The 72,089-nt window shown below is 35.7% G+C and overlaps 1 protein-coding gene and 1 pseudogene across 2 annotated transcripts; both read left to right on the forward strand.

Annotated features, from left to right (window-relative positions):
- The first annotated feature begins 11,057 nt into the window (after nt 1–11,057).
- Nucleotides 11,058–12,464, forward strand: LOC145120218 (putative CCR4-associated factor 1 homolog 7 pseudogene; annotated as a pseudogene). The gene is made up of 2 exons (XR_013714160.1): nt 11,058–11,211; nt 11,359–12,464. The product of XR_013714160.1 is annotated as a putative CCR4-associated factor 1 homolog 7 pseudogene (transcript).
- An 11,672-nt stretch (nt 12,465–24,136) lies between these two features.
- LOC145120543 (Golgi SNAP receptor complex member 1-1-like) lies at nt 24,137–26,348 on the forward strand. Its single transcript, XM_079056351.1, has 5 exons — nt 24,137–24,299; nt 24,991–25,224; nt 25,304–25,471; nt 25,883–25,996; nt 26,098–26,348. The coding sequence occupies exons 1-5, from the start codon at nt 24,261–24,263 to the stop codon at nt 26,209–26,211; spliced, it is 669 nt and encodes a 222-aa protein (XP_078912477.1). The 5' UTR covers nt 24,137–24,260; the 3' UTR covers nt 26,212–26,348.
- Nucleotides 26,349–72,089: the final 45,741 nt, after the last annotated feature.

Genomic DNA, 72,089 nt, shown 5'->3' on the forward strand with positions numbered 1-72,089 from the left:
CGATAGCATAAAGCATCACAAATTATTAAGCACATAAAAGCAATTTAGACATCTTCCCTAAATGAGCTAGTGCCCGTGTCTATTCAGGTGTACTTCCTAAAATATATTAGACACACTCCTCACGATCATTGCTTAGCATTCTAAGTTTAAGTCTAGAAATAAATCCTTATTCCTAGTTCGCTTAAACTAATGCTCTGATACCAACTGTGACATCCCCATTTTCACGGCCAGAAAAGACCGATTTTTGTTTATGCTTTATAAAAATCAGAGTACTTCTTTTAATAAAAATGTTGCGGAATTTGTTCCCAGAAAAACATGATAAATACGTTATCAAAGCATTTCCGAAGAAATGTATTTTTATTCATTTAAAACATTTGGGATGTCATCGTCAATACAGAAACATAAGCATAAACAGAACTTACATTCATTTACACTAGTGATCTACATCTCTTTTAAATCTCTCAGTGCAAAGTAGCTTCGTATCGACACCTGTGATACAAATAAGCTGGAGTGGGTCAGGTTGGGAAACCTGGTGAGTACATAGGGTTTTCAACCCACAATAATATAATTATTATATTTAAACATCAAACAATCAACCCGATTACCCATCCCCGTTATCTTCTTTAATATTCCTTAAAGAATTATCTTAAGGGTCATCTCCTATATCATATTTACCTCTCATCTTTCTACCTCACATTTACTTATATGCTCGTTCCTAAGGCATGAATACATAGTTACAACATCGCCTGAACTCGTAATTCATAGTAAGGGTTAGAGTATCATCACATGAATACGCAGTCATAACATCGCCTGAACTCGTAATTCATCACCTACAGGTTATAAGTCTGCTGGTGTTTCCACGGGGTTGTCTAGAATTGTCCGTGGTCGCCATCTATACTCTGGTAGATGACTACATCTCCACATTGACGATCAAGGTTATGGTATCTTACATCCTACGTCACTGATTCATCATCAACTAATTATCATCACATTCTTATCTTCACCTATCTCTCATCATTTTATTTCATCACACATACCAACAATTACATCTACCCATGTTATTCCCAATACATTTTGTAGATATAAAATACATATACAGTTTAAATCATTTAAAACATGTATAAAATCGTTTATCCAGCATAGACAGCAAGTACTCAGATAATATGCACACATAGCACGTAATTTATGTTAAATACTTCATATCCATGTGTAAGATGAAAGTAACTATGCACTCACTTGAAAAGGTGGTGAATCCGAACTCAGACAGCGCTTTGCTTCTTAAAAATAATTTCCTTCGACGAAACCTAGTATTATTACCACTAGAGTTTAGTCTATTATTCGCCGAGACTAATTAATAGTCTAGCTATTATTACTATTATATAAGCGTTAAACAATACTTATATAACCCATAATAATAGCCCAAGTACTTATTATAAGTTCCTAATAACGCTACTATAATTAAATAAATGATATATTAAAAATAGCGTAGGCGTAGCTCACTTACAGCGGGTTTTATAGAAAACCGAGATTTGCTTGGAGCAGCGTTCCCGAGCCGAAAGCTTTTCTTCTCGGAGTCGTCGGGCGCTCCTGGGCTTTCTTCTCATGCTAGGGAGGTTTCCTAGACTTGGGAGGGGTTTAGGGAGGTTAGAGAGAAGTTAGAGAGAGAAATAAAGGTTTGAAGGTGTGAGGAAATTATGAAGAGTTCATCTCTTATTTATAGGAATTGTATAGTAAAGTAGTCTCCAAGCTTCGTCCGTAACTTTCGCATACGAGCTCCGTTTTTGTCTGTCTTTTTACCGTTGAGTTTCTATTAATGAGATCTTCAACTCTCATTTAGACCTCGTTGGCTAATTCTCATTCTATCTTGAATTTACAAAACTGTATTGAATTCGCCGCGCTCGAAAAGTAGAGACTAAGCTTCGTCCATAACTTTCGCATACGAGCTCCGTTTTTGTCTGTCTTTTTACCGTTGAGTTCCTATTAATGAGATCTTCAACTCTCATTTTGACCTCGTTGGTTAATTCTCATTCTATCTCAGATTTACAAAAGTGTATCGAATTCGTCGTGCTCGAAAAGTAGAGACTAAGCTTCGTCCATAACTTTCACATACGAGCTCCGTTTTTGTCTGTCTTTTTACCGTTGAGTTCCTATTAATGAGATCTTCAACTCTCATTTAGATCGCGTAAGCCAAAAACCGTTCGAACTAAAATTCGAGTTTCGGGCTGTACACTGCTAAGCCGAAACTTCGAAAAATCATAACTTCCTCATACGAAGTCAGATTTGGGCGTTATTCTTATGGACGCTCTCGGTTTAATGTTTTCTATGACTTTTGTTTAGATCACTAAGGCTAAAAGTCGCTCCATCGTAAATTCACTATTTACGCTTCCCGGTGTCGTGCCAATTTTGCCGTAAAACTTCGACGGGCCATAACTTCTTCGTTATAACTCGGATTTCGGAGTTCTTTATATGTACGGAAACCTTAAGAAATATTCTACAAATTGGTTAAGATTATTTATTATAAATAATCTTTTGCCGAAAATTCGTTTTCGACACTCATTGCCTCTAAATTGACTAGCCCGGATCTACGGGCGTTACACTCGTGTCCATACGACATCATGAAGAATGAAGGGATTATTGATCACTTATCTTAGGGCCAATAGTTGATTTAAATCAGAGTTAGGCAGTGGCTTTGGAAATCACTATTTGTTGTTTACTTCAAGGTCAATATTTGCAATTGTAGTTACAGACTTATCCAAGTGGAGACTGTTGGATTAAGGAGTCTAAGTTAATAACTAAATTGGTATATTCTTGAATTAGAAGCAAAGACCTTTTTGGGTTTCCCTCATAACCAGTAACTGAATAGATTGACTACTGGAGAGAAAGACCGGTTTGATAATTTATTTGATTAATAAATTAACTAGACATTGAAATAAATGATTTATTAATATATTATATGATTAATATATTAATTTGAAATAGCAATAATTAATTAAGAATTAATCAGAACTTAACTGGAATTAATTTTGGGTTAATTAGAATTAATTGAAAGTGCATGGGCTAAGCTGTAATTGTTCAATAGTTGAACGAGAGGGAATTCCAGAATCTTTCTATCCTTGGATGATTTTAAGGAGGGAGATTAGGGTTTCTGGAATATTTCTTATAGATAAATAAATAGTTGGATAATTACCATATTTGAGATATTATTATAATATTCAATTAGGGTTATCCAATGCTTTCCTTATAAGCTATAAATAGGACCCCGAAGGTACTTATTTTCGTTCACTCCTCCCTTCTCTCTCTTAGAGCCAAAGATTTTCTCTCACATCCTATCTCCTTAAGTCTTCTAATTATTAGGGGTTTGGGTACAAACCATTAGAGACATTCAAGTTTTTGGTGCTTTCTTTTCAAGGAACTTCAAAAGGATTTTATTTGATTATTTTATATAATAATCAAAAGATATGTAAACCCTAACCTTATGCAATTTTCAATTTTCACAGTCTTCCCATAGGGTTTCTTGATGTTCCTAGTTTATTGGTATCAATAGAGAAAACATAGATACTTTCTATGTTGCATATGAACTTAAGGGTTTAAATGTTTTTCCGCTCATGTGAATTTTTTATAACCTAGAAAGCCCATCAAAAACTTCCTTGAGGATTTGAAGATGTAATAATGCTCCGAACAAGATCTTCTGGAGATCAACAACGACTTACATAATCTGAAAAAAAAGGCTAGATGAGTGTCAGTGAGTATGCTACAACTTTTACTGAGAATATAAGAGTAAGACTATGATTAGTCACCAGGAATATAAGAGTAAGACTTAGTGATGTGATTACTTAGATCACATCAAAGGAAAAGCTAAGGTATTAGTCGAAGCGTTGCTCAAATTTCGAGTCATCCGCTTTTAACAAATAACTGAATAGTTACTTTATTCTTACACATAGATATGAATTATTTAACTACTTAGATGCTATTTGTGCTTATTGAATGTATTTGCAATATTTGTGCTCAATATGGCTTACTTGGTTATACTATATTTAAATAAAGTATGAAAGTATTTATCTTATTATACCTAAAGTATATTAGGCAGTGAAGGGTTATAGAAAGTAAAATATGATGAGAGGTTGTAGCCAACATGGTATTATTGTAGTACTAGGAATTAGTCATCTTGTAGGGTATAGAGGATGGACCACTAACTCGGCTAGACAAGTCTGGTGAAACATGTACGTGCTTGCAACTTGTAGGTGTTTATAAGTCATACATGTAGATGTTAATCGATCATACATGGGCAGGTTTAACACTTGTAGATGTTAATAAATCGTATGTGGACATGTCTATGACGCATAGGCATTCATGACTCTTACACGGACAGGTCTACAACCTGTAGGTGTTATTGAACTGTAAATGGGCAGGTCTCCGACCTGTAGATGTTAAGGAAGCACGTACGGACAAGACTACAACCTGTATGTATGAATGAACTATTCATGTGGGTACTTTGTTCACCCCATGGTTGTCTTATTAACACACATTGCTAAGGAATCCACGAGGCAGTATTGTTTACTTAGATATCCTTTAGGATAGATCCCGTGAGATCATCGGTTTAGGATCAGGGAGTGAGAACAATGGGAATGGGTAATCGGGTTCTTTATTTGATGAGAAATATATAATTAAAACTAATTAGTTATATTATCGTGAGTTGAAAATCTTATGTGCTCACCAGGCTCCCAAGCTTGACCCGCTAAGTTTCTTTATACCACAGGTAGTGGTACGAAGGTACATGGATAGTGATATTTGGATCTGATGATAGATTCGAGGAGGTGTAGGTCATAGTATAATGGTGTAAGGCCTTTAATGATAATGTTTATGCTTATGTTTCTTGTATCAGTTATGACATCCCAAGTTTTTAATAATCAATGAAAAATATTTCTTCAGAAATAGTTTTACGGGACAAATTCTGCATTTACAAAGAATATTTTGTTTTAAATAAGCATAAAGAAAAGGTATTTTCGGGCCGTGAAAATGTGGATGTCACAAACATTATGGTCAATTATATTCACATCATAGGAATTTAGTCATTATACGTTATGCCAGTGTCATCTTATATCTGGATATTCTCAACAACAATTAAATAAGTTCACATTTAAGAGTAATATTCATTGTACATGTTTATTTTTATTGTTTTGTTTTTGTATCCGAAAGCATCACCTTTGTATTGTAACATATATGTGAATAAATACTAAATAACTCATAAATGTTAATATGATATTTCGTGTGTAGTCTTAACTATAATACACCTAAAAGAATAAATATTGAAAAATAGTTCCCTAAAAGCTCGGGCTTTTAGGTCAGATGGCAGCCTAGGAAAAGCTAACGAGACTTAATGAGCTTGTTTTTAAGATATGGACTGCGAGCCGAGTCGATTTTTCCCTGAGTCTTGGTTAGAGGTGCACATTTGTTCGATTAATCATTGAATTTCGTAAAATCATACGTAATACCGGTAAAATCATTGGATTTGGTAACCATTGTGGTTGGGGAAAAATGAAGTTTGTTCGAATTATTCACAAATTTGGTATCTGATGTGTTTTCACCAACTTGAGGATCCTCGATGTAATAAACTTTTTTTTTCCATCAAGCATTTTTTCAAATCTAAAAACCCATTTATTCTGTTTGTAGAAGAAACCAAACCCAAACCAGGGTAATAATGTCTTTTAAAAGTTAAAACCAAACCCAACATTTGGAAGCATTACCCCTCGAGCACACCACGCTCAAATGCCTACAAAGATTTTACTATTATGTACATTTCTTTATCCTTGAAAGAAAATTAAAAAAAACAAACATATAATGATTAATGAAGGTGAATCAAGTATTTTTTCCAAATTTATATTTTCTATTCTATTAGATTTTTCTTCTTCTTTATCCTCCATAGTAATCTCCCCTCCTTTATATTTTTTAGGCCTCTATGGGATTAGATCAAGATCTAGTGCAGTTTAGTTGATGACCTCAAGGTTATATGATTATATCAGTCAAAGATCTCCTAAAACTACCACATACATTAAAAAGTGATTATTAATTTCTTACTTTCAATAATGTGTAACACCCTGTTTCGAATCGTTTCATAATTCGGGGCCGTGACCCGTAGATCAACTATCATAAGCTTTAGGACTTGGGGAAAGAGACGTTTAGACCTATTTGGACGTATGTAATGTAGATTATGCGATCCAAGGGTTTGGGTGTACTTTGGAGCCCAATGGTATAATGGTAAAAGTGATGGTCCGGGCCTTTCATGAATTAATGATTTTAGTTCGGGGTGTTTTAAGTCAAAAGTAATTGGATAGGATTGTAGAGCTCTCCAAGACCTTTCTGTGGATATAAAGAACGTCGAAATCGGAGTTGGAACGAAGAAGTTATGACTGTTTGAAGTTATGAGGATTTTGGGCAAAGCCGAGTACGATGAGCGTACAAGGAGTACGCTGGGTGTACTAGGCTCAAGTTTGATCGCCGAAGGCAACCACATATGTTGGGCGTACAGACACTTGGGATAAACCCTAATTTTTAGGGTTTGGACCCTATTTAAACACTTTATCTTTCTCTTGGACCTTCTTATCATCAGTCTCCTTCCCTCTAAAGACTCCCTATGAAACCCTAACTTGTTCTTGTGTGGTTTTAAGCCTTGGTAGTAATCTTTTGGCATTTTGGTACTCTTTGAAGAAGGAAGATTTTGGTGGTGAAGCTTTGGTTGGATTAGAGCTTAAAGATCCAGAGTCTTCATCAACTTTGCTAGTATTTGAAGGTATAAAGCTCTTATCTTGATGATTCTAAGTGTTAGATATAGTTTAGGGCTTGTTTTGAGCTTAATATGGTCCATTGGGTCATCCTTGTGAGTATGAGCTACTCTTGGAAGCTTAGAATGTTAGATCTTAACATTCCTGTTGTTGTTAGGGCATAAAAATGTCATCTTGATGGGTTTTGATGAACCATGCAAGAGTTGGTGTCCATATTATGGACTTAGATGGATAAAAACGGGTATTAGGTCCTAATAAGAGATTCAAAGGAGTAAAGTTGCCAACTTTACGTATTAGGACTTTATTTAGCAGTAGATCTGAGGTTTGAACATTACAAGCTTAATGGATTAAGCCATTTGGATTGAGAAATGGGGATTGACTAGTACGTTGGGCGTACTCTAGAGCACGTTGCGCGTATTGGGCTAAACATGCGTACGTCGGGTGTAAGTCTGAGTACGTTGTGCTTACTCAACAACTTTTGACTTTCGTTGACTTTTGTAGACATGTTGACTTTTGGTCAACTGTTAAGTGTCTTGGACTTAATGGGGGGGGGGGGGGGGGGAAATGGTATTTTGCATATTCTTGGAATTGTTGAGTTGTTGACTCGTTCGATGGGTATTATGTTAATTATTAATTAGGATAATGGTTTTGGTTTGATTAGTGTGTGTGGAGCTTTCTTAGCATCGACTCGTGAGCATAGTTGGTTTTCGACAGATTGAGGTGAGTCTCCTCCTAGTGTTTAGCGGGTCGAAGGCACCAATGTCGGCCCATGGATTATTGCTATTTGTATGCTAGCTGTCTGTGAGACTCTTGCATGTATTGTATGTGCTTGTATATATACATGGAGGGGCCTGATGCCAGACGGGGCCTGATAAATGTGTAGTATGCTAGCTGTCTTTGTGACTCTTGATTGTATTGTATATGTTTGTAGGTATACCGGGCGGGGTTCGATCCCAGGCAGGGCCTGATGAGTGTGTTGGGTGGGGCCCATCGCATGTAACTGACAGATCTGTTCTGAGCAGGGCCCGATGGTTGTCAGGCAAGGCCCATTGTATGTATGGTATGTGATATTTTGTGGAACTCACTAAGCCTTGTGTTTACGGTTTATGTTTATGGTTTCAGGTATTCTCGGTTCGAAAGAAAAGGGCCCGACGTGATCGCAGCGCATCCACCCATGTTTCCGCAACTTTACGATTTGATCGCAACGCATCCACTCATGTTTTCGCAACTTTACGATTTTGAGATTGTACTCTGATAACTATTTTTACTCTGATATACTTTGGAATGATTGAAAATGATAAATGGTGTTTATGGTTGAATTAAAAATGAAAATTTTACCTTATAAATTGTGGGATGTTACATAATCATTTTGGCTAAAAGTCCAACAAAGTCGGTTGACAGAAAAACATGAAACCCATAGTGGTAATAAATCAAACACGTGGTGGGCATAATCCAAATCAAGAAATTAGACCAAATGTTAGACTCAAAAACAGAAAACAATTATACTATTGGATCAAAACAACTAATTAATCATATTATTGACTATATAAATTAACTATTCGATCAATACAGAATTGAAAATAAATTTTGTGAATATTATATGAATAAGAGGAATGAATTAAAAAACATACCTGGATGCAAAATGACGTAAAGGAGATAGCAATGGGTATATGAATTATTTTTTCACGAGAAATTAAATATTCTTCTACTTATTTTTTCTATCTATCTTCCTAACAAACATAATTAAAAATTTATCAATTTGATTAAATATGACAAGTGTTATAATTTTAAGTCTATAGGAAGATAATACGAGAAAAAAGTAAAAGGATATTTGATTTCTTCTTTCTCATTTTTTTTATTGAGAACTAAATAACTTGTAGGATAATAAACAAGTTAAAAACATGTTTTTTTTGAAAACTTATAAGAGCTGCATGATTCTTGGAGTAAATTATAATCCTCAAAAGGGATTTGATTGACTCACCTTTTTCCCAATAATGAATCATGAAAAGATTTGAAACTGAAAAACACTTTCAAACATAAACAAGTAAAATTCCACGATAGTAATTCATGAAAAGATATGAAAAACAACTTTTATTGAAAAATACTTTCAGACATAAACAAGTAAAATTCCACCTAATGTATCATAAATTCTAACTTTATTTTTTCTGTAATTTTTAATTCGTCTTGTACAACTATTTTAATGATATGTACAACACACCAAGTATTAAAGAATATATTGTCTAAAAAGGTTTTAAGCATAATTTAAGACAATTATGGTGCTGATATTATTTGAAACGTCATCAAGTGAAATTGAAAAACAAATTAGAATAGGATAATAACTTCATGTATTATATAAATTCGAACCGATATGTATGTAATAAAAAATTTGAAGGACTATAGTTGGTTTCATCATTACTCCAAGTTTGCGGGTGGAACCATTGTACCATAACGAATAGACATGAATTAACATTTCTATATGGAGTGATCCAAACATCACATATAGAAAAATAAAATAATTATACTTTTCAAATCTTATAATCTTTTCTTTTCTTGCTTCGGTAACAAATTTTATTACATCTCGTCAAAGGCAGCATGAGTAACAGGATAATAATGTGGTTGAAACTTCATTTAGATAAATTCTGTAAGTCATAGGTTGTCGAATGGAAGCACTTCTTCGATGACAAACTTTACAAAAACTATTTGTACATTGTCCTTGTTGTGATAAATAAACCACCATCCGATATGATACTAGATTGTGTTGGATTGAACACCACTTTGAAAGCCTGCTGCTATATAGGGTTATAAAATTTGCCACAAATTTCTGCATAAAGTGTTTTGTTCTCCATCATTCACGATACAATAATTGCACTTACACGAAATGACTTTGTTTCAATACATTTACCAAATTTCACCACATCTAACATTTTGCTTAGATTTATGATCCGGTAACTCCGTTACTACCAAAGGAAGCGGAAGCAAAAGATTATGAGGTTGTCGTATTTTCAAGATTAAGAGAATAAGAATGTTGTTATGGTGTGTTGAAACCAAATGAACAAACACATAGTTATGCTAAGCCTAGAAGGGAAATGATAATTGTGGGGGTTATATTATTTATATATTTATTTATAACGATTACATTTAGATATGTTTTTTTTTTCTGGATTACTTACGGCTTTTTATGTAGTAAAAATCTAATTTCAAAATTATAAAGATCTGGTCGATCCATGTTAGACAGATCGGTTACCCGATATAATCAAATCGGTTTACAAAAAATCCGGACCTCGACATGTTCTCCTAATGGACCGAATGTTAGCCCACTTTTCCTCCCGGTATGACATTATACCTCGAGAAGTCTAAATAATACAATCCTCATCTAGCCTGAAATTTGAAGAGACAAATGGTGTGTTCGACAAAACTAGCTGGTAGCGAGTAGCTTGTAGCGTTTTGTTAAACGCTACATGAAGTAACATTTGGATTTGTAGCGTTTTGTTTAAACTAAACACTAGAAGCTTGTAGTGCCAAACGTGATTTTTTGTTCAAAACGGAGCGTTTTGTCAAACATTAAAAGCTAAAAGCTCTTAAACGCTCCCACACGCTTCGTGTTGAACACGCTCAAAACAAAGTCCGGCTAGGCACAAATGACTCTCCAACAATGAGAGACACTCCTAAGAATTGATCGGATTTCATAATAAAAAAAAGTCTAGTTTCCTTTGTGCACCTCTAAGCTTGATTGCCCGTGTAAGCCCACGAGCCGGGTGCCCATTGCATAAAGATTGAAACCAATAATTTAACTTCAAAAACAACTTCACATTTCTATTAAAAATAATTATAAGTAAAGAATATGCTCGTTTAGAACAAATCTAGGGACCCTTTTTTCTAAATAAAAAATGTCTTCCTTCTAATTAACAATTCCAGGTTATTAGAGACCTTGATTCCAATATCTTATTTAGCTTAAAAGAACATCATATACTTATAAAATTTTGCATTAAAGTCTTCTATTTTGCTTTGAACACTCTGGAAAATTCATATTCCCAAAGACGCATTCAAAAAAATCAGACTTTGAAAAGTCATGTAAATTAAAAATAATAACATTATTTGATTTTCAAATGGTCAACTCTAGGGTACCAAGGGTCATGAAATGCACCGCATCAAAACGACATCGTTTGGCCAGTTTTCACCACTAACAATGTCACTTTCCCTTCTCTCTATCTCTGTTGGCACTGCCTCCTCCAGTTGATTTAAGAGCCTTGTACTCCCCCATCTAATCTTCTCTCTCATCTCTATGATCAAAAGGCTCTATGTTCAATCTCGTTGACCCAAATCAAACCCTAAACACTTTAAATCTTCAAAGAAGGAAACAGTTTCAAAGTGAATCGGAACTTCAAGATCTGTTCGATTAACTAAATCTCAGATTTCATCGTGTTCAGAAAAGGTAAGATCCGTTTTCCGTCTTTGGCTATCTATTTGATCTTCAAGTTTTCTTGAAATCAGTTGATAAATGATGGATTTTTTTTCGATCTATTGCTTTCTGGGTTTGATCTAAAGAGGGGTTTTGTTGTTTTTGTTTGATTTGTTGCAGATCTGGTTGAATTATAGAGAAATTCGAAAACCCCATCTGTAAAAATTGAATCTTTAATATGTCAATCCTCTTGCCCAAAACCGATTCGGTTCAAATTAGAGAGGTATGGAACGACAATCTTGAAGAAGAATTTGCTTTGATTCGAGAAATTGTCGACGATTACCCTTACATCGCAATGGATACCGAGTTCCCAGGTGTTGTTCTACGTCCACTGGCACAATTTAAGAATATTAACGACTATAACTATGTAACTTTGAAGGATAATGTCGATATGTTGAAGTTGATTCAGTTGGGTCTCACTTTCTCCGATGAAAATGGGAATCTACCAACCTGTGGCTCCGATAAGCCTTGCATTTGGCAGTTTAATTTCCGCGAGTTCAATGTGAACGAAGACATCTTTGCTAATGATTCAATCGAGATGCTAAAACAGTGTGGGATTGATTTCAAGAAGAACAGTGAAATGGGTATTGATGCAAATCGATTTGGAGAGCTCTTAATGTCTTCAGGTGTTGTTTTGAATGATAATATCTGTTGGGTAACTTTCCATAGTGGGTATGATTTTGGATACTTGCTTAAATTGTTGACCCGAAAAGAGTTGCCTAAATCTCAAACAGGGTTCTTTGATTTAATCAAGATTTATTTCCCAATTATTTATGATATCAAACATTTGATGAGGTTTTGCAACTCTCTTCATGGTGGATTGAATAAGCTTGCGGAGATTTTGGAAGTTGAAAGAATTGGTGTTTGTCATCAGGCTGGATCTGATAGTTTGCTTACTTCTCATGCTTTTAAGAAGTTGAAAGAAGGTTATTTTAATGGAAACACAGAGAAATATGCAGGTGTTTTGTATGGTTTAGGTGTTGAAGATGGTGAAAAGTAAGTAGGAAATGACCAAATGTAATTTGTGATATGTTGAAGTTTGTTTGATTTAGTATGGGAATGTGTTTCAATCTTGTGTACACAAATGGCGAAAGAGTTGTTTGTTTTATGGTCTTTTTTTTTCTTCGGATCTTTTTATGTAACCAAATGCCGAAAGGGTCTTGTAGTTTGAGTACTGTAAATTATTACAGTTAGTGTTTTAAATAACAATCTTAACTTTTCACTTATGTTTTGCATCTTGATTCCTGTTTTTTCTTGTGTTGATGACTTGATGTGTTATTGTGAATTTGTGATAGTATCAAATTCTTGAGACGTTTGATGTGGGGTTCTTGATTAAGTTGTGATGATGGTGGTGGGAATGGTGGTTTGTGGTGGTTCTTGTAGAAAGTAGTGGTGGTGAACGGAATTATGGTTATGATGATGATGGTAATGATGATCATGGTGGGTGATGGTGTATAGAACCATACTTATGAGTTATGACAATGGTGGTGCATATGGAACATAAGCTTATTAAAACTTTGTTTAAACAAAGTTGAAACTATTTTGGTAAATAATTTATTATATGAGAGATGAATCAATATAAACACTAGATAGCATACTAATTTATGTTTAATGACTGGGCCAAAAAACAATCCTTGGAACTTGGGGCAATATTGTAAAAACTATAAATGGGCTAATCGATTTAGGCATCAATTTTTCTTCTGGTTTTGATTTTCAGGCGAGAGACGGTTCTTAAACCCTCGTTCGGCTCGATGATTTGTTAGGAGATGGGACCTAGCCTCTAAATTCCCTTATGTTTTTTCTTTAGACAAGAGGAAGTCGTGCTTCAATTCCGAGAGATGGGCAGGTGACAAGTTTATTTGGGACTGGAAGAAGCAGCCAAGAAATCAGAATGAGTTGATTGAGCTCAACCTGCTCAACAACCTGGTCGGACTTTTTAAGAGTTTCGGCGGTTCTGACTCTTGGAGGTCAAAGATGCCGAGAGATGACAAGTTTTATGTCAGTAGTTTAAGGGCTATTATAGACAACAAATTGACGGTTCTGATAATCTCACAGTTTGGACCCATCTTGTTCCTCTTAAATGCAATTGTTTCACTTAGAGGGTTTGTTTGGGTCGTATTCCTTCGACGATGGCTTTAGCTCGGAGAGGTGTTCACATCAACTCCAATTTTGTTAGCTTCGCGGTTTCTTGGGAGAATTGACCTAAAAAACGAAAGATTTTCATTGTCATTTGCTATGGATTCTTGTGGTGTGCTTTGAAGGCTAGAAATGATGTTTGGTTCAATGGGCTTTACATCTAACTCTTCCAAACTGGTGGATAATGTATTTTCCTTGGGTTTTAATTGGTTAAAGAATATGGGTAAATTTGATAATTGTAAGTGGGAATTATGGTGTTCTCTCTTTGATATTTTGTAAGTGTCATCTGTTTTTTTCTTTTACTCTGTCTCTTGTAACACCCGCAGATTCGGGTTAGTCAATTAAAATAAAATAGACTATAAAATGACATTTTATAGAATATTATTTAGGATAAATAATCTTAACCAAAGTCGTAGTATATGTGACAATGATTCAGTACATATAAAGAACGTTGAAATCCGACTTTGTATGAAGAAGTTATGCTTATTCGAAGTTTCGCGATTAAACCAACACGACTCTGCGTATCGTAGAAAGAGAATTTTCGATAAATTACTTTTTAGCCTAAGTGGCCTAAACGAAAGTTTTAGTAGTCGTTAAACCGAGAGTGTGCATATAGAGAACATCTAAATCTAACTTCGTGAGAGGAAGTTATGATTTTTCTAAGATTCAGCATAACAGTATACAACACAGAAATCGAATTTTAGATCGGTCGATTTTTAGCCGAAATAATCTAAAACGAGAATCGAAGATCTCGTTAATAGAAGTTCAACGATATAAAGACAGTCGAAAACGGACATCGGATGAGAGAGTTATGCATTTTATACGGGCTTTAACAGTCTAAGCCTATGTGAAATAAATAAAGTCAAAATTAGGCGATGAAGTCTAAATGAAAGTTGTAGATCTCGTTGAGAGCTTTCAAGGGATATAAAGAACTTCGAAAATGGAGCTCGTATTAAAAAGTTATGACATTGTTGAAAATATGGAAAATTGTATGCACAAAGTGCGTTGCGTGCGCTGATGACGTGGCACCATGAGAGGGCGCCACATGGCATGGTTGGGAGCCGCTTCATCCGAGAGACACATCGACGTGGCTCCATAAAAATGCAACACGTGGCTCCATAAGATCATGACACATGTCACATTCTAGAAAGAGGCGAGGTGGGCGAACAGCGACGCGATACGTGGCAGGAGGCTGAAGGAGCCAGCAAGGCAGCCATACGCGGCGCACCCTGGACCTCGCGCGACACACCTCTGCTAGATGGCTATAAATACCTCCGAATTCTTGCTTATTTCCACACAATTCCTTCACACGTCTCTCTAAACTATCTAGCTCTCAAAATAGGCTTTCTTCCTAACCTTTAGAATATTTTAGTATAGTCTCGGGAACTCTAAGAGCCCAATGAGAAGGAGCATTCGGGTCGAAATTATGTTCGCGTATTTTCCCAGTTTTCTCTTAAAACCTCTTTGAGTTAAGCTACACTCTATTTCTTTCAATGTAACTTATATTTATAGTCATAAGTTGTTATTATGAACCTATAAATAAGGTTTATCAGTAATTCTATGCCATGATATTTATTGATCTACTTACGGTAGAGGTGTCTAGAATGGTCATGTTGGCTTGGTTGTTGGATTTCAGAAAATCTATTATGCCGAAATGATCTTGCCTCCCAACTGTCTTGCCTGGCTGATCCTTACTTGATAGATCTTGATGTAGACATTGAGATTAGTGAAGAATCTAGACTATAATTATTATAGTCACCAGGCTTTACGAAACTAGACTAAGGCTTAGTACTTTATGCGTCTAGGTCTTTTCAAAGTACGAAGTAAAGCTCTGCCAAAAAAATCGCCACTCACTTTTTTTATCAAGTGAGTGCATAGTCCATTTCACGAACATAATTTTAATACAAGTATTAATTAAAGTATTAAATATATGTTAAATAGTTTATATGTGAGCTATATGCTTATTTCCTGGAATATGTGTTAAGAACATATTTAATAATATATGATATACAAACCAAGTACGATTCTATATGCGTTAAGTTTTATATATATATATATATATATATATATATATATATATATATATATACATATTATTTCATGATAATAATAATAATATAATATCAGGAGTAGAGCATCATTGTCTTACTAGAGATAAAATAAGACTAACACAAAAGACCTAAATTAATATTGGGTAGTATCTCCTTAAGAATACCCGTGAGATATTTACGGAGAGTGGAACTCTAACATTCGTCTATGGTCCGAGAGTATGGATTAGGTATAGTCATCTGTCACTGATCCGAGAGTATGGATTAGGCATAGTCATTTGTCATTGATCCGAGAGTATGGACTAGACATAATCATTTGTCACTGATCCGAGAGTATGGATTAAACATAGACATTCATTCCTAATCCGAGAGTATGGATTAGATATAGTTATTTGTCAAGAATCCGAGAGCATGGATTAGACATCGACATTCATTCCTGATCCGAGAGCATGGATTAGGTAAAGCCATTCTTTTTTTAATTCGAGAGTATAGATTATGTCATTGTATAGGATTAAAGTGTGAGGATCGACGAAATGGGGAAGATTGCTTATATGATAGATATTTGTATATCGCGAATTTTGATATATATATATATATATATATATATATATATATATATATATATACATACATACACATATTATGGCATTGTGGGATTGAAATCTCTATATACTCACTAGGTTTCCCAACCTGACTCACTCAACTTCTTTGTATCACAGGTAGCAATACAAATGTACATGCACAATGAGAAATTCAAGGAGATGTAGACCGTTAGTATATTGAAATATTGTAAGTTTTCATTTATGCTTATGTTTTATATCAGTTATGACATCCTGAGTTTTAAAATATAAACAAAATACATTTCTTCGAAAATGTTTTGATAATATCATTATCATGTTTTTCGGACAAATTCCGCATAATTAATCTTTTTAAAAGAATACTCTGATTTAATAAACATAAATAAATCAGTCTTTTCTGGCCGTAAAAATGGAGATGTCACACCTCTCTTCTTGTTTGGCTGTGGCTTTTAATAAATTCTGCCCTTTCCCAAAAAGGAAGGTTCTATTATATTTATAATTTAATAATAGATTAAATACAACATATCATTACTAATGGTTCGAAGAGGAATGGTAATTGTGTTTAGAATATTTATGGTGGTATTGTTAGATGGTACAAATGTTCTATTAAATTTTGAGGGAGGGGACGGTTATATTTATTATTTGGGTACATATTTATTTATCTTTTATTACATATTTAGGGCATCTTCATTGGCGGAGCTTCATTAGGGCAAGGGGGGCTGTGCCCCCCCCCCCCCCTGATTTTTTGGTTTGATATAGTCCTTCTAGTTCCATTTTATACATTTTAGACCCAAAAAATATAAAACTTTGGCTGTCCCCCCCCTACTTACCAATTTTTATACATATTATATTTTTGGCCCCCTCGAATTAAATGTTGAAGCTCCGCCCCTTGGCATCTTCAACCAACACTAAAACATACTAAATCACCTTTTACATTAAAATATATAGTGTAATGCTCTAACTCTATTTTATACTTAATATCATATAGTGTTGGTAAATAATGTAACACTAAATATAATGTAATACTATTCATCAACACTATATTTAGTGTTAAAGTTTGATCTAAAGTTTGAACTTACATACTTTTAGTTTAGTTTTTTTTATATAATTATAGTTTATATTTAATATTTTTACCTATGTTATTATTTAATAATTTAAAATGCAATACAAGATTTATATAAAACACATAATGATATATATTATAATCCTAGTAGTATAAAAAACATAAATAATTCCATGTGGTATTTATATAACATGATAATCGATGATGAACATGATCTTGATGTACCAATTAAAGTTACAATAGAAGTACCACCTATAGATCTGGAAACAATGATAAATAATGATAACAAATTCTAATATTTGTTTGCTCGGTATAGACACATCAAAGATAAAGAAGCTAATTCCGATCTACAAAATGCTTTAATTGACCAATTATGAGAAAACATTTTAACGCATAAATATGTAATATTTATTGAAGTGTTTGTGTAATATTTCCAAAATGCATGTATGATATTTATTTTGATTTTTGTTAAATTTTATTTTGTTTTATTTAAGGAATGAGTTGTTTCAATAATACGATTATATATGAATAAGTAATTATGGTTATAGATTTTTAATAATAAATTTTATATAGTTATATATTAAGCTATGGATCGAGTTTGTAAAATTTTAATAAATATAAAGGTTGTTTTTATAAAATTATAAAAACAAGATAGACAGGAATATACATAAAATATTCTTGTAACATCTGTTTTCTTGGATGAATCGAACTAGGCTTTTAGAGGGTCAAATGTTGGATTATTTTGGAGAAAAAGGGTCCTCATGACGTGAGGAGGGCCGCATGAAGATTTTATCCGGGACTGAGCTCAAAACGTGAGCAATAAGAGCTCACGACGTGAGGATCGCTGCAGCCCAAGCCCATGAAGTTTTAGGGTTTCCCACGTATTTAAGGCCCCTTAACTCGGTTTTAGAGTTCATTTCTCAGCCTCCACCTTCCCCTAACTCAGAAAACCCTAACCCTAATCCATCTTGGTGATTTTGGATCCATTTTAGTGTTTTGGTGGCTAGAAGAAGAAGAAGGAGAAGTTCTAGAGTGTTGGTTCAACAAGGAGGCTTCATCATCATCAACCTGTGCACATTTTGGACCATTGTAAGTGTCCAAGATTCAATCTTTATGAGCTCAAATTGCTACATCTAAGTTCTAAGCTCCTTTTTGGCATGTTTATGATGGATTGCATGCTTGGAATCCATAAAGTTGGCAACTTTATGGATCAATGAGTCATTCTCTGTGATTTAGTCTTATGGATCTGAAGTATGGTTATAATTTATGAATCTTCTTTGAGTTTGGGGCCATTTCTTGTCATTTTGACCTAAGATGGGTTTAGGACATGCTTGGGGCATGCATGTCCATCAAGTAATAGTTTTTATTGGCCTTTGGAGTCAATGTTAGCTTCTGGAAGAATTAGGATTGAAAGCTCAATGGATTAAGGACTTAAAAGTTGGATTTTTAGCCTCAACCTATTATCACGACGTGAGACACAAGGTCTCACAACGTGATGTTTCTGGTTATCTACTTGAGGCTCACGACTCGAGAAGGCTTCTCATGACGTGAGGGCAACCCCATTGACTTTCCCTTGGCTAAGTTGGCTAGGTTGAGTCGTGATGAGTTGAGATTTGATTAAGTGAGCTCTCATGACGTGACCAAGGCTGGCCACAACGAGATGTGGTTTTGGGCCTTGTTGGGCCATTTTGGGCTTTGAGTTGCCATCTTGGGTTTTTTTGTGATTGGGCTGGGCCTCGGTCTTGGGCCAAATAAGAAAAGGGTAAAATGGTCTTTTACCCTTTAGGAAGTTGGTTTATGGAGTGGGCCTTGGATTTTGGATTATCGAGATAATTATTCATTAAGATTGTATTTTGTTAGTTGGCGCGAGGCTATCCGGTTCAGCAACCCGAGCAGGAATTTGATTATCAGCGGATTGAGGTGAGTCCTTCCTCACTGTACTTGCAGGTCGAAGGCACCAAGGCCTACCCTTTGGATTTGATATTCTGTTATGTGATAGTATGTCATCGTGTTGTAGTGATCTGTTAGATCGGTATCCTGGTATATAGGATGATGCTATGCGTAGTGATCTGTAGATATGCCTGACTGTCTGTAGACTGTTTATATGTTTATCTGCTATATGGCTACATATTGTTGGTGGTTGAGGCTTTACTGCTATGTGCGTGAGCTAACATATCTGGGGCATTCCAACCTGATGGTTGATTGGGCCGAGGGTATTCCATCCCAAGGATGACTAGACCCGTTATATATATTGGAATTCCAACCTGGGGTATTCCATTTTGATGGATGACTGGACATGGATGTTGACTGGGCATGGTGATATTCCAACCCGATGGTTGATTGGAACCGACATGCTTGTTATGATATATATTGAGACTAGACTGCTTTGTGCATCAATCAACAGGCCGGGGGTATTCCAACCCGATGGTTGATTGGACCAAACATGCTTAAGATACGAGGGTATTCCATCCCGAGGATGACTGGGCCCATCGTAGATATGTCTGGTATTCCAGCCCTAGGCTGATTGGGCCAGTCATGAGTGTTTGTGCATGTGATTTGTTTGTGTGGTGGTATATTGGAGGAATTCACTAAGCTTTGTGTTTACAATTTTGGTTTATGGTTTCAGGTATTTCAGAGGACCGTGGCAAGGCGAAGGCGTGACCGTACACATCATTGGTTTTACGACTGATTGAATCTTGGTTTTACCTGTAAATATATCTTTCAGAATGACGAAGACTTTAGAATGAGGAAGGCCAGTATTATGTTAGAATAAGGAAGGACAATATTCTTTGGGTTCTCATATAAAATTCTTTGGTTATGATCATGTGGTATGCATTATGTCAGAATCACTAAAGTTTGTAAGGGTATTTTATCATAGGATTTGATAATGTGTATTTTTTTGGCATAGACATGAGCATTGCATATATTAAATGATGAAGATAAACGTGTTCTCATAGAATGATATTCTTATAAAATGTAATTCTCGTCCGATGTTAGTCTTATAGAATGCCATTCTCGTAAGAATGGTTGGAATCAAGTTGACTCTGGACCATTGAAGAAGATCAAGTGTATTTTTTCAAGAAATGTATATTTAAGTATGTTATTTTTTTTAAGAATTTATTTCATTTTTATGACATTCTGTTAGAATATGTATAATTATACTAAAATGTATCGAATTATATATGTATGAATCTACATTTAGATGTCCATGAATATCAAAGGATCTTGTTGTTTTTCAACTAATGTTCAAGAATGTTGTCTTCTTAAAGAAGTTCATTTAATCAAAATATGTATTCTGTCAGAAATATGTATTCTGATATTCTTGTAGAATACCATTCTGACAGAATAAAACCGGTATAATTAAAAACTATGTTAGAATTCAAATCGAATTAACTAAAAAAACCAGAATTTTTAAATCAAGAGAATAAATTATCCCCAAAAATCTGGAATTTTCCCTTTTCAAAATTTATCTCAATTGTCTAAAATACTATTATAGTGAAGTTAGATGGTTTTTTTCAATTATTTTTATTTCAATAATATTTATTAATCACTTTCTTAAAATAAGCAAAATAATTAGTCCACAATCAACCCTACATCCACACAATAAATAGTTAGAATAAAACAACCTAGCCATATATATATATATATATATATATATATATATATATATATATATATATATATATATATATTAGTCATTATAATTTTGTATACATTAGGTTACTAGGTGTGGACAACATGTTAATACATGTTATCATACCAAAAAGCTACCACCTCACATTAGAGCTGGCAAAAATCGACCCAACCCGCCAACCCAACTCAAAATTAGCGGGTTGAGTTGAGATTTTCAACCCAATTAACTTAAATGAGTTAACCCGTCTAGCCCATTTAATTTAATAGGTTGGGTTGGATAAAAAATTATCAATCAGTCAACCTATTTAACTTTAATATATATATTTAATTTAATATTATTTGAATATTATCATGTAAGTATTAATTTGTAAATTGTAATGTTGCATTATTATTATCTATGTTTAATAAAATTCAACCATAATTTCCATCCTTTTTTAGCGCTGAAAATACTGGTCACTCTCCAAAATCACTGTGAAATTAAACATTTTTAAAGTTATTTGAACAATTTATTTGTATTTATGAATTAAGATTGTGCTTTTGTCATAATTATAAAGTTTTATTTACGTTTTATAATTGAAGTGGTATAATATTTAATTATATAATTTATTTAACTGATTTTAAATGGGTTAACCCAAATTTAACCAATTTATTTAATAGGTTGAGTCAGGAACTACATAAGCATATCAACCCGGTGACAACCCATTTATTTAAAAGGTTAGGTTGTGTTGGAAATAGCAACCCATTTAAGTAAACATGTTGGGTTGGATTGAAAATTTCAACACAATTATTAAATAGGTTGAACCCGAATCCAATCCAAGTTGACCCATTGCTACCTCTACTTCACATGCTATGTAAACCATTGTGTTATAACATTAATTGTGGAAATGAACGACATGTTTTAAAACCCACTAATTTCTATGTCATCATTTTTTTTTGATTTTTTTTGATTTATTTACTTTCTGTTTTTTTCCAATTTGTTTTTTTTATGTTATAGTATTTATAAAAACAAATATAAATTAATAAAACATGCTATTTAATTAAATCCTAAATTAAAAATAACATTTAAAAACTAAAAATAACATTATACATTTGTACGTCTGACGATGTTGGCGTTTTAATCAATTTTGGATCTTCTCACAATCTCCTATATTTTTTTATACTAAAAAATGTGACTTATTTCGATGCGATATTGCTCCCTGGTGGCTTCAAACAAATCAAAATCGTTCGTACCACTTTGCTTTTGCGAAACAAGGTTGTTGTAGATCGTATTAAACTTGGTGTGCCTACGACTGATTGGAGTCTACCTTCTAGTAAGCATATCAGTATTGCGATATGGAGGTTTCTTCATAAATGTGTGAAATTTTCTGAGCATCACTTCCCAAAAACCAATTCTCCTCATATCGTTTCCTACAAGTTCATTTTTGGAAGTCCCGCACAACGCTACCGCCAAAGCGTACTCCTCCTCCGGTGTCCACCATAGTGAAGGTTCTTCGCTTTCCGTAATTGCTTTACCTTTATTTCCCCTTTTTCCTCTACTTCTTCGACTACCTCCCGCTTGCGTTTCAGCAACCATATCTCGCGTAGATTGTGTGAGTGGTGGTTGTGTGGTTGTTTGTGACACGGAAGAAAAAGTATTGAAAATTTGTTGTTGTAGGTTTGGGTTTTTGTTGAACGTAGGGCGATGTAGGAAATTATATTGAGGGTGAGATGAGATTAAAATAGTTTCTTTAAAATGATATTTGTGGTGAGTTTTGAGAGTTGAGGATGTTCATATAATCTCATATTACGTGAACCCGGTCGGAACGGATGTGTTTTTGTTTGGTGGAGAGGTATTTGAGTTTTGCTCCATAGTTGAAAAAATGAATTGATTTTTGAATATATTGAGATAAAGAGAAGAATGTTGTAATACAAATTTTATGTAAATATAACATATATAGGTAAAAATTTATATGTAATTTTTTTTTAATTTTTAAATTTGACTATTCGCAAAGGTCTTTTGGCCATTCAAAATTGAAAATAAGCTTGTTACGAGTCGCTTTGATGACAACGGGAGATAACATAACAAGTGGGAGGCAGTGTTTGCGCAGTTACCACGTCATTGAGGGTTCGTCACGCCGACTCTAACGCCCCTCAACGGGCCCATAACATGTAGTCTTACAACTTACTAAAATGAGTAAATTACACGAATGGTCCCTATGGGTTTAGGGTAATTTGCGCATTTGGTCCCTAACTTATTTTTTTAACTCGGAAGGTCCCTACTGTTTGTTTTTGTTACAGGATTGGTCCATGTATTACCTAAAAAAAACTATTTAGCCTTTGATTTTTTAATTTATTTAAATAAACACACCCCAACCCCACTCCCCTCACCTTGCCTTACTTACCCCATCATTTTTTCCTATTTAAATAATAGTCTTTTTAGGTAAGATAGGGACCACGCGCGTAACAAAAACAGACAGTAGGGACCAAATGCGTAACAAAAACAAATAGTAAAGACCTGATGAGTTAAAAAAATAAGTTAAGGGACCAAACGCATGAATTACCCCAAACCATAAGGACCATTCGTGTAATTTACTCTATTAAAATAATTCATCCCAATATAGTATCTAAGTGATAAGTGATAGGGGTGTTCAGAGGGCGGTTCGGTTCGGATAGTAATAAAATTGTGAGCCGTGACCACGGGGCGGGTACCTCATGTGCACTAACCGAAACCGAACCGTATTAACAAAAAAACTGAACCGAACCGAACCGTATGAAAGGGGGTAACCACGGTTCGGTTCACGGGTACCCGGTAAAATATAAAAAATTAAATTCAATTGAAACTACAAACTCCATTTTAGTTATCTCTTTCTTAAAATTAGTAAGTCAAAGAGTTTAATAAAAACATAATGAAGTTTAAAAAATATAATGAAGTTCATATATCATATATTATAATTTGTATAATAAATACAATAATAAAAATAACAAGAAAATCAAATGAATTTAGAATTACAAAATTGGAGTTGTCGATATGGATTTTTGTTTAGGTTATTGGACTCGTAGATCAATCGAAAAAATACTAAAGAAATAATATATTTTTTTTACTTTATATATATATATATATATATATATATATATATATATATATATATATATATATATATATATACTATCAAACGGTTCGGTTCGGGTATCCGTGGATACCTAACTATCAAAACCAAAAACCGACCCGTTGATATCCGGTTTTTTCGGTTTCGGTTTTTTTCGGTTACAGTTTTTTTCGGTTTCGGTTTTTTCGGTTTCGGATTGGCCGGTTCGGCTCGGTTTTGCGGTTTTTTTGCACACCCCTACTAAGTGATTTTGTATTTTAACAAATATAGATATATAATTATTTATTTCGGATGTAATCAATTTTAAACATATAAAATGAATAATCAATTTGTAATATCAAATGAAATAGTTTCCTTCGTCTTCAAGCGTCTGTGGTCTCTCGCGATTCCAAAGAATTTCTCTTCGTCTCTTTCTCTCTAAAACAGTTATCGAAATTGATCGGGAGTAACACAGTTTCCTCCCTTCTTTGGATTCCCAATGGATACCCCAAGCTCTTGGGATTCCTTGCGAAAACAGGTTTGTTTTTATGTATTTGATCCTCTTGTTTCTACATATCTTTATTTTGATGGTTGAATTTCAATTTTCCGATTTTTGTGCCTCTGCTATCCTAAATTGTATGCGATTTTGTGTGAATGGAGCTACGTTTGGGTATAGCGCAAGCATTTGTTGTTTTTAGGATTCGTTAGTCCATGGGAACGTTTGAATTAGTTAGGGTTTTTATAGACAACGATTAGCGGGATCTAGACTGGGATCTAGACTGGAACAATTTGGTTCGGATGTTGAGAAATTGTGATTCTAAGCATTGGTCAGTGTTAGAAATGATTGATTTGTGGTAGGATTGAAGCTTTCTTACTGGTTGAATCTCACATTTTTGTCATTTAGATTTACATCTTCTTAGAAAAAGTAACCATTGCTTAAGTACTCTATGATGAATCTGATTCTGATTTTGATTTTGATTTTGATTTCCTATATCGATAGTAAGAACAAATTGTTATATCAGTCATGTAGATACATAGATCCACAACTATACGGGATTGTTTCAACTGATTAACTATTACAAAACACTCCACACATTCTGAAGCTGCTAGGAAATGGAGAAAAGAACTTTCTTCATCTTTTCGCTTGTCGACTATTGAGTTGTTTATGATGTATGACATTGACTCCTTTAGTGTTTCATGATCTCATATATTTATGGATGTTTCTGTAGGCAAGAAATCTTGAAGCAGAGTTGGATGATCAAATGCATTTATATCGTAAACTAGTGTCTACAAAAGTCGATGATGGAAACGAGAGTAGTAACCTTGGATCGAGTATAGAACAGCTACTTAAACACCTACAACAAGTAATTTCCCAAATGCAAGCGTGGGTGTCATCAGGTGGATCAGAAATCTTTTCTCATACATTGACTCGTCATCATGAAATTCATCATGATCTCACTCAGGTACACTTCCTTTTTCTGTTTTTCATCTAAACATCAAGAAATTCATCATGAGAAATGGAAATTTTTGTTAAAATTTTAGGAGTTCAATCGACTTCGTTCTAGTCTTAGAGCTAAAAGAGAGCATGCATCATTGCTTGAAGATTTTCGTGAGTTTGATAGAGCAAGATTAGATATAGAAGAGGGTGGTGGGTCCCACGAACAGTCTCTTCTTAAGGAACGTGCTACTCTCATGAGAAACACAGGACAGGTACTAATTACTACGGTATGTTTTTTGAAATACAAGGGTAAAATGGTCATTTACCATATAAGGGTAAAATGGTCATTTACCCATTGATTTGGTTTATTAAGTACAGAAAAGAAACACGTTTTATGACTGTATTACAACACTTTATATAATAACAAAGTTAAGTTAAACAAATACTAATTTTTTTTGAAATAATTACATAAGGGTATAGTTGTCATTTCACATGGATTATGAGTTAACATGTGAACAAAAACCCAACTTGTATTATGTTTAGTTTTTTACTTAAAATTATATATTGTATCTTGTATTTAGTACTTACATATAAAGGATCCCTACATATAATCACATAAGGGTAAAATTGTCATTTTACATATAATTACATAAGGGTAAATATGTCATTTTATTGTTGTGCAGATGGATGGTGTAATATCCCAAGCACAAGAAACCCTGCGTGCGCTTGTGTTTCAACGGTCAACATTTAGAGGAGTGAATTCGAAACTTAGCAACGTTAGCAGCCGCCTTCCAACTGTACGTAAAACTAAACATTTTTTTTTAAATCTTTTAATTAATTGATTTTATTTCTTTATATTAATAAAAATATTTATGAAATGTTTTTATTTTATTCACAGGTGAATAGCATTATATCCGCGATAAACAAAAAGAAGTCTATGGACACAATAATTCTTTCTTTAGTTGCTTCCGTTTGCACGTTTTTAATTCTGATTTACTGGATCACAAAATAGCAATAAATCATTTTTTTCGTACATTATATATATTTTTTAATTGTAGAATCAACCATTTTCATAGTAAATTTTTGTTTTGAGTTTTAGTTGTATATATTTGAAGGAAATTCATTTTTGGTGATCTTTCAAGTTGTAAATTTCTGTTTGATTGTTATTAACTAATATAAAAACTTGAGTAAATTACATTTTTGGTCCTTATATATATGTTGTAAAAAGTTTTCTATTGTAACTTTTTGGTTTCTATTTGAGCTTCGATGTGTTTATTTTTTTTATATGAAATATGAATGAAAAATGTTGTAAAAAACTTAAATAAGGATGATAATTGGAAGATGATTTTTTTTTGGAATCAAATTTGGGTATATTAAGGACCAAAAATGTAATTTGCTATAAAAGCATTGATTTGATAATACATAAATAGACAAAAAGGATATGAAAGAAGTGTAATGAAAGCAAGAAGGTTAATTGATGTGACAATGTCTTATGTTTTGTTTTCAGACATGGAAATCTTGTAAAGAGATTTGATTTACTTTTTGGTTAGATTAGACATGAAATTGAATCATGTGGAATCATATGCTATGTTTAACAACTACTCCCACTTGTCGCCTCTATCAAATTCTTTAATTCCTAAAAAAAAAATATCATTTATTTTTATTTTTGAGGCAAGTACTATTAACGCTCTTAAATTCTATTTTTTTTTTTGGAAAAGTCAATGTTATAAAAGCTTGTTAAATGTTTCATAAATATCCACTTGATAAATATTTACTTCATGCACTCTTTATAATAGGGTTTTCTATAAGCATTTTCTTTATTTTTCAATTTTACCCTCTGATTTGATTTTTTTTTCTATTTTGTTTTTTTTATTATTTTTATTATTATTATATTAATATTAATATTATTATAAATTTCGAACAAAATTTTATAATTCGGACGACGTTATAAAATTCATAATGTCGTTCGAATTTATAATGTCGTCCGAATTATAAAATTTTGTTCGAAATTTATAATAATAATAATATTAATATTAATATAATAATAATAATGTTTTCAAAACATACTTATTAAAATATTCATTGTTTCGAACAAATCAGTTTCGAAAATTTGAACATACTTATAATAATAATAATGTTCGAAATTTAATATGTTTATATTTATATTTATTTTTTTGAAAACATACTTATTAAAATATTTATTGTTTCGAAATTTATAATAATAATAATAATAATAATAATAATAATAATAATAATAATATTAAAATGTAAAATAACAAATAATTAAAAACTGATTTGTTAAAAATAGTTTTCAAAACATTAAATATAAACATAAACATATTAAAAATAGTTAAAGCTTATGAGAAATTAAATATCATCTAATCTTTTCATCATACTTATCGTCCTATCCATGTAAAATAATGATAAATATCACATTTTAATAAAATCAATAGAAACAAAAATAAAAAAATATTTAATTTTTCAAAACTTAAATATAAATTTTCAAGGAAGAAAGTAATAAAAAACTCATCCACCTTTAATTCAAACAATTAATCTTTTATCTATTGACTTTATACAAGATTGTACTTGAAACCAATTTAAGATTTGTTAACTTTAATTCTAAATCCGTTAATAAATACATATAAATATCAGGAACGCTAGTTTTCCTTCATAGCATTTTCGTATATTGTTTACTATTGTTTAAGATATATTAGGTGAAAACCAAACATTTTCTTCCGATCAGATGTGATATTTCTTTTAGACAAAGAAAGTATCTCCTTATAAGGAAACATAATTCAACGGAAATTGACAACATATTTGATTGAACACGACATGTACAGTTTAAGTTTGAAATAATCTTCCAATAATGAAAATTTATACTGTTCCGTGTTTCTTTCATATTTCTAATGAATCAATGTTGAGATTGAAAGGAAAAAGATCACATCAAATATACAAAGTTGAAAACATTTATATTTATTCAACTTGTTTATAGATCCATATAAAAGGTTTTACACATCAAAATATAATGGATCTTATATCTTTTGACTAACATATATATGCCTTTTAAAAGGTGATAATATTTGTGAAACTCACAAGTAAAACATTTCAACAAATACTTGGCCTTACCAACTAAGTAACTACTTATCTAGAAGTCGATAATATATAAATGTTGGAAGTAAAAATGCAAAATAACACAAACAATTCGAAATTAATATAATGGGTGCTATTATATGTATCACATTCATTCACATAAATCGTCACATCATGGCGTACACAAGCACTATTATATTTACATGAGGGTACACAACAATTTTGGATGGGGGGGGGGGTGTTTACGTATAGAATTTATCAATATTAATTCTGCTATATAAATAAATTATCACATGTGGTGCCTAACACATTCCAGAATTTTGGTCTAGATTATCTGAAAATTTTCGACGAGAAGAAATATGGATTCATAGATAGAGGAAAATACCTTGAACCATGTTAGTTATATGTATTTTTGTTTCAATGATTTGTAGTTAAAAAGTCTAAAAAGTTGTGTTAGAAGAGCGTATAACAAATCCAGAATGCGATGAACAAATATAAAATGTCTTTGTTTTTCCAAATAAAATATAATTTTTTTCGATGTGTCATGATGTATTTAGGTTATTTAAGTCTTGATCGAAGTTGTAGTTAGCTTAAGAACCAAAAATAATATCAATATTACTATGAGAAAGATAAATCCTAGTCCATAATCTGAAGTACAATTTTAAAATGGTTTTTTTTATTATATTTGAAATATATCGATAAGCTTTTCTAGTTTTTTTTTTTTTTTTTTTTTTTTTTTTTTTTTTTTTGGTGGTATAAAATAGGGTTTTCTTAAAAAGGATGTTAGGGTTGTGTGGTACTATTGATAGATCTAGTTCCTATGAGATTTACTGATGGAGTTTGAAAACAAACTTAGTATCATTCCTTAATTAAATGATGCATCTCCTTCTTTTTATTCTCTTGCATATTTAGAAGACGATTTTGAAGAGCTACTATTGTAATCGATTGGGGATTTTCATTACTTGTCAAAGTGGGCGATCCTTACCAACTTACTACAACGAGTTGGTGAGTATCTTCCAAGAAATTGATGCTCGATTAATCTCTGAAGAGGACACTGTAACAACCCGAAATGTCTAACTTGTGTAAACATTCAAATTTATCAGGGTTAGACTCATTTTGCTTCCAGTTATCACTGTTTGGAACCTATTTTGAGTATTCTAACTCTAGTGAATCAAAGGAATTAGTATTTGGAAGTGTCAGTTTAAGTTCTAAACTACCTAGCAACCGTAAACCTCCTCAAAAAGGAGTTTACGGTCAAGACCTTGAGTTTACGGTCAGGGTAACCGTAAACTCGTGTAGACCGTAAACCCGTTTACGGTCAGGTGGACCCTCCTTGGACCGAGAACTCTACCCTATATATATATATATATATATATATATATATATATATATATGGTATTTAGCCTTCATTTCACACCTTAAACACTCCAAAGACTTTCTCTCTCTACTCTCTCTCTATAATTTTCGAGTTTGCTCAAGGAGATCCTCAAGAACGCGGTTGTGTTTTGGACCGAAAACACCCTTCTTTGCCTTCAAATCGTAAGTATCATCCTCTTATACTTATATCTAGTTAGGATTCTTGAGTTTTGCCTTGAAATCGCCACTTTTCCATGAACAAAAAGTGTTTACGGTCTAGTGTATCTCCTTAGACCGTACACCCTTCAACGACCGTAAACTCATGGGCCGTAAACCCAAAGAACGTAAACCCATGGACCGTAAGGTCATTAGACCGTGAACCCATGGAACCGTGAACTCCATGACCATAAGGTCATTGGACCGTAAACACAAGGACCGTAAACACAAGGACCGTGAACACTTGGACCGTGAACTCCAAAGGTCATACCTCTTTGACCGTAAACTCTATAGGGTGGCCATATACCCTAGTTATGCAATCATATGTGATTGTATCCCATAAATCTTAGAGTTTCCTAGCCAATAAGGGTGTTACCCTTCTTATTTAGTCGTCTATACACTAAATTCATACACATACATGTCTATATGTGTCTATTAGGATCATTGCCTGCTCAAGGTTACACCTGACACTCTGCACTCCTCTTCCGACCACACGTCAGAACCACTCACTACAGGTGAGTTTATACCCCTACGTTTTTTCCGAGTTTTTCCATGTTTTTAGGGGGGGAATACAAGCAAAAGTACAAGTAAACTTGTGCTCAAAGTATATTATTTTATGTTCAGAATGCTTTTAATATAGAAAACAGTTTTACCAAACGATTTAGAAATCAACTCGTAGAAACAGTTTTCAAAACTAAAGCAACGAATTTGTGAATCATATTGTAAAATGTGTTATTTTATAAAGGATTCATACAAAACGTAAACATGATTTTTAGCATTATTACATGAAAATTGTTAGTCTAAAGTTGGAGACACGTCCTTGGTAACACCCCCACAGAAACTGGGTGTAGGACTAGCACTTGTAACCAGAATCTCTTGTAGGGAGAGCGTGACTGTTGTGTATAGATCTATACGGGACTGACTATCCCGCACCTTACTGCTAGATACAGTTGGACCGATAAGGTCAAGGGTGACAAAGTCATAAAAAGATACTACCCCCGTTACGTGCCATATCAAGTCTAAGTACGGTTATGACACTCACAACCTAGATAACAGTAACTACATTTGTAATAATGAAACAAGTGAACTAACCTCAAAGTAATAACCGATTTGATTACTAGGGGGTATTAATAACACCCTTAGGATTTAGTTCACCACTTATTTATTAGTTTTATTTATGTAATAAGGCTAATACACCTCACAGGGAGCAAATAGGGGTTTTCAAGAAAACTACGTCTAACGATACAAGTATGGTAGATACTTGTACACCTCAGACAAAAACAAATAACCAACTATCAACTTTTAAGGAAAATATAGGATTTTCCCGGGATAACTCAACCTTTCATAAACGGACTGTTTAACAAATAACAAATGGATAATCAAACAACTTTCATAAGAAAATATAGGATTTTCTTGGGAAACACTTTTCAAAGGATCAAAGAAACATATTTCACCAGAACTAGATACTTATGAACTCACCAGCTTTATGCTGATATTTTAAAACTGCTTGTATTCGTAGGAAATCAGTAGACAGGTACTTGCTGGATTTTGAGAAGCTGGAGCAATAAGAGTCTTATGTTTATATTTTACAAACTAATTGATGTAATTCAAACAAGTTTCAAACTGATGTAAACATTTTCATATATGTATTCACTGTGATGGTCGTGTTGCTATGATTGCTATTATACATTGGTTGTGATGCTATACATGACGTCCTCCACCCCAGAACGTTTCCGCCATTCTGGTTTTGGGGTGTGACAGACACTGTGGAGTCAACGGTTGCCTCAAGCAAAACTCTATCACGATTTCGAGCCCATATTTTCCTAGCAGGTTTGGATCAGGAGTTTAACCAGGCTAGGAGCAAAATCCTAAGGAAGGATCCACCCCTTGATCTTTAATCATCGTATGCCTACATCCGCAAAGACCATAATCAAAGATAATCCATGGAGGAACCCAAGCCAGAACCTGACAGCATGGTGCATTTGGCCTCACGAAATCGAACGCAGAACACCAAAGGAAGAAATAACAAGGGAAATACGCTTACGTGTACTCACTGTGGCGAAGATGGACACTCAAAAACAAAATGCTATGAACTCATTGGCTACCCGGAGTGGTGGGATTTCACAAAGAAACTTAGAAAGAAGATTGGCCAAGCTGCTACTGTCAATTCTCCACAAACTGAGGAAACGACTACTCCTATAGCAGCTCACACTTCTACATACACGGGTATGTCCCCTAGTAACCTAAACAATCAAAATAACAGGTGGATAATTGATACAGGTTCAACGGATCATATGACGAATGAACTAGCAAAATTAATTAAGTATCATACTCCAAAACAAGCAAATGTTAAAACCGCGAATGGGGAAATAGCACATGTAGTTGGTGAAGGAACTGTAAAAGTAACAAACTCTATGGATATTGATTATGTTCTTATAGTTCCCTCACTATCTTCAAATTTACTATCCGTCAGCCAAATTACAGAAGCACTAAACTGTTATGTAATTTTTTGGAAAAATGAGTGTGTCTTTCAGGATATGGAAACTCATCAGACTCTTGGCTATGGTACTAGGCGTGGCAGGTTGTATTATCTTGAAGAAAATCACCAAAGTCAAGCATATCATACAGAAGTAGTGGAAATAAATAAGTTTGTGGCAATGTGTAACGCCCGTGTTTCGAGGCTAAGCATTGATGCGATGATGTAATAGTCTAGGTCAACCATTGTAACCCATTTTAAAGTAATAAAGATGAATTACCTGAATATTATGTGAATTATGTGTTATAAAGATATAATTAATAAAGAATAAAAATAAGTATCAAAATTAAAGTGTGAGATAAGCACGATATCTTTACATAAAGTTGTAGTGGTCGAAACAAGGATTCCGGGGATATAAACAATGCCGAAATCCGAGTTATAACGAAGAAGTTATGACCCATCGAAGTTTCGCGACGGAACCGGCACGGCACCGGGAAGACGTAAATAGTGAATTTACGATAGAGGACTTTTTAGCCTTAGTGATCTAAACAAAAGTTGTAGTATACGTTAAACCGAGAACATACAAAAAAAGAACGCCCAAATCTGACTTCGTATGAGGAAGTTATGAATTTTCTAAGATTTGACATAGCAGTGCACGACCCGAAACTCGAATTTTAGATCGAGCGGTTTTTGGCCAACACGACCTAAATGAGAGTTGAAGATCTCATTAATAGGAACTCAACGATAAAAAACAGACGAAAACAGAGTCCGTATGTAGAAGTTATGAATTTTACGCGGTCATTTAACAGTATAATCTCCTCCTACTGCTAAATTTAAGATCGGTCGAGAATTAGCCGACGGAGTCAAATGGAAAGTTATAGATCTTGTTTTTACCTACGCGTGGATATAAAGAACGTCGAAAACGGAGCTCGTATGCGAAAGTTACGGGGTTTAGAAGTCGGCAGGGCTGCTGCAAAAGGGGTGACGTGGCACAATGTAGGCCACCCACGTTCTGCCACCAGAATGGTGACACCTAGCCTGGAATCGAAGAGTAGAAGTACCAACTCGTCGAGTAGAGCTATTTCACAGCCTATAAATAGAGGTGTCAGGTTCAACACTTCTCTCACACCTTCAACCTTCACTTTCTCTCTCTAAACTCTCTCTCTCTAACTCCCCAAACCCCCCAAAAGCCTAGGAAACTTTCCTAGCACTTGAAGAAAGCCTCGGAGAGCCCGGAGTCTCTGAGAAAAAGAGTTTTTTGGTTTGAAACTCTGCCCGCGCGGAGCCTGGTTTTCAAGCAAACTTTCCGGTTTCGTCAAAGAAGGTTATTTTTAGAAGCGAGGTGCTGTCCAAATCACTTCGTATCAGGTGAGTGCATAATTACTTTCATCTTACACATAGATATGAAGTATTTTATATAAATTACGTGCTATGGGTGCATATTTACTTGAGATCTGTGCTAGATGAAAGATTTAAACTTCTTTGTTTTTCAGATCTAGGATGTAGATGTATTTTGTTTTCAGATCTGAACCTTTTTCTTCAGATCTAGGCTGTAGATGTATTTTGTTTTTCAGATCTGAACCTTTTTCTTCAGATCTAGGCTGTAGATGTATTTTGTTTTCAGATATGAACATTTTTCTTCAGATCTAGGCTGTAGATGTACTTTGTTTACAGATCTGAACCTTTTCTTCAGATCTGGACAGTAGATGTATTTTGTTTTCAGATCTGAACCTTTTTGTTCAAGTGTAAAGCTATAGATGTATTTTATATCTACAAAAATGTTGGGTTGAACATGGGTAGATAAATGATGAGGTATGAAAGATGATATAGATGAATATTGGTAGCTGCACCACAACCTGCAGATGATTTTGTAATGCGATGTACTCTAAACATCCTAGCAGATGCGCCTATAGGATAATATCGGCAGCTGCGCCTAATAGAGAACATCATAATCCCGGCAGCTGCGCCTAATATATGATATTGGCAGATGCGCCTAGTTGAGAACAACACAATCCTCGCAGCTGCGCCTAAAGGATAATATTGGCAGTTGTGCCTAATAGATGACATTAGCAGTAATGGACTTTACGCGTATTCCCTAGGATAAACCTTAGGAATGAATGAATGAAGGATAGCTGATTCTTATGGTAGATCCTTAAGAATAAAGAAGATAATGGGGATGGGTAATCAGGTTGATTGCTTGATGATTAAACATAATAATTATATTATTGTGGGTTGAAAACCTTATGTACTCACCAGGTTTCCCAACCTAACCCACTAAGTTTATTTGTATCACATGTGTCGATATAAAGCTGCACTACACTGAGAGATTAAAGAGATGTAGATTCACTAGTGTAAACGAATGTAAGTTCTGTTTATGCTTATGTTTCAGTATTGACGTTGACATCCCAAAGTTTTAAAATGAATAAAATACATTTCTTCGGAAATGCTTCGATAACATATTTATCATGTTTTTCTGGGAACAAAATTCCGCAACACTTTTCTTTAAAAGTATACTCTGATTTTGAAAATGAAGCATAAACAAATCGGTCTTTTCTGGCCATGAAAATGGGGATGTCACACAATGTTATGGCATCGTAGGCTAGGACATTTATCTTTTGGTTATCTTAGGAAGCTTAAACCTAATTTATTTTCAAATGTAACGGATAGTGATTTCAAGTGTGGTATCTGTGAGTTAGAAAAAAACACGAAAATTTCATATGGTTCTAGTGATAATAAAACTTCCGTTCCATTTATGAAAATTCACTCGGATGTATGGGGTCCTGCCCCTATACCCACTCCTGATGGTGCAAAGTACTTTGTAACCTTTATTGATGAAAGTACTCGTATGGTATGGGTATCTCTCCTTAAACACACAGGGGAGGTATTTAATGCTTTCGAAGAACTATACAATACTATAAAAACTGTGTACAGGAGGGAAGTCCAAATACTCCAATCCGATAATGGAGGGGAGTATATAAGCAATCAAATGAAGAATTTCTGTAAGGCGAACTTGATTCACCACCAAACTTCATGTGCTCGGTCACCCCAACAAAACAGACTAGCTGAGAGGAGAAACAGACAACTCCTCGAAATAGTTCGAGCTCTCTCTTTAACATGGAAGTACCTCGAAAATTTTGGGGTGAAGCATTACGATCAACTGCGTATCTCTTAAACCGAACACCATCAAAGGTACTAGATTTTAAAACTCAATTACAAAAGCTTTGTGACCTTACAGGAATACAAATGAGTGATGGTATTGAACCACTCATATTTGGTTGTACCACATATGTTCACCAAAATGTGGGAAAGTTGGAGCCAAGGTCAGTTCGATGCATGTTTCTTGGGTATGCAGATGCAAAGAAAGGGTATAGATGCTTTGATCCTATTGAAAATAAGGTTCATGTCATGCGTGCTGTTGCATTTCATGAAACAATTCCATATTTTGGTCATGAGTGTTCCCTTCAGGGGGAGAAAAATGAAGAAGTGAAAACACACGACTTTCGTAAACTATCCATGATTTTTGATGAAGAAGAAGGTGAAGGTGGGAATTACGAATGTGGAAGTCAAACTGATGTCGATACGCCTAGTACCAATATTGAGCCGGGGCCTAATACAAACGAAAACCATGAAAACCATGAGCTGGAGTCGGAACAAACTGATACCACTAACACTTCAGATGTTACTAATATCCCAGATGTCGATTTCGATTCTGGGAATTCTGATGTTGTCTTGCAGGATATGGATGAAGAAGGAAGCGAAAGGCGTTACCCAGTAAGGATCAATCGAGGCCAACCAAAGAAAATATGTACCTGACTTAAAAGCGAAAGCAAAATACTCTATCGGGAACTTTGTATCACACCACAGGCTGTCAGATACTCACGCTCTAAGGGTAGAGAAAATGTCAACTGTTACTATTCTAAGAGATGTACAAGAAGCTCTAAAAGATGGAAAGTGGAAAAAGGCAATGAACGAAGAAATGGAGGCGCTGCAAAAGAATGAAACATGGGAACTTGTGAATCTTCCCAAAGGCAAGAAGACAGTAGGATGTAGGTGGATTTATAACATCAAACTCGATGAAAAGGGAAACATAGACAGGTACAAAGCTAGACTCGTAGCAAAGGGATATACACAAAAATATGGCATAGACTATGGAGATACATTTGCTCCAGTAGAAAAGATGAATACGATCAGAATTTTGATATCCATTGCAGCGAATAGAGACTGGCCCTTGAAGTAATTTGATGTAAAAAACGCTTTCTTGAATGGGTACTTGGAGGAGGAGGTGTATGTGGATCCACCACCAGGAACAAACAGCAACGGAAGAGTTTGCAAGTTAAAGAGGGCGTTATATGGGTTAAAGCAATCTCCTCGTGCGTGGTTTGGGAGGTTTTCAACCTTTATGAAGAAAATTGGATACAAGCAGAGTGATGCTGACCATATGCTCTTTGTCAAAGGAGGAAAAGATAAAGTTACAGCTCTCATAGTTTATGTAGATGACATGGTGGTAACTGGAAACGATCATGAGGAAATAACCAAGTTACAAAAGGTTCTTGCTACAGAGTTCGAGCTAAAGGATCTAGGTCACCTCAAGTACTTCTTAGGCATTGAAGTATCTACGTCAAGAGCGGGAATCAAACTTTGTCAGCGAAAATACGTATTGGATCTACTGGCTGAAACTGGAATGCTAGATTGCAAACCGGTCAATACTCCTATCGAAACTAATGACTCCTTGTCAATCAGTGAGAACCAAGTTCCAGCAAACAAAGAAAGGTATCAAAAATTGGTGGGAAAACTCATATATTTGGCTCATACACGACCAGACATTGCTTATGCTGTGAGTGTGGTTAGTCGTTTTATGCATGCTCCAGGAGAAGAACACATGAATGTTGTTAATCGAATACTAAGGTACCTTAAGTCATCTCCTGGAAAAGGTTTATTTTTTGGAAGGAACACAGATCACAACAAGGAACTGGAAGTAAGAGGTTACACGGATGCTGATTGGGGTGGTGATCGAATGGATGGCAAGTCTACCTCTGGATACTTCACATTTGTGGGAGGAAACTTAGTGACATGGAGGAGTACAAAACAGAAAGTAGTGTCTCGATCAAGTGCGGAGGCCGAGTTTCGGGGAATGGTACATGGAATATGTGAACTATTATGGATAAGAAGAATTCTCATGGATTTGGGAATAATATTGTCTACACCCATGCTATTATATTGTGATAATGAGTCAGCTGTGAAAATTGCTAACAATCCTATACAACATGATCGAACAAAGCATGTGGAGATTGACCGGCACTTCATTAAGTATCATCTTGAGAAAAGAACCATGGAGTTGCCAGATGTTGCATCGAAAGAGCAGTTAGCTGATATGCTAACTAAGGCTGTGTGTGGAAGAATATTCGAAAGCTCTCTTTACAAGCTGGGAATGGTTGATATCCATTCACCACCTTGAGGGGAAGTGTTGGCGAGAGCTTAGTAGATTAGATCTGTTGTGTAAATTCTATCTAGTCCTAGATTAATGGTTGTATCCTGTATTATAGGTAATTTGTTAGCTCCTATATTGTATATATACATGTACCATCCGATCAATAAAAAATATACTGAAAAATTACTCCACATCTGTTCCTGATTTCATAGTTTTACACAATATTGGTATAGGGTGAGTGACTTGTTTAAGAATGCATCTTCTTAGAATCGTTTATGTCATATTGTAAAACAAAATCGTTTCTCATGTTCATCATTTGCTACAATATTTGCAAATTTAGTGTACTATATATCGAGATTATTAAATTAAAGGGCGTACTTAAAGTATATAACATGATAATTCCTAACCATGCAATTATAATAATTATAATAAGCACACAAGACCTAATGTTGTCACTAATAATGGTCTTTAGGTACTCATCATTTTCTTATACCTTACAGTTTAAGCCTAGGTGTGGAAAGTCCAAACCTGATTTTCTTAAACTATGGCTATGATGTCAACTTGTAATGCCCTATATTTTATTACATTTTAATCCATGATTTAATCATGTTAATGATGATATAAGAATGTTAATGAATGAGGAATAATTTTTGGGATGTATCTTAATTAATAAATGTCATTGAAAATGGTGTTTGACGTATTAAAGTCGGATGTAGCAAAGTAGGCTGGTGTTGTTGGCCAAATGACGTGCCCTATTATTCACAAGGTCCATGTGGTTTCCTTTGGAAAAAGACAAGGGTCGTTTAGTCTTTTGACTCCACCACTAAAATGTTTTTCAACTTTATCTTGGGACATCAGAAATTCAATAAGCCACTTTCATTATTACTCTAGCGACTAGAAATGCTCATTAAAGGTTATAGAAGGCTAATAAAGTATAGTAACACTGATGAATTTTTTTGGATCAAACTATTACCTATAACTCAAAGTATTTATTATTTATCAAGAAATTATTGACCCTTCCAATCAAAGATAGAAGTGGAGTTGTATATCAATAAGGTAAGGTGAGTTTATACGTGGAGTACATGCTCCTAATCCTATTTTTCATGATTTGATTGAATTGATTTCATATGATATAATTCTACGTGCAATGTGAATACTATAAGTAACTTGTGTATTTCATGAAATATGTTTTAAAAAAAAGAGGTTTTCTTACTTTGAGATAAACTTAGTTGATTTGAAAACGTTTTGAGCATCCTACTTGTGTAAACACATAAGATTGGTGACTTTGGTAGTCATTAATGATATACACATGCAGTTTTACTATTTCAAGTGGTTAGATTTCAAGATAACCATCACTTTCACAATGGATGATAGTTTCCCTATATGGTACATAGGTGGTGGACCTAGTACATAATAAATGATTTGAGAGTGTAAAGCGTCTTATGTTCTCATTATTTATACATGCTCGATTATTCCACTATCTGAAATCAAGCTGGGACTGAAATCAAGCTGGGACTGTAAAGCATGGAAATTACATAGTGTTTACAAAAAATTGGTGGTGAGATTGGACCTTGAGATTGATTTAGGGTTGGGAATATAAGCATATGCAATACTTATTTGATTTTGTCGAACTATTACATTTTGAATTATTGAAGTTTATGAAAAATGGTTTACTTTGCCAAATAGATCTTTTGGTATTGTTAATACAGTTGGGATGTTTATATTTTGAATTATGTATCTAATGTACCCTTTGTAGTGACCCGATTATGATAATGAATGTGGAATAGTAATGATTAATGTGAATCAAACATAATGGAAGAACACACAATGTAAATAATTCTCTATTTAAGCTCCATTAGACTAGAAAGAGTTTAGAAAGTGGGTCTTGTAATGATTTCTCTCTCTAGACTAAATCTCACACAAATGGGTTCTTAGTTGAAATGTGAGCTACTCACTTCCTATTTATAGGAAAGCTCAACCCATTACATAATCTAATAGGGTAAGCCTAAATCACATCCAAGGAGAACTTTGCACCCTAACATTCTCCCCCTCAAAGTTAGGATTGGATGTCCCAGCTTTAATATTCAAACGAACTCTAAGCGATCAAGACCAACTCCCCCTCGAAGTAACACCGGTCTTTAAATCCGCTTTGAAAAAGAATATCCAATAATCTTCGAATACCCATTTCAATTTTCTCCCCCATTTTTATAGTCAATAAATGATTATAAAACCCACAAGGGTATGAGAAACGCTCAAGGAATAAACCATACGAAACTCCCCCTCGATGTGTAACGAAAATGAAACTCTTCAATCCGATAAAATCCAAAAAATACGCCGATGTATTCAAATCTTTGACTTCCCGGACTTGAAAATGAACACACATTGTTCATATACCACGAAAAAATATTGCACCAAAAACAATCACGAAAAGCCGAGAATTTTTTTCAAGAATTGTGAAAATTTTGACTTTTGGGTGAGAGGTGCAAGAATGTCGAAAAATGGGTACAAACATTCATTTTCGCAAGTACTTCAGGGACCAATTGCGAAAAATCAGCTTCTAAATCAAAACTTTACCCCAAATGTGAAAGTGGGTATAAAGTGCATTTTCGCATAAACTTCAGTGATCGAATTCGAAAAATCTTCCCACTTCACAGAATTATACCCCTGATTCGAAACTGGGTATAAACTGTCAAAATGTTGAAATATTAGGGATCATATTCAAAACTTTCGAACTCCTTCATCCCCAATTCATTCTGGATGCGAAAAAATACAACACCGGTCGAAATCGACTCCAAACAAGTTACCATACTAGTCGAACTCAACCTTGAACTTTCGACCCAAGCAAAGCAATTTAGCTTTCGATTATCATACTCAAAACACGTTCGACTCGGACTCAGTTTCCGTAGCAATCGAATTCATCTGTGAACTATCGATTAATGAACATTCGACTATCAACCAAAATCTCTTTCGATACTATAAATCTTTTGGCTTTCGACTGTAGATCACAAAATACTTTCGAATCAAGCAAACGCTAATTGAAATCGAAATTGAAATCACATTCAATTCCATACTTGGTTTATTTTTATCAAAATTTGAAAGTGATGAGGATTGATTACGAACACAAATGATTAAGACAATCAAAGCTGTAAATGAACACAAGATGTAGACAATGTCTGTTTGGCTCAGTTAAGTCTGAATGAGTACAAGAATAAACAAGAGTACAAGAGAGAATTCACCAACTGTTCAAACGTTACTCTACTCTATGAACCTACCCTATTTATAGGGTACATTAGACTCGTAAAAAGTTACAAGGACTAAACATCTAAGTGTCGAAAACAACTATGCCTTGTAAAATAGATAGAGAGTCGAAGTCATGCTGATTTCGACTCCTTACAGACTCAGACTATTTTGACTCCTCACTATACACATTTCGACCTCTACAGAAAGACTTGCCCTCGACTCGAATCACCAATCCATTCACATTAGACTCCAAGCAAAGTGCTTCAAACTTTCGATTTGACTTTGATTTCCAGTCGAAATAACAGATTGCCAAACTTTCGATCCCAAGAACAACTTTCGATTGCTAAGCTTTCGTTCGAGTTCATCTTTACAATCGAAATTCCAGAATCGATTCAAAGATACATTGGATTTTCGACTATCAATCTCAATCATTCGATTCCATTCCATATAACATTCGATTCCAGATTTTGATTTTCGACTCTAACACGTCATTCATAGTCGAAACTTTCAAATCCTTGAACTCAACTGAAATCCAACAATTTTCTATCTGAACCAAATTCGATTCCCAGAACCTTTCGACCATTCGAATTAAACCATTTCCTCCACTTTCGACTCCAAAATCGATTGAATCACAAACTAGATTTCGAATAGAATCTCATTATCTGATTTCGTTTCAAGCAATTGACAAACAATTTCGACTTCTAGTCATTAAATCACAATCAAAAATTCGATTTTGACTTTTCATTTGACTCTTCAATTAAATCGAATTTTATTATCAAGCTTTTGTTTCATCAGTCTCTAACCTTTCAATTTTAGTTTGAATATCAAACCGAAAATTCAAATATATAACCTTAATGTTTCGATTTCAAACTCAATCATTCAATTTCGAGTTTCGTTTTTCAATTAAGAAAACAGAATACTGTTATCGGGTTTAAATTGAGATGGCTTCATGAACAGTAAAGTCACATAAGATGGGCTTCAAATGAACTAATCGATTATTTGTTCTGGGCTCAAGGTTGATCAAATGAATAGAAAATATGATTGGATTCGAAAAATTGAAAGAAAATGAGATCGGGCTCGAAAAATTGAATGGATCAGTTATTCAACCCACAATGAACAGTAACGAGATCATAAGAATTTTTATCATCATCTTCATTTCATCATCGACTCTTCAATAAATGAGGTATCGATCTCAACAAGAATTTTTCAGAATCCATTTGAGAATTTGTGAAACCTCCTTAAAAATCCTTTCCACATTTGTAATACATGAATCGAACATGGAAGATCTAGGTTCCTTGGTTGGAACTAAGAAATTTCCAAATTGCACATTGTACCATCCATGATGCACATTATACCATCCATGGAACCTCTTCTCATTTCTCCGAGATCTAACTTCATCATCATGTTGAATTTGAGAATCTTCAACAATTTTGGCTTTATAATTCGAAACCATTGCAACATTTGATGATTTTTTGCTTTGGAACCCAAATTTTCTTCACCGATTTCGGCATCAAACCAACATTTGAAGAATTTTCCTTTGAAAACCAAATTTTCTTGTTTTTGATCTTCTTTTTCTTCTTCTTCTTCATCTTTTTGGATCTTGAAGATTTGAAATAAAAAACAACATCATTATTCACAACTTCAACTTTTATTTTTGAATTATATCCTTTTGGAGTTTGATACATTTGAACATCTTGGATTGAAGGCTTTCTATAAGGCACCATTCCTTCAAATGAATCACAAGAACACAAACAACCATCGGTTTGAACTCCAATTAAACAAAAGACTTTCACAACTTCAAGAGAATCACATTGAATTCCATTGTCTTTAACATCATGAATATCAGGGTAAAGTGCAAGCACATTGACACCATATTTGCATTCATCAAGACAAATTCCTTTAATGATTTCATCTTCTCTCATCTTCTTTCTTCTTCATGATAAGTTGTAACCAAACGATTAAGCAAAAATTTATGATTATCGTGATCAAGAAGATAACCAATCATCTCTCCACATTCATCTTTTTCACCACAAAAAATGAGTGAATTTTCTTTAAGATACCCGGTTGTAAAACAATGGATAAGTCCTTCAAAACTGTATGGAATTGGATTATCTCGATGAACTACAATCCACTTATCAAAAAATTCTTTTTCCATTTCAAATCCAAAAACGAAAAGATCAAAAGAACTTGGATATTTCTAGTGAGAGAAAGTGAATTTGAAAGAAATCTCTAGAGAAAGAAAGTGAATTCGAATGAACTTCTAGAGAGACAAAGCAAAATTGCTAAAAATTATAGAGAGGGAAAATCGAATTTGAATCAAGATCAAAGAACTAACTCGATTTCTAAAACCAAAAATACTCTCCAAGAAAGAAAACTTACAACATGAAGTTTGATTAATGATTCACCCAATCAAAAATGTAATCATGGATCAATTTCTTGAAAACTTCAAGCACCCTCTCTAATACCAATTTTAGTTACCCGATTATGATGACAAATGCAGAATAGTAATGATTAGTGTGAATCAAACATAATGGAAGAACACACAATGTAAATAATTCTCTATTTAAGCTCCATTAGACTAAAAAGAGTTTACAAAGTGGGTCTTGTAATGATTTCTCTCTCTAGACTAACTCTCACACAAATGGGTTCTTACTTTAAGTGGGAGCTACTCACTTCCTATTTATAGGAAAATCTCAACCCATTACACAATCTAAGTGGGTAAGCCTACATCACATCCAAGGAGAACTTTTTACCCTAACACACTTGACTTGGTTTATTGGAATTGTTGAATTGGGAACGTTTAATTTGAATTTTTTAGAAGCTTGACTTTGATTTTGGATGATTGCCATCATTCAACACTTTTTAAAAGTCGACATTCAATATACTGACTGGGCTTTCCAAGCCTAATATTTATATTTTGACACATACTCATGCTAACATTCTTGATGAAGATCGGACACAAAAGATTATGGACATTTGCAAGACATATATCCTTAATGTCTATACTTAGCTGTTGATTTGGTGTGAGTTTTTACTTTCCTTGCATTTTTGAACAACTTATGTTTGCATGGACTTTGGACCTATATTCTGCACTATTAAAAAAAGAAAAATCATGAGTTTTGAAAACTTGGTTTTACAAACTACTACAAAAATGACTCATACAATGGGTGTTTCAAACACTTATATTTATATAGTTATTTACAATAACATTCCCTCATACATTTAAGACTGTTTTATTGTTTTGATGAAATATTTAAGTGTTTTAATTGTGATTTTCACCGTTACTTTCCTTTTACATACTTTCACAATGTTTTAAAGATGATTTCATATTGCCCTTATGAGGGATGTTACTATTTATAGGGTACATCAGACTCGCAAAAAGTTACAAGGACTAAACATCTAAGTGTAGAAAACAATTATGCCTTGTAAAATAGAAAGAGAGTCGAAGTAATGCTAATTTCGACTCCTAACAGACTCTCACCATTTCAACTTCTCACTATACACATGTCGACCCCTACAATATCCCCTTAGTGAGAGTAATGAAAATTAAGTAATCACTTTTGCAGTCGTCAATAGTTCTCTTCTGACTTCCATGTACCATATAATGGTTTTTCGAATCTAAGCTTTGTCTTTATTGTCAGAGTTTGTGTACCTCTCAATATCACTAACTTAAAATAGAAACTTAGTCATTCTTCCTTTCTTGTTCTTTCCAAGTAAAACAACACCAAGGGGTTGATGAATAACTTCACCATCTTCATATTCATCAATATTCAGCTTTCCCCTTAGCAAAGATTAAGGTAGTTTCGAAGACTTCTTAACAACTGTGGCAAGATCAATATCTGTGATCGGCAAGTAGTCATAGTAGTTGTCAATAAAGGCTTTGGTGTGTGCAAACCCAATAATAAAATCATCTTTATTGGTCTCTGATATCTTCGAAACATCTACAGTTCTCAATATCTTCATGACTGAGATCAAATCATTCAAGTTCATCAGTCGAAAATATGCTATTGTGAACTCAAAAACAACGTTATTTGACCTTACAACAACATAACAGAAGTTTTGTAGCAGACCTTCAAATAGGCTATCACGAATAATTGTCATCACTTCTACTATCTTCACATAAGACCATACATCTTCTTCATTCTTCCCCAAGACTGAGTGAAAGCGAATCTTCAATCTTTTGAATTCTTCCTTATCATTGAAGTTCTTTACAATCTTGAAGTGTGAAGAATTGAACAACATGTGATTGATCAGAAAGTCAAGCTGATTAAAAACAAAGTTTTCGGTATCGTAGCTTTTCTTAGGCACTTTTTGAAAATCATCATTCATTCCAATAGAAACAATATCTTCTATTGTTTCATAACACCACTGCTTGTTGGGATCACCCTTGTTCAAGCCAGGTGGATCACCCTTTTTTGATTTTGATGTCCTGTTGCTTTTTCTTCTCTTCATCTGCAGGAGTAACTAAGATTGATTTCCCTTTGTCATTTTGATCAACATTCGAAGTTGATTTGTTTGGGATTGAACTTGAACCTCCTACTCCTTCATTTATCGAAATTCCTTTTGACAAAGGCCTTGTTGTTGTTGTTGTAGTAGAAGTTGTATCCATCAAATTCGGTCAAACTTGGAGAAAATCAATCTAACTAGAAGAAAATTGGTCCAACTCGGTCACCTCGGTATACTTGGATAACTTGAAAAAACTTGGTCTAAGTTGGAAAAACTAGGTCAAACTCCGAAAAAATCGATCAAATTGGCAAAACTCGAGATTTTTTGACTTTTTTTTAAATAAAGAACTATAATTGTCAAGTAAGTATTTTAACATATGTAATATATTTAGTTATTTATTAAAACCTTTTTTTGTTTTGATATAAATATTAATAAACTTATGATATTTGTTATATATAATTTTTCCAAAATTTATTTCATTATAATTTACCCAATCCTGGTACTCCATGAGTACTCCCCACATAGGCCGAGTACTCGCTACTCGCTGGTCGATCGTCATAGGTTTACCTAACAACTTTTAGAACATTTGGGTGGAGCCTTCACACATATCATATCATTGGGATTTTTTTAGAAACACCCTTTGATTATCGCTCGGTTGGAATGCTATAAAAATAAGTGAATGATGAAACAAGGTTATCTAGTAACAAAGCCAGTAAATGGACAAGCTGTCAAATCCCTAAAACTGATTATGTAATATACTTTTTGTTGGATTGAGTGTCTAAGCTCATAACTATAATTGGTATAAACTTGAATTCATAGTAGCACAGTCCTTTTAGGTTGCCCTCAAACCTAGCAATTGAATATGATAGCTTTTAGAGAGAGAGAGAGAGATTGATTTATTAATTTATTATATGGTTACTAAATTAATTAGAAATCAAAATAAATAATTTGTTAATATATTATGAGAATAATATATTAATTGGAGATAGTATTATTTAATTAATCATTAATAAGAAATTAATTGGAATTAATTTTGTGATTAATTGGATTAATTAAAAGTGCAGGGTCTGTTTGGTTATTTATTGAAAGTTGAGGAAAGGAGCCCATGGAACTCATTGGATGAGGTGGACGAAAATCACTTGAGTAAGCCCAAGGAATTTCGTCCAAGCCCCTTGAAAGAGGGGAATGGGCTGCTTGGTCACTAAGCAAAGGGATTAAGGTTTCCTCCTTAAACCCTAGCTTTGGCACCAAGCTACCTCAGCTATAAAAGGACCCTTAGCCTTAGAATTTCGTCCATGACATTTCTTTAGAGGCTTAGGGCCGAAATTCTCACCTCTCTCCTCTCTCTCTTCAAGATCCTTGGTTGCTAGGGTTTGGGTGTGAACCATTAGAGGTGCGACACTTGTGGCGCTAACTTCCAAGAGTCTTTCAAGGAGGAATTCAAGATTGTTTATTTAAGGTAAATTTCTTTGTCTTATGAATTGGTTTGTTCATAGGAAAGTTTTTCAATATGATGATTCATAGTATGTTGCTATATGTGAAAGACATAAATCCTATTAGGTTGCATGTGCCCTAATCATTTGAATTGTTTAAATGTTTTCCGCTTAGTGCATTGTAGTTGTAACCCTAATAACCCATCAGTGATATCAGAGCCAAGGGATTTCGTTCATTTATTTGCACATTGGTGAATCGATCAAAGAAAGAAAGAAACCTGTTTTTCGGATTTGTCACAGCTCACGTCGTGAGCCCAGGCCAGATCCAGATTTTCTGTGATTTTTTGCCTAATCTGCTTTTGTTTGATATTTACTTGGTATACTTATCCTCCAAATCCGATTTTGGTGTATCTATGATGATAAAATAAAAGCCTAGAAGTTAGGAGATAAGTATTTGACTTGATTAATTGTTTTGTTGATTAATATGATTATCTTTTAAGTGTATAAATAATAAATCTAGATATTAATTGAATTAAATAATTAATGCCAAATAATATTTGGTATTTCGAAAAGTTTAAAATACATCCTTATGGATATTATTATTAATTTAATTAAGCGATTAATTAAAAGATAATTAATAAATCCATAAAAGGTTTAAATTTAATTAAATTAAAAGTTTAATTTACTAAAAGATTAAACCCTTGCAATTTTAAAATGTTTTAAAATACACCTTATACCATGTATATATAGTTAAAAGTTTAATATATATTATATGTATAAGAATAGTCAGTCAAATCGCTAGTACGCCTCATTCACGAAACGATGCTATAAAGAGGGTATAAGGAAGCGACCTATAAAATGGCTGTTGAATGAGTGTCCACTCTCACCCACCGCTCTCCTGTGTGGTGGAGGGTCGTTAACCGAACAGATTTGATAGGACATAACCTCATTAAAAGTATAATGATATAAAGTAACTAAGCTATTTTTTAAATCTCACTCTTAGTTACTTTAGGAAAATGTGAATTTGTATGCTAATCCTTGAAGTTGCACATTTCACTTTATAAGTCGTAGTGGAGCGTGTGTGGTTAACCGGTACACTAATGGGGGACTAATAAAGGATGGTAATGGGTGTCTTAGAAATTATCGTTGATTAATGGAGCGCGTGTGGCTAACCGACACATTAAAACGAGATGATAAATGACATAGAGAGTACCAAGTTAATTTGCATGGTTATTCACATCTCGTTTGTGATCCTTGGCATCCTAGTCACAAAAGTGAGAGCATAATCGAGATTAAACATACCATTGATTAGATTCAATGAACCTCAAAGGATCTAGGAATTTCATAAGATTGAAATTGGTAAAAACATTACCTACCTAAAATATATTCGAATTTGATTACGACATCCCTCTTCAAAGTTCAAATCGAAAAATATGGATCCTAGCCTCAATTTAAATTTATAGGTTAATAATTAAGGATTTAAATCAACTAACTTGAATTCTATTTTCTCCTATTTATAGATGTCAAGTCAAGACGACAATGGTCTTCCTCGTTCTTTTGGAAATAGTTTTCCTCTACCTTCTAAAGATGATCTTCCACATTCTGATCAAGGTGAAAGTATGTTCCTTTCTTTGAGAAATGGTGGAAATGGATATCATGCTTCTCCAACTCTTCTTCCTCCTCCTCCAGTGACTCTCCCCACGTCATGATTCTCTCGAGTCGAAAGATACGAAATTAATCAAGCCCTATTAGCATGTAAGCATCGAGATGACAATTCTGTGTGTACACATGTTCTGGAAATGAAATCTTAAATTGAAAAATTGGACAGAATGGGTGTCGTTTTCCCAAGGAATCAAGCCATTGTTTTGGTTATACTTTTGCTTCCTAAGTCATATAGTCAGTTCATTGAGAACTTTTATATGCGTGACGACGATGTGACCCTAATTGATCTGACACATATGTTGACTGTTGCTGAAGCAGAAATGATTAAGAGAACAAGTGACGAAAAAGTGTTTGAAGGATCTGATTCCAAAATTTCCATGGACATTGACAATGGTGGTCCAGAAAAGATTTCTCTTCCCAATGGAAAGGGATCGGCCAATGTCCAATTGTTTGATCATATGGTAAAGAGAAAGGCTAGTTCCAAGATAGTTCCATGTGCTAACCCTAAAAAGTCCATATGTTTCTATTGCCAATTGAAGGGAAATTGGTTGCGAAGCTGCCTGGATTACCTGAAAGATCTTAGAGATGGTAAAGTCAAGTCGTGTGACTCTACTTCAGGTACATCCATTATCTAACTCCACTATTTTAACAAGTTCCTATTCATAGATTCTTAATACAAGATGTGATGATCACATTTTGATGGTATTGCAGGATCTAAGAGAAAGAAGGAAGCTTAAGAAGAATGAGCTAATTCTGATCGTGAGAAATGGATTTCGGTCACATGGTTCGATTATCAGACTTTGGAAGCTACTAATTAGGAGTTATAATAATTTAATAGTTTGCTTAGGAAGTGTCTAGAAACATAGTTTTCATTTATGCATCGTAAGGACATGTTCCAATTTTTTGTTTGTTATCAATAAAAGTGAAATTTTGGTTTATCTGGTCGGTTTACTTTATATTTCCTTGAAATAGCATCAATGAAAGTGTTGGTTACATTTCTATTATTAGCAATATTAATTGTGGATTTGATTCTTATTATTTCACTTGTGGTAAATTTCATAATTGACTAAGTGATAAAGACTTCTCATCACCCAAGTTCCAATTGGATAGAAACTTGGAGTCATACAATTCAAATTGTGTGATATGTGAGAATCTTGATCTTTGGAAGATTATGACCAATTCATTGATCACATTTTTTATGTGAGTCAAAGTGAAGGACTAATGAATCTAGTCCATTGATATGGACGATTCAAATCTGCCACAAAGGATGAAAATTCTATTAGTCGTGATTTACTGATGATTCAGTAAATATGGTTGTGTTTATAAGATTAAGCATAATTCTAACATTTTGAAAAAGGTTTTTGAAAGAGTGGCAGAACGAATAAGAAGAATATGTTAGGCAGAAAGATAAAGGTTTCTCCAATCTGAAAGGAAATGAGAGTACTTTAGTATCGTGTTTTGTGATCATCTTAATGATTGTGGAACTATGTCTCAATTGATACTCGAAGAACATCTTAGTGTAATTGTTTGACTAAGAAGAGGAATCAGATATTGTTAAAATGGTTCAATCGAGAGATGGGTCATACTTCGTTTTCCAATCAAGTTTTAGAGCCATGCTCTAGTTACTTCGAATCGTATCTTGAAACTTATTTCATACTAAGTATGTTTATAACACCTCATGAAATGTAGAGTAATAATGTTTTCTTACTCTAGCACATTTGGAATTGGAAGTTGTGATGTTTTGGTTAAAACAATGGATGAACTAAGGCCAATTCCAAGAAGTGTTTCTTGTCGAGAATCCACACTAACGTTTATTTGTTTTTGCTCGTCAAGGAATGTTCCTCGAGAAAGAAACTTATATGTCAAGAAGTCAGTGGGAGTCTTAATGATCGTGAAGAGTTTCATGAGTCAATCAAGAACAAACCTTTTAGTTATCACCAGCACATGACCTAAGGTTGATAACCTATCATGTTAAGTTGACATATTCTTGTTTCTGTGCATCTTACAGTTGAGTTGGCAATGCTTATGAGTTCTATGGTTCTCATTTAACTGCAAAAGCAAAGCACGTTGGTCAGTGAAAGTTCATTGATCAATATGGGTGAACTGTTTAACAATATGGAAGCACTGGTAGGCCCATGTGCTACCAGAGGGAAAGAAATTAAGAATAAGCAAAGTTCAGTCCATGAAAGGGAAGCTAAGTTTGAATTTCGTTTTGTTCTAAACCTTATCTTATGATTGTAGGTTGAAAAATGATAGATTCTCATGGATAGGAATGAATACACCATAAAATCTAGGTGGCAAAGGGTTTCGCTCTAATTCATGAGAATGATTATGAGGAAACACTTTCGCTAGTAGATTTTAAAGATCTGATAAATATCATTATGGTTAGTAGTTGTGATAATTGCATTCTCAAATTCGAAATATGATTACGACATCCCTTTTCATAGTTTGAATTGTGAGAGATGGTAAGGAATTGTTTGAACTTTCAGGACATATGGTTATAAGTTATAAAAGGGTTTGAACACACACACATATGCTATCTAATGGAATGTGTATAAGATTGAGAAGTCTAGTTGAAGACTTATCGAAGCACCACGTATCAGAAATCTACACTTTAGTAAGAAAGTCAAGAACATTGATTTCTAGAAGTCTAATTGATTTCTGGGTACATGTCAAAGCTAGTGGGAGCATAATTGTTATGCTAGTGGGAGCATAATTTCTATGCTAGTGGAGCATAATTGTTATGCTAAGTGTTGCAAGTTGGCAATACTATTTGTAGGAAAACAAAGTTTACAAATTTGCTAGTTGCAAAGTTTGGAAATTATTTCGCTATAGTTAGACTTAAGGGAGAAGGAACTCATACTTCATTTCAAATCTAAAAGTTTAGATTGAAGGATTTAAAAGAATGTAGTCTTGGACATATATGAATATCATGTTGAAATAGTTCAACATAGGAAATTTGATATATGGAAATATTATAGCAAGAGACTGATCAAATATCAGGTCTTTATGTAAGACATTATGAATCGAGTCCCATATGCTTCGAATATAGGATTGATTACATATGCTATAAATTCACTTGTTCTGATTTTTCCAAATGCCTAGGGCATTGAGAGGGAAAAAGGACTAGACCTTGATGTGACTAGAGTTGTTAAACAACTGTCAGGAACATTCTGAGGTTTACCAAAGGATCGGTTACTTGTGGACACTTGGAGGTATGGTATGGTTTGAAATAATCATATTGATGTGTTTAGATTGGGATGATTCTTAGTCAAAATTGATGGTCATATAGGAATATGGAAATGTTTCCATAATGGGAGTTGATTATTAAAATCTACATGTGAGTTAGAAACTTTAATGCAAGGAAGGTGTTCAAGGAGTGTGCCTTGAATTTGAAACATCATTACTTTGGAATTGTTTTTATTAACAAAGCTCCAATGGAACATTTTTCTAATATCTTTGGCTAAGGTTTTGTGACTTTGAAGCTTTGACATTACATAAGATCATTGCATGTAAGTTTGAACTCTAACACATTGTAGTAGTAACAAGAATTTGGAATTATGAAATGAGCATCATTGGAAAAATGTCCAGTCGATTTTTTCACAAAGGAAGGACCATAGAGAGACATAGTATGCATGTTCATAACATGACATCAATGATGTTTAATTCAAATGGTTAGTTGATTGCTCGAAACATTATACAATGAATAAAGTCTTAATTAATATGGTGATTAAATAATAAGGGTTTTATTTGTATTCAATAGTTTTGAGACCATAGTTAATTAGTTTATTATTGTGTTTCACTTTGCATGTTTTACTTCCTAAATAATTTGATTATTCGAAATTCTACAGTCACTCATACTTTTGGAAGTAAGTAGGAAATTAAGACTGTCATGAATTGAATTGTAGATTGTCTATGGGGATTAGGCATAGCAATAGTTTTGCTGCAATGTTCATAAGTACTTAGAAAATAGGGATTTTGAGTAGTGGATAAACCCATGCTCAGAGAATTACTTCATGGATTTTATCATGAGTAATTTTGAGACGATAATATATTAAATTCTTGAAACGGAGACATATGATTTGTTGTTTACGAGTTATTCGTGCATTGATAATATGTAAACGCATCAGTAACTTGATGTTATAAAATATATTGTTGTGCATGATTTGATAAGTAAATAGTACAAGCATATAAGTCAAAGTTTATTTGTTTCTTTTTCCCTACCAGGAAAAGCGATATCTTTAGGCCCCTCATTGATTTGGTGATGACTTTAAAGTGCTTGGCCAAGCCTGGACTAAATTGATGTGTTCAATTAGCAGTCTAAATTTAGTCATCATAAATAAGAAATCGGGAAACAAAACTTGGACAATGAGATTGATTATAGTCCATGTCTCATGTCCTTACGATATCATGTAGAACGAAGGAATATTTGATCACTTATCTTAGGACACGTAACTGATAGGGTCAGAGTTCGAAAACGATTTTTGGAAGCTACAATTTGCTGATTAGTTTGGAAGTTGTACTGAAAGTTATAGTTACAGACTTATCCAAGTGGGAGACTGTTGGATTGGGTGTTTAAGCCCATAACTATAATTGGTACAAACTTGAATTGATAGTAACACGGTCCTTTTGGGTTGTCCTCAAGCCTAGCAATTGAATAGGATAGCTTTTAGAGAGAGAGAGAGAGAGATTGATTTATTAATTTATTATATGGTTAATAAATTAATTAGAAATGAAAATATATTATTTGTTAAGATATTATGAGAATAATATATTAATTGGAAGTAGTATTATTTAATTAATCATTAATCAGAAAATAATTGGAATTAATTTTGGGATTAATTGGATTAATTAAAAGTGCAAGGTCTGTTTGGTTATTTATTGAAAGTTGAGGAAAGAGCCCATGGACCTCATTGGTTGAGGTGGACAAAAATGAATTGAGCAAGCCCAAGGAATTTCGTCCAAGCCCCATGAAAGAGGGGAATGGGCTGCTTGGTTACCAAGCAAAGGGATTAGGGTTTCCTCCTTAAACCCTAGCTTTGGCACCAAGCTACCTCAGCTATAAAAGGACCCTTAGCCTTAGAATTTCGGCAATGACATTCCTTTAGAGGCTTAGGGCCAAAATTCTCACCTCTCTCCTCTCTCTTTTCAAACTCCTTGGTTGCTAGGGTTTAGGTGTGAACCATTAGAGGCGCGACACTTGTGGCACTTGCTTCCAAGAGTCTTTCAAGGAGGAATTCAAGTTTGTTTGCTATAACAATCTTTAAGGTAAGTTTCTTTATCTTATGAATTAATATGTTTATAGGAAAGTTTTGCAATATGATGATTCATAGCATGTTGCTATATGTGAAAGACATAGATCCTATTAAGTTGCATGTGCCCTAATCATTTGAATTGTTTAAATTTTTTCCGCTTAATGCATTGTAATTGTAACCCTAATAACCCATCACTTTATATGTCTTGTTATTAGCAATCATTTTTGAAACACCCATAAAAATTGAGCCAAATTAAAACATTTTAATTCATTCAAAAAGCATTAACTTCATACATCTCGTTTTCAAAATAGTTTATCATCAGAGTATCCCCCAGAACCCTATCACATAAATCATAAAACATGAGGAGCGGTACGATCACGCCTTCGCCTTGCCACGATCTCCTGAAGTACCTGAAACAATACACTGAAACTGTAAGCCCGAAAGCTTAGTGAGTTACCCCCAAAATACCAACCACACATAAACATACTCATAACATATCACAAATAGAACATCAATGCACATCAGGTCTACTGTGTGACTGGTCTGCCCGCACCGGGCCTTCAGTCCACCTGGTCCACCCTCCGAGTCTAGCCATGTACATCGAGTCTACAGTGTGATTGGTCCGTCCGCATCGGGCGTTCAATCCACCTGGTCCACTCTCTGAGTCTACAGTATGAGTGGTCCGCCCACATCAGGCCTTCAGTCGGCCTGGTCCACTCTCCGAGCCTCGGCACGTCTGGTCCGCCCTTTAAGGGCCTTCAGCCTATCCGGACCGCTCGCTGGGCCTTCAGTCTTTCCGGTCCGCCCTGGGTATGTTGGCCTACAGCACAAAGCAGGACTCGCCTCAACCCAACCCCCGTCAAACAACCATGTGCACATAAAACAATTAATCACATAACAATCCTTAACCAGACAAATAGTCTAACAGATCACATAGCATATCAACATCCTAACCAGGATTCCGACCTAACCGGTCACTAGCATAACATTACCCTATATACCGGGTACTGACCTTAACCAGGTTACTAACATAACACCATCCTAAATACCAGGATGCAGATCTAGCAAAGCAATAACATAACAACAATACCCGAATTTCCATCCGATAAAGGGCCCGCCTTGGTGCCGTAGACCCTGTCGATATCGTGAGGATAACTCACCTAAAATTGCCGACTGAAAGGATAAGATCAGCTGCTCCAACCACCGACACGAACTCCACCACCGAACACTACCAAAGAACCAATTCCATAAATACCAAAATCACCAAACTATCCTTGGTAGACAAACTGGGTGGTCGTTGATCGCTTCACTAAGAGTGCGCATTTCATAGCCGCTAATGAGAAATGGTCTACGGATAAACTTGCGAATTCTTACGTGAAGGAAATTGTGAGGCTACACGGCGTTCCGTTAACGATTGTATCCGATCGTGACAACCGTTTTACCTCAAGGTTTTGGAGAAGTCTACAAGAGGAATTGGGTACCAAGTTGTGTTTGAGTACAGCTTACCATCCGCAAACCGATGGTCAGAGCGAACGAACGATTCAAACATTGGAGGATATGCTGAGAGCATGTACCCTAGAATTCCAAGGTTACTGGGATGAACACTTACCTCTAGTAGAATTTTCCTATAATAATAGTTTCCAGTCGAGCATCAAGATGGCACCTTATCACGCTTTGTATGGGGATAAGTGTCGAACGCCATCATGCTGGTTGGAAGCTGGGGAAAAGCAGTTTATGGGACCTGAAATAGTCCATCAGGCTGCTGAAAAGTTGAAAGTGATAAGAGAAAGGATGTTAGCTGCTCAAGATCGACAAAAGAGTTATGCTGACAAGAAAAGACAACCGATATCCTTCGATGTTGGAGATTCGGTTTTACTTAAAGTCTCGCCGTGGAAGGGACTTATAAGATTTGGTAAGAGGGGAAAGTTGAGTCCAAGGTTTATTGGACCATTTAAAGTTCTTCAGAGGATCGGGAATCAAGCTTATAAGCTAGAATTACCATTTCATGTGTATTGGACCATTTACTGGAGGGTATTCATAACACATTTCATGTGTGCTATTTGAGAAAGTTCACGGGAGATGTGCCCAACATAATTCCCATTTATGAGTTAAGGGTGGATGAAAACAAGAGGTTGATCGAAGAACCTGAGGCAATCGTTGACCGTAAGACTAAGAAGATGAGAATCAAGATGGTCGATTTAGTGCTTGTGCGTTGGAAACATACGAATGAGCCAAATCTCACTTGGGAAACGGAGAGTGACATGATGAGTTGCTACCCGCATTTGTTTGCTGATATGTGATTCCGGGGACGGAATCATCCTAAGGGGGAGAGAATTGTAATGCCCGTGTTTCTAGGTTAGGCATTTATATTGACATTATAGTCTAGTTTAACCTTTGTAACTCATTTTGAAGAAATGAAAAGGAATTATGTGAATTATGTGTTTTATGCTTAATTATTAGGGCTTAATTAATTAAGAATAAAAATGAGCGTCAAAAATTAAATTTTAGATAAAGCCGATATCTATTAAGAAACTTGTAGTGGGCGTGACAAGGATTACGGATATATAAAGAATGCCGAAATCCGAGTTATAACGAAGAAGTTATGACCTGTCGAAGTTTCGCGACAAACCGACACGGGGCCGAATGTCGTAAAAAGTGAGTTTTTGATAAACTACTTTTTGGCCTTTGTGATCTAAATGAAACTTGTAGTATTCGTTAAACCGAGAGTAGGTATAAAAAGAACGCCCAAATCTGACTTCGTATGAGGAAGTTATGATTTGTCGAAGTTTCAGCTTAGCAGTAGACAGCTAACAACTCGAATTTTAGATCGAGTGATTTTTAGCCGACACGACCTAAATGAGAATCGAAGGTCTTGTCATTAGTAGCACAATGGTAAAAAGTCTGACGAAAACGGACATCGGATGAAGAAGTTATGAATTTTTAACGGATTTCCTGTCCCGGTCTGTTAAAAATAATAATATAAAAATTAAATTCAAAATTAGACGACGAAGTCCAAATGGAAGTTGTAGAGCGTAATTTTACCTACGCGTGCATATAAAGAACGTCAAAAACGGAGCTCGTATGCGAAAGTTATGGATTTTAGAAGTTTTTGCACAAAAACCGAGAAAATTCGCATAGTCACGATTTGCCACGTCACCCTCGCTTAGAACGTGCCATGTGTCCGAGCTGCTGAGTCATCCTCGCATGAACAGTACCCGCGGTCCACTAAGAATCCGACGCGTGCCCTTGGTGCGTGTCCGAACCCTCGCCTGCATGCCATGATGCCCTACTTCGGACCAGTAGACCTCGGTCCAATCAGCAACTACCACCGAGGCCTTCGCACGTGCAGCCTCGTGCGAGCCATCCCCCTGCGAGCTTCGGATCTGCGACGCGTGGTTCCTTCTCAGCCGTCGGATCAGGACTTTGGACCCCTATAAATAGAAGGGTCCTGCGAGCCTTCTCGGATACTTTTGAGATTTTGCCATCTTTCACCCCTTTCTTCATATTTTCTTCATCTTAGAATCCCCCAAAGCCCCGGTATCGATTATAAGCCCCGGAATACGCCACGAAGAGCCCGTGAAGCCCGAAAAATTTATCTTTTCGGTTTCGAAGCCCGACCCTCGCAGAGCCCGGTTTCTCAATAAAACTCCCGGTTTTATTAGAAACGAACATTTTAGGAAACGAATTGCTGCCCGATTATCATCAAAACAAGTGAGTGTATAGTCACTTTCATTTTACACATAGATATGAAGTATTTACCTTATAATACGTGCTATGTGCGAATATATTAATTGTTTATTTGAGGTGACTATTGAGTTGATGTTTTATACGAGTTTTAAACTGTATAAGTATTTTTATCTACAAATATGTTGGGTAGAACATGGGTAGATAGTGATGTGTGATAAAATAAAAGTGATGAGAGGCCTCATTGTGATTTGTGATTCAGTCATCTAGCGGAGTTTGGATGACGACCACGAACTTTCTAGACAGTCCAGTAGGAAGCACTGGCAGGCCCACAACCTGTAGGTTTTAATGAACTTGGGTGTTTATTCGCTGTACTCCATCCCCCTCATGGTTGCCTTTAGGACATGTATGGCTGAGGAAACCCCTTAGCAGTAGTGTCCATCCCGATCATATTCTTTAGGCTAGGTCCCTTGTGAAAAGAGTTTAGGGACGTAAAGTGAGGATAACGGGAATAGGTAATCAGGGTTATTGTTGATTGGTGAACTTAATAAGTTTATTATTACTGTGGGTTGAAAACCCTATATGCTCACCAGGCTCCCAAGCCTGACCCACTCAGTTTTTTTATGATTACAGGTAGTGGACCCCGAGCATAGTCGGAGGATAACGTGAGATTTTTGGATTATAGGCCAGTAGTTGTAAATAACTGTAGTAAGGCTTATAATGTCTTGTTTATGCTTTTGATCTGTATCGGAACATGACATCCCGAGGTTTTGATATATATGGAAAATATATATACCTTCTCAATGAAGGGTTTTGATAAACTTTTATCATATGTTGTTTGGGGACCAATTCCGCAACATCTTTTGAAAAGATTTCTCTGATTTTGTTTTAAAAAGCATAAATTAAATCGGTCTTTTCTGGTCGAGAAAGTAGGGGATGTCACAGTTGGTATCAGAGCATTAGTTTAAGCGAACTAAGAAATATCCTACGATTTCTAGACTTAAACTTAGAATGCTAAGTGATGATTGTGAGATGAGTGTCTACCATATTTTAGACACGAGCACTAGTTTATTTTAGGAAATATGCCTAAAATGCCCTTATGTGCTAAATGCTATGTGTTTGCCATGTGTGCCATTATTTGTTCGGATCTATGGTCTGTTGCCGACCGGATCTGGAAACCTTATGTGTGTAGGATTCTAAGCGTATGATTACGAGATTAGAACTAACATGTAAACGTTTCGGAGTGATAAGGGAGTTGAAATGTCTAACAAGGATAAAGACCTAAATTCGCCTTATTCGGTATATAGATTGTAATGGCAAGAACTCGTAGTGGAGTTGCAAATGCAAACGGAAACAGGGATCAACAGCCTCAACCTCAAGTAGTTGAGCAAGTACCTGTTGTAGGAGCTGCACCTGAGCCAATGACGATGGCTGGGGTACAAGCAATGATACAGACGATGTTGGATCGCCAAATGGAGGAGACGAGGCGATTACTACAACAGAATAGGGAAGAAACTACGATACCTGTTGAACAGCCCGTACTGAATGAAGGGCAATCAGTAGGAGGGAACTATAGTGGGACTCTTGGTCAAGCCAACCCACCGATAGTTAGACAAAACAACCAGGATGGAGGAGCTGATGGACGCGGGTGCAAATATAAAGATTTCATGGCATCTAAACCACCATGTCTATCTGGGTGTTCGACACCGGTGGAAGTCATGAACTGGATCTCCGAAATGGAGACGATGTTTGAAAGCTGTGAGTGCAACAACAAACAAAGGACCGCACTTGCAATTCCTCTGTTAAAGTCTGGTGTGTTGAGCTGGTGGAAATTACTAGCTGATTCGATGCCTAAGGGAGAAGCTAGTAAGATGTCTTGGGAAGACTTTGTGCTACAACTGAAATTGCAGTACTGCTCTGAGCAGGACCTTCTAGAAATTAATAATGAGTTCCAGAATTTAAAGAAGGGAAAGATGAGCGTTACTGAATATGCTGCTAGTTTTACTGAAAAGATGAAGCTTGTTCCTTACCTAGTTCCAACTGAACTCTCTAAGGTCAACAAGTTTGCCCTCGGATTACCAGCGGACTTTGGTCCGATGGTTAAGCAAGCAACCACTTTGAAAGCCGCCATCTGGGCTGCTAAGAATGTGGAGGTTCAGATCAGGGAGAAAGGTTTGGAGAGGGCAGAAGTTGGTGAAAAGAGAAAATTTGAAGGAACTTCAGGTTCCAACAAGAGAAGCAAATTTTCTAAGTCTAAGAAGTTTGGAGGAGGAGGAGGTGAAGTGAAATGGTGTGAGAAGTGCAAGAAAAAGCACTCTGGGAAATGTAGCGAGGAGGTGACTTGCTACAAATGTGGAAAGACTGGGCATTATGCCAACGTGTGTCCATCCGACAAGAGGGTATGTTTTGAGTGCCATGAAGAAGGGCATGTTTTTAAAGACTGTCCAAAGAGGAAGGATGCAGCAAAGCCCAATCTACCACCAAAGCCAAAGGCGAGAGCCTTTCAGATGACCCTTGAAGCTGCAAAAGAAGAAGTCGATGTCGCTTCAGGTACCTTTCTCGTAAATGAATTGCCTGCCCAAATTTTGTTTGATTCTGGAGCCAATTACTCCTTTATATCGTATGAATTTGGTAGAAAACTAGCTTTGCCTGTTGATAGACTAGTTAATGCCTTATTAGTCGAAATTGCTAGTGGCAAGTTTGTACCTGTTAGTCATCGTATGAAAAACATCATCATTGACTTGGATGGGAATAAGTTCCACGAGGAATTATTGCCTATCGAGTTAAATGATTTCGACATACTTTTAGGAATGGATTGGCTTAGCGCCAATGATGCCGAGATACTGTGTAGGCAGAAAATAGTAAAAGTAAACCCGCCAGGGAAAGAGTCGTTTATGGTGTACGGAGACAAACGCAGAGTAAACTCTGGAATCATTTCCCTAATGAAAGCCAGAAAGTGTTTGGCCAAGGGGTGTACATCATATCTAGCATTCGTGATCGATGCTAAGAAGGAAAAGAAGGAGGTGCAGGATATTGCGGTGGTGTGTGATTATCCGGAAGTCTTTCCCGAAGATCTTCCCGGATTGCCCCCTGATCGACAAGTTGTGTTTCGTATCGACTTGTTACTAGGAATGACGCTGATAGCAAAAGCACCGTATCGATTAGCGCCAACCGAAATGAAAGAACTTATGGCACAACTTCAGGAGTTACTGGACAAAGGTTTCATTCGACCTAGTTCATCACCCTGGGGAGCCCCTGTGTTGTTTGTAAAGAAGAAAGACGGGAGCATGAGAATGTGCATCGATTACAGAGAGCTGAATAAAGCGACAATAAAGAACAAGTATCCGTTGCCGAGGATCGATGACCTGTTCGACCAGTTGCAAGGTTCGAGCTACTTCTCGAAGATCGATCTTAGGTCCGGATACCATCAACTGAAGGTGAGGGAGCAGGATATCGAAAAGACTGTGTTCAGAACAAGATATGGACACTATGAATTTTTGGTTATGTCGTTCGGATTAACCAATTCCCCAGCAGCTTTCATGGATTTGATGAACAAGGTTTGTAAACCATACCTTGATAAATCCGTGATAGTATTCATAGACGATATCTTGATCTATTCGAAAAGCAAGCAGGAGCACGAAAAGCATCTGCGTGAAGTGCTAGAAGTTCTGAAAAAGGAGAAGCTGTATGCAAAGTTCTCCAAATGTAAATTTTGGATTCAAGAAGTCCAATTTTTAGGTCATGTGGTTAACCAAGATGGAATAATGGTTGACCCAGCAAAGATTGAAGCTGTGATAAACTGAATAATGGTTGAAAACGAGATGTATGAAGTTAATGGTTTTTGAAGACTTTGTCTCAAGTATCACCACAACACCCTAATATTATACATCACACAACGAATGCTCAATATCTCATAACTGGCCTCCCGGCCTCACACAACCCACCCATCCATGAAACTTCCACCAACCCTGCAGCACTAGTGTATGCTAGCCATACATGACGCTGGACCCTATAGACTTTCGAATATCCAATCCTACCCTAAGCTCCTAATCAAACAAGAACAGAACATAAGGCCAAATCAAACATTCTCGGGCTATAAGATCTTAATTATACACAGCCGTGATGCATACACCAGTAACTACAGTAATGATGTCAATCTCATATAAAGGAAACCCTAGGCTAGCAGGCATCATGTAATCAGGCAATTCTATCATGCAAATTCCTGAAGATCCCTAGCCTAGTACTAGCATGCTGTTCTAACATATCACATAATCAAATAACTTGTATGGTATTTTGGGGTCTACTTATTGGCTCTGGCTGATCGTACCCTCTGCATCCTCCTTTACTTATTTTGAAAACCTTTTGAAAACCATTTTGAATATCCCTCCTTGATTTGAGACTGGATTCACACGAATGTTCCTCCAATTCACTCAAACCAAGGCTCTGATACCAACTTGAAACACCCATAAAAATTGAGCCAAATTAAAACATTTTAATTCATTCAAAAACCATTAACTTCATACGTCTCGTTTTCAAAATAGTTTATCATCAGAGTATCCCCCAGAACCATATCACATAAATCATAAAACATGAGGAGCGGTACGATCACACCTTCGCCTTGCCACGATCTCCTGAAGTACCTGAAACAATACACTGAAACTGTAAGCCCGAAAGCTTAGTGAGTTACCCCCAAAATACCAACCACACATAAACATACTCATAACATATCACAAATAGAACAGCCATGCACATCAGGTCTACTGTGTGACTGGTCCGCCCGCACCGGGCCTTCAGTCCACCTGGTCCACCCTCCGAGTCTAGCCATGTACATCGAGTCTACAGTGTGATTGGTCCGCCCGCACCGGGCCTTCAATCCACCTGGTCCACTCTCTGAGTCTACAGTATGACTGATCCGCCCACACCGGGCCTTCAGTCGGCCTGGTCCACTCTCCGAGCCTCGGCACGTCTGGTACGCCCTTTCGGGGCCTTCAGCCTATCCGGACCGCTCGCTGGGCCTTCGGTCTTTCCGGTCCGCCCTGGGTATGTTGGCCTACAGCACAAAGCAGGACCCGCCTCAACCCAACCCCCGTCAAACAACCATGTGCACATAAAACAATTAATCACATAACAATCCTTAACCAGACAAACAGTCTAACAGATCACATAGCATATGAACATCCTAACCAGGATTCCGACTTAACCGGTCACTAGCATAACATTACCCTATATACCGGGTACCGACCTTAACCAGGTCACTAACATAACACCATCCTAAATACCAGGATGCAAATCTAGCAAAGCAATAACATAACAACAATACCCGGATTTCCATCCGATAAAGGGCCGACCTTGGTGCCGTAGACCCTGTCGATATAGTAAGGATAACTCACCTGAAATTGCCGACTGAAAGGATAAGATCAGCTGCTCCGACCACCGACACGAACTCCACCACCGAACACTACCAAAGAACCAATTCCATAAATACCAAAATCACCAAACTATCCTTGGTAGACAAACTGGTCAACTATTGGTCAAAGTCAAAGTCCTCAATCAAAGTCAACTTCCGTGACTGACTTTACTCGCCGAGTCGACCCGTCGACTCGTCGAGTCCCTATACTCAGAAACTCCCATAACACGACTCTACTTGCCGAGTCACCCCAAGACTCGTCGAGTCCAACGATCTCCGAGTCCCATCCTACTCAACTCACTGAATCACCTCCCGACTCACTGCTTCAAGGTTTAACCAAAAAAGATTGGGGTTCTGCGACCAGACTCGTCGAGTCCAAGAACAGACTCGCCGAGTCCATGCACATGTTCATATGACTCATCGAGTACACCCATGTGACTCGCCGAGTCCCTTCAGTTCTCAATCCATACAGAGGCTTTTCGAGCCATGCAGAGGCTCCAATTCATAGATCCACTCTTCTACAGCCTAACCCTCAGATAAAGTTGCAAACTTTATGTGAAACCAAGGAGATATAAGTCCAAAACACTCTAGGGCTAGGGTTTATGACAAATGGGCTTCACCAACAACTCAAAGACTGATGCTTTATGACTTTCTGGACCAACACAAGTCTAGATCTGAAGTAGCAACCTCAGATCTAAGCTTCTAACTCGAAATAACTCACAAACTAGCTATGGAACTCCACATCAACCACCAAGGATGAACCAAAAAGGAAATCCGCATAAGATTATGGTTTTTTACCTCTGAAATGTGCCCAAACAGATGTAGATCCCAGATCCACACAAGCCCCTTGATGCTAGCCTTTGATTCCTCAAGCTCTTTTCACCAATTTCCTCTTCCAAGCTCCAATCTCCTCAATAATGAAGCCTCACACGAAAATTAGGGTTTCTGGAACTCTCAGGGGGATTAGGAGGCTGGGAGAAGGACATAAAGTCCTTTAAATAGGGTGCAACCCTCGGGATTAGGGTTTTCTTCCTACAACACCAACTCGTCGAGTCCAAGTCTCCGACTCGGCGAGTTGGCCACTTAAACCCTGATAGAATCCCGCTCCGTCTCGGCGAGTAGACGAACCTACTCGTCGAGTCCCTTTCCTAAATTTACACTTTGCACCCTCCAACTTCTTGCTTTCGAACTTGGGATGTTACAATTTTACTCTTTATTCACACTTAAATGACTTAGTAGGATAATGTAGTTTTTAGTTTGTGTACATTTGGTTCTTATTGTTTTTCTTTTTGCAAAATAACTCCATAAACTTGTTGTTTTTGTACACATTATGTCCTTATGATTGGTTACTCCATGTTAAGTTCTCAGTTTGTACACATTTAATCCTTAATTTGATTTTTACAAACTAAGTCATTGTTGTTTCTGTACACATTTAGTCCTTATGGCTGGTTTTTTTAAGTTTTACTTGTTAGCGGATATATGTATGTGTATTATTCGTTGTATGTATTAGTTTAGCCCATTATTAGTTGGCCTCATTTGTATCGGTCCATGTTGTCTTGTGATGTGCACAAATATAGTATAGTAAAGTAAGTTTGGTATCGAACACAGGGAACATATTTAGCTAATAATTCAAATACTAAAAATTAATCTAAAAACAATTAACTAAAGTGGGGGTTTTATCTGTTTTTGCAAGTTCAGATTAACTTAAAACAAACTCTTAACTAAAAACGGATGTAATCAAGATAATAAAAACACTTTCTTTTAATTTTGTATCCACCTTTTTCCTCTGGTTAGTTCTTATTTATGGATTAATAAAGTTGGTTACCAATTTATATGTAATTAGCAATCTTGGTCCAATCTACTAATATTTTTACCAATTCATGTACTACTATGTAATGGTCATACACAAGCAAGCACATAATTTATTAGAAATGATAATTGGTCTATGTAATATATATCTAGATAATTATCTATGGTCAAGACAATTAATCAAATACAATTATGATCAAATTATGTTCTCCAACACATCTAAAGTTGTTACATTTATTACCCAAACTAAGAGGTGGTTAATCCTAACTCTTGCAATTTAATGGTTACTAAACTACTAGGTAAGCAAGTTCATGCAATTTAATGGTCACTAAATTACACTTAACTTGCATTAAAGTAACAAAGATGAAAACTTTAACATGCTAGGTAATGATAATCAAACACATGCATAAACCAAATTCATATAATCCATAAAATAAGAGACTAACTCATAGTTGTAGGTTTCATCTAACTAAACGAAAGTCTACTAAATTAGTTACTCATGGCAATAATCAAACACAAAAACACAATAAGAATAAAGCTAAACATGATCAAACCGAATGACTTGATGATGTTTTCTTCTAAATCTCTTCAACTCTTGAGCTCCAATCGTTTCCTTCTATTCTAAGGGTTTTCCAGAGGTTTTTCATCAAATACTTCTCCAGAAAGTCACCTCCAAGTCCCCCAATTTGTCCTAATGTTCGGATATATATACTTGCCTAAAATCTGGCCACCACAACGTGGTCCTCGAGTTTATCCCGTATTCTCCAAGTCGGCGTTAAGAATCGTGAAGATTCCATTCACCACATTGTGGTTATTGAGAATCAACATTTTCTCAAAACATGAAAGTTGTCCGAAATTGTGTATAGTTTTTAGATCAGTTTGAATCACGTCAATCGGAGTTACGAGTCATGAGATATTGGCAAAACCCTGACGAGGGGTCAAGCTGTCCAACAACATCCTTCTTGTGTCTTCTTTTTGCCTAAGCTCGCATTTTCTTGCTTCCAGCTTCCATATTGCTCCCGAGAATGTCTTTTATGCTACATAACAGATATTATACATAATAAGTACCTTTTTTTCTCTAATAAGCATAAATATAGGTAAAAATATTAATATATGATGCAAAATATATATGTAGATATGCATATATCAAAATGCCCCACACTTAACCTTTGCTTGCCCCCAAGCAAACTGATTTTTAACTTACCAATATCTCATAAAACAATCCATTTTAAACCCAAACATTATCCCAAGACCGCAATGCATGTATTTGTGTCTATGATTCCTAGCAACTTCCCAATCCTAAATACTCACAATCCTTATGAACATTCACCCATTAGTTTATACGATACTCATTTTTGCAACCCTCCGAGTCCATCCTCAGAAATCTTTCTTAACCTCAAGGTATTTTTCGTTAAGTTTCCCAAGCATACATATGATCTAGAAAGAATTATAACTTTGATACCACAATGGAGCTCTTTGAATTCATCTTTTCTTTGATAATTGCTTTTCGATTTTCTTTTAATTCAACACTTTCTTGTTTGATTTTTGGTATCTTCTATCTTTGATTCTTTTGAATTTTTTTTTTGATCTTTTGATCTTCATACTTTGATAGCTCCAAAATTCTTTCACTTTTGTAACTTTCTCTCTTTATATATATATATATATATATATATATATATATATATATATATATACATATATATATATATATATATATACATATATATATATATATATATATATATATATATATATATATATATATATATATATATATATTCTCACTTTTTTTCACTAAATTCCTACATGCTTAAGCAAGGGAGCTTAACTTCAATCTTTATTGGTTAGAGGTATTAGTTTAAGTGCAATGACTACATAAGCTCTCTTGGATAGATTTCAGGTACACACTGAAAAACGTATTACATCGTTCAAACTACCAGATTATCTTTCATATCTCATGACTTTTCACTAAGAATGGGAAGCCACAAATACACTATAACATATTTTGGCTCAGGTAAACATTTGGGCTCTCATCGGATCATCCCACACAATACTAGCAAAAAATTTTCGAATGGGCTAAATTTTTCTAAATTAAACTATTATTTCAAGTTTATGTGAACGCATTGTCAATGAGAAGACAACTTATGTGTAACGACCCAAAATTACTGACATAAATTTTCGTATACTTTATAAATAAAGGATCATCAATTAATTGTTTAAATACAACAGGTATAATATAAAATCAGAGTATAAATCCCAGAACAAGTCATATGCAGAACAATACGTGCGCGTGACATGCAGTCAACCTGAGCTCTTCCTTGAAAAATGAAGTACCTGAAACATAACTGAAAACCGTAAGTACAAAGCTTAGTGAGTTCCCCAACATACCACATACCAGACATACAATAACATATAGTAGGTCCCGCCCTGTCTTCGGGCCCCATCCGGCATCAGACCCCGTCCGACATCGGGCCCCGCCCGACATCGAGCCCCGCTCGGCATACAGATCTGTAAGTCATCAGGCGCCGCCTGGCATCGGGCTCCGCCCGGCATCGGGCCCCGCCCGATATACATATAAACATATAACATGTAAACATATATACACACAAACATATAACACACAACACATGCCAAAATCACAGAGATAAATAGCATACATACCATTCATCGGGCCCCGCCCGGCATCGGGTCGTACCCGGTAATCATAAAAACACATACATATAACTAACATACAAGATACTCATCAGGCTCCGCCTGGCATCGAGCCCCGCCCGGCATCAGACTTTGTTCGGCATCGGGCCCCGCCCGACATCGAGCTGAGTTCGATATACATATAGCATACTTCAAATAACATACAACCACATGCAATAATCACATAGATACAAAGCATACAACTAGTCATCGGGTACCGCCCAACATCGGACCTTAGTCCGGAAGCATACAATCATAAACACATGCAAGGGTCACGAAGACACAAAGCATACAACTATTCCTCAGGCCCCGCACGACATCAGACCGTAATCCGGAAAGCATATAAATATTCAGCGGGCACCGCCCGACATCGAACCTTAGTCCAGAGGCATACAATCATAAACATGGTCCGACATTGGTGCCTTCGACCCGTTCAATTCAGGAGGAAACTCACATCGCACTATTGAAGTCCCGCGGAAAAATCTTTAGATGTTGGCTGACAGATCCCCAAACTGTCAACATCAAAACAAAACCCAATTAACAATCTGGGTTTTGATGCATAACCATAATTCCACACTTGGGGTAAAAAGCCCATTTTACCCTTAACCTAGCTTGGTCCAAGATCAATGCCCAAACTCAAACTATGGAAGCCCAAAAGCCAACTAATCAACCAAGGCCAAAATATGGCCCAATTTTCCAAATTGGGCCCAAACCCCTTACATGGGCCTTACCCTAAAGCCCATCCAATATTTCATAGCCCATACACTTGTTCTCAAATGGCCCATCAAGAATCCAAACATCTAAGCCCAAAGGAAAACCCAACTAAAAACCCAAACACAATTAGGGTTTTCACATAAAATGACAATTAGGGTTAAGTGTTCTTACTTAACCCATTAAGGACTTAATCCATTAAGTCCATCACCCCCACTAGGCCAATCATACAATGTGATCGGGCATAATTCATAACTTCAATCCAATGGTCCAAAACGCGGGTCTCGGCAAGTCCAAACTAAAATCTCCAAGATTAGGGTTTTCTAAACCCTAATTAGGGTTTATAACCCAAGTATATGCCTATTATTCCAGTGGTTAAGTTTTTAGGTTAATTAGGGTTTCACTAGGTCGAGCACCACCCACTGCCACCTCGGGCGATGGTGGTCGACGGTGGTTCACGGCGGCAGCCACCACCTCACGGCTATGGTGATGGGTTTTCTTCAACTTTCAACCAAGACATGCCCAACCAATGACACACTACTACAACATATGCATTTCCCACAATGTCATACACATAACCACCTCCCACAGTGGCTGGTGGCGGCAGAAGAAAACAATATGGTAGTAGCCACCATGGTTGGTTGCCATGGTGGTTGTTTGTGATTTCCGGCCATCTACACACACACACGACTGAACACACACTCCCTCGCCGCTCTAAACTGAATACACACCATACACACGCAAATAACACGTACAACACCGCCACCCACGTGGTGGCAGACGACAGCCAAGGAACACAGCAAGAGGAGAAGCAACGGCGATGGACGTGGCTAGGGCGTAGCACTGACGAAACGGAAAAAAAGGGCTGAACCCGCGAACGACAGCAGCAATAGCAGAAAAAGGGCGCCTGCTCATGGTCCTCGTCGGTAACGGGAGTAACGACGGAGCTGGATGGTTGACGGCTCACATCGGCGGGGAACGGTAGTCTCTTCGCGGCTATGGTTGATCGAAAAAATGAGAAGGAAAGGTGGTGGCGGCTGGAGAGTCACACGTGGCGGCTGCAAGAGCAGGGTTAGGGTTTGCCCCATGCTCCTTCCAATGGGAGGGAAGAGTAGTGATGGGTTTAAACCCGCCTCCATCATAACTTTATTCCATTTTTACAATATTGACCCCTGACTCCACAAACCCTTTTCAATTTAACTCCACAATTTACCAAATATCCCTTGCCTTCTGAATTTCTTTGCAAAACCACCCCAAAATTACACTTTAACCCCAAATATCCAATATTATGACATTTAACTCCCTGAAGCCAACACCTTGCTAAATTATTATTGATTTTTGGCTACAGTAATATAAAATAAAATATAATTTACATCTTGGGGTTTTAGAGTTTATTATTTATTTACTTATTTTATTTGATTTTAAATGGAATGTTACATTATGGGTCGATCAGAGTGCTATCTAACATGTACGAGATACCTTTAGCAGTGAATAAGGTTCACTTGATTCGATAGTTGGTAAATCCGAAGATGAAGCAAGGTGGCTCAGTAAATGATCATGTCAATGAATTTAATTCAATCCTATCAAGGTAGAGATTGGTTGAGATTAAATTTGAAGATAAAGTCCAAGCATTGCTACTATTATCATCATTTCCTGAAAGTTGGTCAGGAACAGTGACAAAAATCAGTAGCTCAGTTGGAGGTGCCAAGCTAACATTCGAAGACATACACGACTTAGTCCTTGGTGAGGATGTGCATAGACGAAGTGCTGGAGAATCCTCTAACAGTCTTCTTATTACTAAGGAATAAGGAAGGAATTACAACAAAGGGAGTGGAGGTAGAGGAAGATTAAAGTTGAGGAAGAGAGGTGTATCAAAGAACATGAAGGACATCATCTGTTGGAACTGTAAAGAAAAGGGTCACTTCAAGAATCAATGTCTGAAGCCTCTTTTAGGCAAAGGCAAGAATGAGATGAAAACTGCATCAGACTCTGAAGGGGATTCTCTTATATGTGCAATTGAAAACGCAATTGAATACTGGATCATGGATACTGGTGCATCATTCCATGCTAGTCACTCTAGAGAAGTAATGCAAAATTTCAAGTGGTACGAAGGGAAGGTCACACAAGCAGACAACAAGATCCTTGATATTACAAATGTTAGGGATGTGGTCCTCAACACTACTTTGGGTACGAAGTAGACTTTGTAGAATGTCAAGTTTATTCCGGACTTGAAAAGAATGCTGATATCAGTGGGGAAACTTGATAAGGAAAGTTACCATGTCACTTTTGGTGATCATCAGTGGATGGTGACAAAGTGAAACTTAGTGGTTGCCAGATGTCAGAAGCGGGATACACCTTACATTGTGGAAGTTTATGATAATGAAGCACATGTTATTGAAGAAGTTGGGGCATCCACTCTATGACACCAAAGACTTGGGCATATGGATGAGAAAGGAATGAATATGCTTGCCTCCAAAGGAAGACTTCCAAATCTAAAGAACATGACAGTGGATTTCTGAGAGCCATGTGTTCTCAGTAAATAGAAGAAGGTCACTTTTGCAAAGTTGGTACATCCATCCAAGACAGGGAAATTAGAGCTTCTTAAGTCATATGTTTATGGTCTTGCCTCAGTTCCTTCAGTGGGAGGACCCCAATATTATGTTACTTTCATCGATGACTACACAAGGAAAGTTTGGGTATATTTCTTGAAGCAGGAGTCTAAAGTTTCCAGTGCTTTCAAGAAATGGAAAGCGATTGTTCAGAATTAAACATACTTGAAAATCAAGTGTTTCAGATCCAATAATGTGGGGGAATACAGTAGCAGAGAATTCATTGATTTATGTGATGAACATGGAATCAGGATGCAGAAGACGATTCCAGAAACACCTCAACTGAATGCAGTAGCTGAGAAGTTGAGCAGAACATTGAATGAAAGGGAGAAGAGCATGGGATTACATGCAGGTTTACCCAAGGCGTTCTGGGTAGAGACGGTCAACACAGTTGCATACCTAATCAATAGAGGAACTTCAGTCCCGATAGGGTTCAAGATTCCAGAGGAATAATGGTAAGGTCGTGAGGTTTCATTTAAACACATGAAGGTCTTTGATTGTGTATTGTATATAAAAGTCAAAGACCCTGAGAGAGACAAGCTAGAGGAAAATTCAAGGAAGTACACCTTTATAGGTTATGGGTTGTACGAGATGGGACACTAATTTTGGGATAACAAGCACAAAAAGGTTATCAGAAGTTAGGATGCGATGTTTAATGAGAATGCACTATCCAAGGTTGAACTTCCTAAGAGCTCAAGCAGTAACAAACAACCAGAAAAAGAAGAACAAGTTGAGTTAAAAGAAACTTCAGAAGACGACATTATAAAACCTTTCAGTACTCTAGAGATAGGTGAAATTTCAGGAAGCAGTAGGAGCTCTAATGAAAATGGAGATAGTGGGAGCATGGATGATAGTAGTTTAGAGAATGAAGGTGTAGAAACCAAAACTGCTACAATCCGCAGATCCACTAGAGTACGAAGGTCTCCACTCAGGTATTCTCCTTCAGCAAACTTCTTGTTGCTGACAGAGAATGGAGAACCCGGGTCTTATCCGGAATCCTTAAGGATGAAAGAATCCCTACAGTGGACAAAGACTATAGAAGAAGAATTGAGTTCACTTGACAAGAATCACACTTGGTACTTGGTCAAACTCCCAATAGGGAAGAAAGCATTGCAAAACAAGTGGGTTTTTTGGGTTAAGGATGGGATTGATGGCACCAGGAGATACAAGGAAAGCTTGGTAGTCAGTGGGTTCCAATAGAAGAGAGGGGTTAATTATAATGAGACCTTTTCTCCAGTTGTGAAGATGGCTACAATTAGAATGGTTTTGCGAATTGTGCCCTCTAAAGATCTGCATCTAGAGCAACTAGATGTGAAAAAACCTTTTCTCCATGACAACCTTGAATATGACATCTACATGGAACAACTAGAAGGTTTT

Source organism: Lactuca virosa, chromosome 6 (assembly GCF_052849685.1).
Source record: "Lactuca virosa cultivar CGN04683 chromosome 6, Lactuca_virosa_CGN04683_v6, whole genome shotgun sequence".
In the NCBI taxonomy this organism is placed as follows: domain Eukaryota; kingdom Viridiplantae; phylum Streptophyta; class Magnoliopsida; order Asterales; family Asteraceae; genus Lactuca; species Lactuca virosa.

Excerpts from the sequence above, each read along its gene's own strand:
- LOC145120543 (XM_079056351.1), top strand. The coding sequence starts at position 24,261 with ATGGATACCCCAAGCTCTTGGGATTCCTTGCGAAAACAG. Across the intron at positions 24,300-24,990 it reads GGGATTCCTTGCGAAAACAG|GCAAGAAATCTTGAAGCAGA; the intron begins GTTTGTTTTTAT and ends ATGTTTCTGTAG. Across the intron at positions 25,225-25,303 it reads TTCATCATGATCTCACTCAG|GAGTTCAATCGACTTCGTTC; the intron begins GTACACTTCCTT and ends TTAAAATTTTAG.